General features: G+C 40.4%; 1 protein-coding gene across 3 annotated transcripts; it reads right to left on the bottom strand.

Annotated features, from left to right (window-relative positions):
• Positions 1-20,726: 20,726 nt before the first annotated feature.
• On the bottom strand, positions 20,727-29,547 carry irx2a (iroquois homeobox 2a). 3 transcript variants are annotated; one of them, XM_043689643.1, is made up of 4 exons: positions 27,438-29,547; positions 23,347-23,755; positions 22,032-22,724; positions 20,727-21,768 (listed from the first exon to the last, which is right to left on the bottom strand). In XM_043689643.1, the coding sequence occupies exons 2-4, from the start codon at positions 23,723-23,725 to the stop codon at positions 21,725-21,727; spliced, it is 1,116 nt and encodes a 371-aa protein (XP_043545578.1). In that variant the 5' UTR covers positions 23,726-23,755; positions 27,438-29,547; the 3' UTR covers positions 20,727-21,724. The 3 variants fall into 3 exon arrangements, with proteins under 3 accessions (XP_043545578.1, XP_043545577.1, XP_043545579.1); XM_043689642.1 differs by lacking the exon at positions 27,438-29,547 and adding an exon at positions 24,702-25,391; XM_043689644.1 differs by lacking the exon at positions 27,438-29,547 and adding an exon at positions 24,076-24,213.
• Positions 29,548-72,089: the final 42,542 nt, after the last annotated feature.

Genomic DNA, 72,089 nt, shown 5'->3' with positions numbered 1-72,089 from the left:
GATCATTGCAAACTCCAGTTGATCTTATCTCTGCCATTAGTCAATTTGTCATGTCAAAGGGAAAACTGGGTGGTGAGTTGATAATTTGAGTCACATGCTGTTGTTCATATAGGGATTTTCCTTTCACTATATTTTGTCTGTAAGTTCATTCCAGAATCAAAAACATGAAGCAAGTACCAGTTCTATTCTACTGCTTTGAACAGGTTTATAATTCTTGGTATATTTGGCAGAGCTCATTCTACTTATCACCAATAGAAAGTTAAATTAATTGTTGTGGCACCATTTGGCCTTCCCTGATATGCATATTAAAAAATATACAGATGTGTTACTGTGCATTTAACTCATATGTTCTCATCCCACCCTTTTTGGAATTTTTATGATGACACTAAAAGCAAAAATGTGGAAAACTGTATCATTCATTATTACAGTGGCTATGCATCCAACAAGAACTTAATTGGTTGTGAAGTGTTTTAGAAAGCATTACATTTATTTAGCTCCTTTCAAAAACATAAGTTTTTCCTTTTCATTACTTACACCCCATATCATCACCTCTACACTGTTAAGAATAAGAAAGATTTAAAATGGTTTTGAAAATGATAACACTGCTGAGCTACATGATTTCATGCAGGACAACTCTGGAGCACTGGAGTGAGTCTTCACACTCCTGAGTTAGAAAAGAGAAATTTCCATCAGTTTCCACTTCTGAGCACTTGTTCATAATTCATAAGCATTATTGCGCAGATGTCAAAGGTGGCACGGTGGGTCAGTGGTTAGCGCTGCTGCCTCACAGCACCAGGAACCTGGGTTCAATTCCTGCCTCGGGTGACTGTCTATGTGGAGTTTGCACATTCTCTCCGTTTCTGTGTGGGTTTCCTCCCACAATCCAAAGATGTGCAGGTTGGAGGAATTCGCCATGCTAAATTGTCCATAGTGTTAGGTGCATTTATCAGGGTTTAATGTAGGGGAATAGGTCTGGGTAGGTTACTCTTCGGAGGGTCGGTGTAGACTTGTTGGGCCAAATGGCCTGTTTCCATACAATAGGAATCTAATTGAGTATAAACAGGTTCAGTAATCAATCTCCAGTTTCTGGTGCCCAAGCAACTTCTTAACATTTGACTGACTTGTTCCTAAAGGGGTCCAAAATCCACCCAAACTGTATCAGGGCAATTATCAAAATACTTTTACAATAACTGATGATTTAGAGCCTGCCTTCCTCATGAGAGAAATACATGGCGAATGCTGACCAATGGACAGCCATAGGACTCAGTGCTAGCCCTGACCCTGTGCAGCACTTACTAAAATGAACTACAGTAAGCACCTTTTACAAATTCAATGATGCTGATGGCAGCTGTTGCTCAATCAAGTTCCAACCTTCTGCACTCTGGATGAAACCTTTAACAAAGACATTATAAAGTAGACAGACTACTGAAGCACATGTTATCTCATGGTGAATTCCTCTAAAACCACATCCTGTGTATTCCACCTCCACAATGCCAGTGACAATAAAGAATTGCATTGATGGTCAGGAACTAAAGTATGATCTGAGTCTAAGATACTTGGGAATGAATCTTGGTAGGACTTTGTCCTTCTGGGAACATTGAAGCAAACAGCAAGAAAAATCAAAAGCCACAAACAATCTACAAACCAAAATTGCTGGATCCATGTGGGATGTTACTGCTACAGCACTCCAGGTTTCAGCATATACGTCTACAGCAGAGTATTGTGCTCCTGTCTGGCAAAGCCATATCTCACCCATCTTGTTGATGCACCTCATTACTGGAACCTTCTGCACAAAATCCATTGCCTTACTCTTTATCCTCACAAACCTCACATCCCCACACATCAGCTGACTGGAAAAAAATCACAAGTGGCTAAAACGATTTATGTTGTACTTCACGTCCCACTCCGTAATAACATGTTCAATCCACCTATTGTCCACCATCCATCTCAGCACATCATACAGTGCAAGTACCCTGAGCACGATTTGCCAGTGGAAATCCTTTGGATTAAGGAATGGAAAACATAAGAAGTCACTAAAAAATTTCTTGCAACAAGCCTCATCTGTCAAATGGCCTTGAATTACCATGGTGATAATGGTTCTTGCTAAACAGTTTCAGGAAAGACTAGGATCTCTGCATAGTCAACATCCATCACTGAGGCCTTAGCACAAACCCATTGTGCATTTATGCAGAGACATGTGCAATGCTACATATTACTAAGGAGTGTCTCCTTTGCAGCTTAAGTGCTGAACTAATCACTTTAAGATCAGCAAATGAGGAGGCTATTGCTTAGCTTCAGGATTTTATGTTTGCTAATAAATAGCTGACTCTCAGCTGCATACTCTTGGATTACACTGTACACTTGTGGAACTTTTTCTCGAAAATAAGAAACAAAATTGAAGGTATAAAATCAGTAGTTGGTAAACTATGTAAATATATTTCTCATTTTTACTATTAGATATGATGACAGAAAATGATAATCTATATTTTCAAACCATGTTTTGCCTTCTTTAGATTGGAGTGGTGCTGGAAAGGCTATCCATTGATTACATTGGGTGATCAACACAATGACCCCGGGATATTTATTTGCTTAATGAGAAAATAAATGTAAATGCTCCTCTCATGTTGAACTTATGGAGTGAGAATACATCCTCAAACTTTTAATGTGGCAACTGTAAGATTCAGTTTGCCATTTTATGTATTTGGCATCTACATTTATAATTTTATTTTCTTATTGCGCTAAAACTAAAGGGGGTCCAAGTGTTTTTCCCATCTTCAACCTGTTGCTTAGAGATGCCTGATGGGTGTTCAACTTTCATTTACTGTAATAGTGCAATTAGACTGCAGTTTGGGAGATTAAATTAGTTTCCCACCACTCTGAGGCACTGTGCAACATTGCACTGCACTGCAAAAGCGCAACACTAGATAGGTTAATGAAAATATGAATTAAAAAATAAATAAATGAAAATCTGCCAATTGAAAAAAGTCTGTAAATTGCAACACTAAAGATCACTTACTGATAGCACTCTGCATTTTGTGTACAATATTATAAAATAGATGCATTTATGTTATCAATAAACAGATGAATACTGAATATTTCTGAGTGTGGGATAAACATGCTGTGTTTTAAGAGTAGAATGACATTCATCATCATTTTTTGGTCAGTGTTATTCAATCAAGTTATGATTCAGTGTATTTGTATAGTACAAAACCATATTTTACAAAATTTTTGTACTGCAGTATTAGAGTTTTATAACATTGCAATATAAATTACCTTTCTATCACAAAACCACCAAGCACTGTGAAATTAGTGAAGGATAATGTTTCTTGTCTCATCTGTTTTACAGTTTGACAGTGCAGATGTCACACAATGATGCTGAATTATAACAAACTAATACTTTCTAAATAAACTGCTAAATGGGAAAATTGCCAAAGAATCATTGAATGCTGATCTGAATTAATTCTGCCTTTTCACACAAGCACAGGGACCAGCCCATAATAATTCCTCTCCAGAATCAATGTAATTATAGTTTCACTGGAATCATTTGTTGATTTGAATGCATATGTTCAGGACCACTTCAAAAAGATACAAACTGATTCATAAACTGCTATGCAGAGCAGCAAGGAGCAAGGAAGTAATTTGATTTTGAAATTGATCTGAGTTAAGTCAATCTGACTGGATTTATTCGCATTTACCCTACTTCAACTTCTCCTTTCCCATGACCTATAAAACTGATTAACACTTAACATTCATACTCTTCCTTTCCTCCTATGTTCTTCTAAAGATGTATTCATACTAAAACTTAAATGTTGGTGCAAAGGGCTTTTGGCTTTTCACTGATGCCAAAATTAGATTCAACTTTATGGGCTTCTAATCCAAAGAATAGGAATCTTAGGTTCCACCCTGCCAATTTGAGAATTGAAACTCACTTTTAAAAGAAATATAAATTAAATGTTGGTGTCAATGAAAGTAACCATGATGAAATTGTTGGATTGATTCAAATAAGTGGGTGGCACGGTGGCACAGTGGTTAGCACTGCTGCCTCACAGCGCCAGAGACCCGGGTTCAGTTCCCGCCTCAGGCGACTGACTGTGTGGAGTTTGCACGTTCTCCTCGTGTCTGCGTGGGTTTCCTCCGGGTGCTCCGGTTTCCTCCCACTGTCCAAAGATGTGCAGGGTCAGGTGAATTGGCCATGATAAATTGCCCGTAGTGTTAGATCAGGGGTAAATGGAGGGGTATGGGTGGGTTGCGCTTCAGCGGGTCGGTGTGGACTTGTTGGGCTGAAGGGCCTGTTTCCACACTGTAAAGTAATCTAATCTATTCAATTTGTTCACTTTGGGAAAAGAACATTTCTATCCTTGCTAGGTTTAACCCATTATTTTCTCAGATGTTGCAAACATAGCAATAATTACTACATTATTAAAACCAAGGATTTTAAAGAAACAAACTGATTACTGATCTGATTCCTTCTTTACAGTCCCTCAATTTCTTTCGACTAGTAGTTTGGGCCCTGACTTCAGATTGCATTTACTGTAATTTCAGAGTATTATTGCAAAGCCAAAATGTTTCACATGGATGCTCAGTTATTGTGAAAATGCATTTTAATAGCCATGTGCAACTCAATTTTGCCACACTTCTTGACATATACTGACCTCTGTCAGTTTTCAGTATTGGTGGTGCATTATTTCAAGGGTGCGACTCACTTTCTCCATGATAGCAATAATATTTTCATTTGAATACATTTATATTTTGATTCAGATATTTGAAACAACATATCTTTGTGAATTTGATTGCAGTTTTGGCTCAATATTCCTAAAGTTAAATCAGACTAAATTGCTTACAAAGAGCCAAAATTTGCAATTCAGCCCTTAGTGATTTCTCTCTGAATCTGACACATATACCAATATTTATCTTCAATCATCACATTTTATACTAAAAATCGTGCAAAAGAAATTTTACTCTTTAAGATTTAATGTTGTAGCCATTAGAGTACACCATTTTAAGTGTCCCAATGTCTGAGTGGTGAAATCCATCGTGTCCCAATAATAAACCGAAAGCCTTATTTTTTAGCATACTCATGAATAGCACAGAATACACAGTGAATTGCTTTTGATAATCAGGTTGGGAAGAAAATGAGTGATGAAGCAGCATTGTATTCACATTCTTCTCATGTGAAGCTAGGATGCACACCCAAGAACCACACTGACATGAAAATGAATGCCACCATTCTCATTAATACTTTGAGAGTTCAGGGCTTGGCAAATGAAGGTCATTTAAGAATTGAAAGCAGTTCCTGCAGGATATACAGTTCCCTAATTTAAATTAATTATTCTGCACTTTAAATGTTGTTGGCTTGAGCTCATGCCGCCAGTGCGTCTGACTGAATCCTAGAATCCCTACAGTGTGGAAACAGGCTCTTCTGCCCAACAAGTCCACAGCCACCATCCAAAATGTAACCTACCCAGACTCATTTCCTCTACCCCATATTTACCCCAGACCAATGCAACTAACCTACACATCCCTGAACACTATGAGCAATTTAACATGGCCAACTCACCCTAATCTGCACATCTTTGGACTGTGGAAGGAAACCAGAGCACCTGGAGGAAACCCACACAGACACGGGGAGAATATGCAAACTCCACACAGACAGTCAACCAAGGCTGGAATTGTACCTGGGTCCCTCGCACTGTGAGGTGGCAGTTCTAGTCACAGAGCAACTGTGCTACCCCTGTTTACCTCATTTGAAAATGTGGGTGGCACACTTCCGGCTAAAAATCACTGCACACTTTCTAACTGTGATATTAGGAGCCCAGTAGGCAAACTGGCATCTGAAATGGCCATTCTGTGGCCTAATTTCTAGGCCAATATCACTCAAGCTCAAAATCAATTTAACCAAAGCTTAATTTTATGCAGTGTACAATCTTTCCATCCATTGTTCATAAGGGTTCTTAAATTCATAATTCTTCCCAATTTCAGAAAACTAATGCCAGATTAAAAACTGGATTAAATCAAAGCAGTAACACTGGGCATCTCTCCTTATCAGGAAATATGGTGCCTGGGTCAACTTAATTGTGGGAAAGGCCACTCAGCAGTTTCCCATAGGCAAAATGAACTACATCAACTAAGTAAAAGGCAGAAAAGGGTTCATTTGGGCAGCTTGTGCCAAGATATAATTAAGATCATTAATGAGTTAATTACATTAAGTATCCCTTAGCCCACCAAATTTAGTGTTGGTCCACAGAATAAAAGGGGACTACATAGAGTTATGTGGAACAATTCCTTGTTCCAGTCCTATTCCAGCACTCTTTCTCTGATATATATCGACGATATCATTGGTGCTGCTTCCCTCTCTTGTCCAGAATTGGAACAGTTCATGGATTTTGCTTCCATTTTCCACCCTGCCCTCACTTTCTCCTGGTCCATCCCTGACTCCTCACTTCTCTTCCTTGTTTCCATTTCTGGGGATAAACTGGCCACTGATATCCACTATAAACCCATTGACTCCTACAGCTACCTAGATTATATATCCTTGCACCCTGCTTCCTACAAGGATTGGAGGTGCTGGTGTTGGACTGGGGTGGACAAAGTTAACAATCACACAACACCAGGTTATAGTCTAACAGGTTTATTTGGAAGTACAAGCTTTCAAGTGGTTGTCACCTGATGAAGAAGCAGTGCCTCGAACGCTAGTGCATCCAAATTAACCTGTTGGACTATAGCATGGTATTGTGTGATTTTTAACTACTTCCTGTCAAGACTCAATTCCATTCTCCCAGTTCCTCTGTCTCCATCACATATGTTCTGATGATACCAGCTTCAACAAGGGAGCCTCCGAAACGTCCACCTCCTTCCTCAACCAAGGATTTCCCAGCACTGTTGTCGACAGGGCTCTCAACCAGGTCCAACCCATCTCCTGCACTTCCGCACTACAAAGAAGAAAGAATAAAGAAAGTTTACAGCCCAAGAACAGGCCTTTCAGCCCTCTAAGCCTGAGTCGATCCAAATCCACTGTCTAAACCTGTCACTCAATTCCTAAGAATCTGTATCCCTCTGCTCCCCACCTACTCATGCATCTGTCCATTCGCACCTTCAATGAATCTACCGTGTCTGCCTCTACTACCTCTGCTGGTAACACGTTCCAAGCACCTACCACCCTCTGTGTAAAGTACTTGCCGTGTGTATCCCCCTTAAACTTTTCACCTTTCACTTTGAAAGCATGTCTTCTTGTTATTGAATCCTTCACCTTGGGAAAAATCTTAATTCTATCTATCCTGTCTATACTCTTCATGATTTTGTAGACCTCAGTCAGGTCCCCCACCAATCCCCCACCAATCTCCTTTTTTCTAATGAAAACAAATCTAACCTACTCAACCTCTCTTCATAGCTAGCACCTTCCATATCAGGCAACATCCTCATAAACCTCTGCACCCTCTCCAAACCTTTTGGTAATGTGGCAACCAGAGCTGTACACAGTATTCTAAATGCGGCCGAACCAATGTCTTGTACAATTTTAACATGACCTGCCAGCTCTTATACTCAATACCCCGTCCAATGAAGGCAAGCATGCCATATGCCTTCTTGACCACTCTATCCACCTGTGCAACCTTCAGGGTACAATGGACCTACACTCCCAGATCTCTCAACTACTACTCTCTGTCTCCTGTTGCTCAACCAGTTCTTTATCCACCTAGCTAGAACACCATGCACACCATGTGACTTCACTTTCTCCATTAGTTTACCACAGGGAACCTTATCAAATGCCTTACTACAGTCCATATATATGATATCTACATTATTTCCTTCATCTATCAACTTGGTCACTTCCTCAAAGAATTCTATTAAGTTGGTAAGGCACGATCTTCCCTGCACAAAACCATGTTGCCCATAACTGACAAGCTCATTCTTTTCCAAATATAAATAGATTTTAGCCCTCAGTACCTTCTCCAGCAACTTTCCCACCACTGACGTCAAGTTCACTAGTCTGTAGTTACCTGAAATATCCCTACTATCCTTCTTGTACAGGGGGACAACATGAGCAACCCTCCAGTACTCTGGCACCTCACCTGTGTTTAAGGATGCTACAAAGATGTCTGTCAGGGCCCCAGATATTTCCTCTCTCGCCTCTCTCAGCAACCTGAAATAGATCCCATCTGGTCCTGGGGATTTGTCTCCTTGATTCTGCTCGCTAAAGCTACTTCATGACCCCATTTAGCCAAGTTGATTCCTCGTTTATGACTGGTCCTACTCTCCTGATATTCCTCCAGGGCCCGTTCTGTTCTTAGCTGCCTGGACCTTATGTACGCTTCCCTTTTCCGCTTGGTGGCTAACAATAGGTAGTGTGTAACGGCATACTATATGATAACAAGGCCGGGTGTATGGGATTAGAGGGCTAAGACATGGGAGAGTTCAAGCCCTTGATATTGAGTCCGGAGGGCTGCAAGGTCCCCAGATGAAAAATGAGTTGTTGTTCTTTCACCTTGCGTTGAGCTTTGCTGGAACACAGCAGCAAGCCTGAGACAGAGATGTTGGCCACAGAATAGGGTACTCACTCCCCTCGATTCCCTCCTGCAACAACGATAAGGTTCCTCTTGTCCTTACCTACCATCCCACCAGCATCCACATCCAGAAGTTCATCAGCTGCCATTTCTGCCACCTCCATCAAGGTGCCACCACCCCAGACACATGTTCCCCTGCCCCACCGTTGTCTGCCTTCTGCAGGGACCGTTCCCTCCCGGATAACCTGGTCCACTTTTCCATCACTCCCAACAATCCCATGGCACTTTTCCCTACAATCACAGAAGGTGTAACACCTACCCACTTACCTCCTCCCTCCTCAGTATCCAAGGGCTCAAACACACCTTCCAGGTGCAGCAGCACTTTACCCACACTTCTCTCAATCTAGTCTAACGCATTCGCTACTCACAATGTGGTCTCCTCTACTTTGGGGAGACAAAGCATAGACTGGATAACTGCTTCACAGAACACCTATGTTCTGCCCACAGAAATGCCCCTGAGCTTCCAGTTGCCTGCCACTTTAACACACCACCCTATTCACTGGCCAACATCTCTTTCTCAGGCTTGCTGCTGTGTTCCAGCAATGCTCAGCATAAGGTGGAAGAACAGACCTCATTTTTTTGTCTGGGGACGCTGCAGCCCTCCAGACTCAATATCAAAGGCGTAAACTCTCCCAGGTCCTAGCCCCCTAATCCTATACACCCGGCCTTGTCATCATATAGTCTGCCATTACACACTACCTATTGTTAGCCACTATCAGTCTCCATTAACTGCTATTCACTCTCCTAGCCAGATCGTTACCCACTCCTTTATCTGTCCAATTGCTCTTCGCTCTCTTTGGGCTCTATCCCCAACTATCATTTACTCCTTATACACCACCACCCCCCCACCACCATCTTCTGCAAATAAACTGACATTTTCCCTAGCTATCATCAGTTTTAAGGAAGGTCACCGAACCTGAACCATAAACTCTGATTTCTCTGCATAGATGCTGCCAGACCTACTGAGCTTTTCCAGCAACTTCTGTTTTTGTTGTTAACTGCATGGAGTTCCCGTTTTTTTGCACAAGCTGCCCTGCAGGTTTACTACTTTTTGGGGGAAGAAGTCGTAATGGGAGGGGGGAAGAGTGGTCCTCACTGACAGGCACCTTACCCAATCAACTGTGTTGAAAACCACCCTTTGCTCTTGGCTCTGTTAGCCCCTGCCTATGACAGTCTGCTCGAACGCCCCACCCGCCCTCATCCAACATCCAAGGATCCAACAACAATCCTTGGTAACATTCCTGCAGTACTACCAACTGCAGCCACCACCACCACTGTGCTGTCAAGAATGGAAAGCTGCTGGTTCCGGTTTGGTTAGTAGTACACCATGAGTGAGATTTCTGCTGCTGGCATCCTAAGTCATGAAGAAGGCCTGATGCTGGCCAGGGAAATGTTGTAATACACAAATATGGTCAGACCTCCCCAGGGCAGCGATAATGGTTTTGTACCATAGAATCCATGTTGGGAACATTAAATTCCAGCCATTCTTTCCCTATACAATTACAGGCAACAGAGTCGACAAATATAAATGTGGTTACTATTTTATTTTGACATGCTGGATCAGTAAGATCAAAATTTACAAAAATTGTTGTTTCTAGGGGGTGTGATTGGTATGCTAATCATTCAATCGACACTGTCTTATACACTAACACTGCCTTGGTGTCAGGCTTATCAGCAAATGCAATAAATACTTCTAATTATTAAACTAAGAGCATAAAATTTGATATATTGACCATCCAATCCATACTCTATGTAAAATGTCTGCAGTTGAAGAAACTGTAACTACCTTGTGAAGACTAGCAAAGGGCAAGCCATTACATAGTAACTGTCGCTTAGCTTGTACAAGACCAGGTAGATTGGCAAAATGTGAAGCCAACTCACTAAAGGGTTATGTGTTGCTGGAAAAGCACAACAGGTCAAGCAGCATCCGAGGAACAGGAGAATCAACAATTGGGGCGGGGCCCTTCGTCAAGCTCCAGCCTGAAACAATGATTCTCCTGCTCCTCGGACGCTGCCTGACCTGCTGTGCTTTTCCAGCAACAAACTCTCGACTCTGATCTCCAGCATCTGCAAACCTCACTTTCTCCTCACTAAAGGGTTATGGCTGCCTATCCTTAAAGTATACAGAAGTCCTGTTCAAGGAACATGGAAGTGTGTTAAAAAATAACTTATGATGGTGTAAACAGCATGCATTAATTTGTGGCTGTCTATCAAGCCTGTAGCATTGCCCAGGTGTTCATGACACACCTATAGCCAAGCTAGAGAATTCACTGTATTACACCATTCTGTCTATGACAAATTACCTGTGAGTTATTATTGTTCATTATGAATAATATAATTATGAACTCAAGAATATAATTACTTCTTATGAAGGTATGATTTACAACATAAATAACAATGCAGCTTTTGCAAAATCAACACAGTAACACATCACTGTTGGCACTCTTGGATATTGTATGTTATGACCTCTAATATAATTCTCATTGTTTACAGCTCTGTTACTAACAAAGAAGTCATATACAGCACCACCACTCTGATACACTCTTCACAGTGAGACCCTTTTTGTACATCTGCCAAAGACAGCAATGGAGGGGGTGGGGTGAGGGGGTGGGTGGGAACTGCACTATAAACAAATTTACACTTAAGAGCATTGCTTGTTTGCTGTTAAGACAGTTATGTGTAAAATCAGCTTTTTCTTCTGCATTAATAACTTTGCCTCTTTTCTTGAAACACTTAACCGGGGTTTTTATAAGTCCTTAAGCATTTTTTCAGTATTTGGTATCCCTAATAAAAATTAAAGTGCTCATTTTTATATTGAACTGTTTAAATTTGCATTATGAAAACAGCATGCCTGACAAAAAGCTAAAGAGCTAAATATATAAAAATTAAATTAGCATTTAAGTAACATTTTCAAGAAATTAACCTTAAATGACTGCTCCTAAAATGTAGCTATTAAAGGACTAACTAATAGTGCTTGCTAATAAAATAAATATAGCACAGAAAGTGCTCCCTGGAATGTTATTGCTGGCCATCTTTAATGTTGTTAACTTGCAGGCTTTGCTTTTGGCAAGACAAGAATGCAATCCATTAACTCACAGACGACTACAGCAGCAATAGATTGTAGTCAGATGATGTCACCCAGGTAAAGTTGTACTGACAAGCTTTTAATTAAAGTTTTCCCACACATCTTTCTCTTTAGGCCTGGGAGCTAATATTCATTATGTGCTGATTGTCAGCCAATTGTAAGTCAAAGGGAAGTGTTTCATTTTCAGAACTGTTGCTGACAGCAACAGAACACTTTGTTGTACAATCTGTTTACTTTCGCTATACACACTGTCTTGCTATAGGGAACCAAATGAATAACACTGTTTATGGTGTTAATTAAATGCATCTGTTGTTAGATATGTACAAGGAAGAAAAAAATCTTTGTAGGCAATTACCGAAAAGCCCCAAGCTGTGGCACAACTTGCCAAATTGTACTTGCTGAACAGAGTGCAGACAGTGCCAGCAGGTCCTAACAGGTGCATAGGATCAGAGCCAGGGGCTGTGGCTTCTAGAGATGGGAAGCAACTGATAAGTCCAAGCTCAGGAATGCTGACAGCGACGAGAGATAAAGTGATCTCAAGAAAAGAACAGAGAAGAAAGTTTGGCATCCAACTACCAAGCATGTTAAGGCTAAGGGATTTTTTTTCTATCAAATGACTATGTTTTGTCTGAAACTGGGCTGAGTTAAGTTTACTCCAATTATCCAAATCTTCAAATGCTATATGCCCTCGTACTTTTCTCTTTCAATTACTTGCTTGGCAGAGGGGCTGATCTTATTCAAGGATCTCCAATGCCTTAATATTGGGGGCTAGTTCCTTTAGTAAGGTAATGGGTCAGTCTAAATTATTTCACAAAGAATATAGCCTGGGTGTCAGCAAATAAGTCTTGCTTCCAAACATTACATTTCGGTTCACGTGCGTCACATAACATACCAATGGGTCTTTGCTGAGGGAGTGAAACGTATGCTAGCGCAGACCATTCATGATTCTTTACATGTACAAAAGTGGTCAAGAGACACTTCGTGTGAATGCAAGCAGACAGGCCGCCAACCGCTGCTGCTCAGACTAATGTGTGAGTGTGTACGTTGATTTCTAGGGCACAAGTCACCTCGTGTGACCAAAAAGAGCCATGTCACTCAAAATGTGAAACGCACACCTTCAGGCGACCGCACCAATGTTACATCTATTCCTTTTTAAAAGGCACTTAAATTTTACTCTTATTAATATAGTCAAGGGTTTCTTTTTCAGCGCTGGGACACCGAGTCCTCCTTCCTCTCCGAGAGTCGAGCGGGTTCGCCCCTCCTTAATGATATGCTGGATGTCATCAGTGGTTTTAAAGCGTTCCAGTTTATATGGCAAGAAATGTCTGGACACCACTGATCCTGCCAGTGCTGTCTTGAGTGGAATGACCTCGTTGTCATTTGCTGGTCGCTTTCAGCAGATCAACTGACAATTTCAAAGTTTTAAAGGGAAAGTTTACCGTTTTAATTATGTCGGCATTAGCATTCCCCTCGTGCGCGCTTTTTAAAATTGTGTTCCCTTCCCTCTGCGTTATCTTTTTTAAAATGTAGTTTGTTTTTTTTTGTTTCCATGCGACTGATCAAAGATGTAAATGAGTAGTAAATGCCTGCAGATATAGTGGGGATTTCTGCAAGTATCACATTCTTTATTTAATACCGTAGGAACAGAGGGGCTCGGCGAAAGGGCCATCTGTCTATAACTGGGATCATTTAAGAAGAAAGAGATGAAAGTGTAATTAGACGGATGAATTATGCTGAACACAGCCCAGCGTTTCTGAGGATTGAGTTGCGAATCTTTCTCCACCTCGTCCTCAGCCAAGCGGCTGGAAACAGCTGGGCAGAATTTTTGAGTGCCTTTAATGAATTGAAATCTTCGTTGTTAGGACTTGGTGATTAAATGAAATAAGACTAATATTCCTGGGTGATTTCGCTGAAAGCTGAGTGCCCTGAAAGCAGAGCTTGTCTCAAAGTGAGTGTCCTGGCTTTGCTTTGGGATTTAACATACTGCAAAGTTATTCGTTTGTCTGTGTGTGTGTGTGTGTGTATGTGTGTTCTGGAGGCGGGCAGTGTGGAACATCCGCGCATCCCTCACGTTGCTGAGTCTCCAGTTCATACGATAGTCAAAGTGAGCTTAGGAAGAATATGAAGCGATACCCCAACGCAGGAATAATCAGTAGGTCGCCCTGTTGCCAGTGCCCTTAACCTGCTTTGCAACTTAATACCTAATAATAAAGAAAAAGAAAACCAACACGGATTTGTGGCTTTTCTGTTGATGCATCTAATTTTAAACATAATCTTAATGAATGATAATGCCACTTTAACGCTCGCCTGTCGCGAGGCTGCTGTGTTGAGGGACTAAGAGCATTTATGGAGTTATGCAGCGCAGAATTCTCCTCAACGAACGATCCCAATTTTGAAAACAAAAACCCTCTTGCACAAATTGCAATAGAAAATGTGCAATTTGTTTGTTGTTATAAGGACACCGCGCATAACAACACAACCATAGCCAGATAATCCGTCAGGATTTGCCAATACAAAATTGTTAGCGCGTCCACAATGGCTAGTTTTCTCTGTTATTGAAACTTTCAGAACAGTAACAGGTTATCAAACGAATTTTGCGGAGCGTGTGTGTTTGCGTAGAGTGTAACGAAGCTGCGAACAGTCGCCGTTTGCAGTGCTAGCCTTCTGCAGGGAAGCGGTTTCCAAAAATAGCATTTTGCTTCAGACATGGTGCAAATGGGCTTTAAGACAAGTGAAGTATTGCACTTTTACTTAATGCGTACCAACGAAATCTGTTTTCGGAGAGTCATATGGGTTTGTGAAACAAAAAGTCACAAATTGTCCGCGAGTCAATAATCCACTAATAACATTTGTTTATAGGGATTCAACATTTTAGTCAAGTTTAAATTAATTAGTTGAACATACTTCTGTAAACTCCTTGCGTCGTGAACTTTGTAAGTGACAGGCCTCCAACAATATATAAAGTTTTCCGCTCAATTAAAAAGAAACCTCAAATCTGTTATTTCTATAGCTTGCTGAAGTTGCAGAATTTATCGCCTTGCGTATTTTTGGTGTTGAGTGTCCAGAGGTGATTAAATTTTCCTTGTTGAGCCTTGTAAAAACCTGACTTAATCATGTAAACTTCTGTGTAAGCAAAATAGAGAAAACTTCAAAGGGTCAAAAAGCCTTCGGGGATTTCAGTTGAGACGCCAGCAATAGATATAATCTGCTTACTGAATTCTGGCTATATTTGTCCAGGAACTCGAAGGAGCAAACCCTCTAAGGTAGAGATACTGGCTTAATTCATCCTTTATCCCCTCAGAGAGTATAGGCTTTGTGAGACGAGGCAGCTTCTCACTAAGCAGAGAGCCTTGCTTGCCCAAACCCTAAAATGAAGTGATGGAGTAATTTGAGATAATGACTTCGTAACAGGCTCGGACAGACCTTGAATACAGAAGTGAGAGATGTTATCGCCCAAGAATGGCTCTTAAAATGCAGTTTTCTTCTTACAGTTAGTCAAAGCTGCATTAACATTCCATGCAGATCTGCTAAACAGGGACTTTAAACAGAATCTTAATTAGCCCCGAAACTGCGCGCAAGGGTTTATTCATTGCGCACTTAACTAATGTTAGCTGTCAGGATATTTTTTCTTGGTTCTTTAGGGGATATCGTGTTCTGCTGCAAAGCATGACAGAAATCTAATGTGGATTGCAAAAATCCTTGCAGTTGAGGAATCTGTATAGTCTGCCCGACTCCAAGACTCTAATGGCCAGGCAATGTTTACAGTACAGAACGAATATTTATGACAACCGCCCCTACCAGACCCCTGCACAAAACTTCCTTTAAGTCCCCAAATGAAGGTAATAAATATGTGTAAGGTATATGGGAACTTGGTATTATCTCAGGCGAGAGTCAAACAGAAATCTTTTTCAATTGGAACTGTGCAGATAGGCGCTTATACTGCAACACTGGGTGTGTAAAAATAAGACTTTGCTAGTGCTTTTCAATGTTCTGAAATTAAATGCTAAACTCGCCCTAGCCGTCGTTCAGTTGTCAATGTTCAGTTGAAAATAATCGAAGTGGTGAAATTACAAAATTGAGCTAATCGTAACACAAGCTTTGTTAATGTCGATGAATCTTAAACGCCATAACAAAAACAAGTGTAACGTTAGATTTGTGTATTATTATGTGCAATGGACTTGTTAATGCGCTGTCCCCCTCTCCACCCAACCCAATAAAAAAGTTACATGTGGTATTTTTCACTGACAGGAGGAGACATGACATAACACGAGGAAGAGTTCTGTGCATCTGGGATATTTGGGCCTTATTAAAGATTTACAATCGCAATTAGGGCTTTGAAACTATAAAACATTTTAATAGCCTCAGCGATTTGCACAAAACAAAACGTACACATCCGTTTGCGTGAGGACATAATTTGGAAGCCAGAGCATTGGCAGGACAAAGTAAAAGAACGAGCAGACATGGTAAATAGAACACTTTTGTTATTTTATATAATATATCTATATATCAGCTTTTTACATGCTGCCTACAGAAGCTGGTGTTTACATTACTTCTTGGAAAATGCAATATAGAGTTGGAATGCTTCTAAAATATGCTGTTTATTTTCTGACTTATGAGTGGTTAGCTTAAGGCGTTCTTAAACTGACACGGAAGTAAAAGTAACCAGGTATGCGTATCTATATGAATTACAATGTATATGGCGAAACCGTCTCGAAAATGCGTTCGTGTTAATTTGGCTCTGCCGACTCCAAGGGTCCCCCGAGGTGCTGTAATTAGTATCGTGTAAGTTCCCATGTCTTTGTTCTAGAGAAATGTCAGGGGTTAGAAATCCACTCGTTTTGCCCCATTCCTTGATCTGCAAGAAAAAGGGGCTGCTGGCACCTTTATGGGGCTGAGGCATGCTGATACTTTGAACAGGACCTGCCCACTAACTTTGATCACCCTCATCAATCCCAGCTGCCGTCTATTTGTTTGTCATTTCGGCCTTTTCCATCATAATGATTATTTATAGGCTACAGAATGAACACTGTGAACCTGCCTTTACTAGACACCGCAGAGAACAGGCGAGGGCAAGAAGCAACATTGCTTACCAAATTATAACCAGATCAGGAATGACTTCATTAGCAAATCCTTGCCTATTGGCTGGGCTCGGGGGACCTGCTCCAGTAAACACAAGTTCTATTTTTACCCAGAGTGACTGCTTGCATGTGTCTGTCATGCACATGAGAGAGTGTACTGTGACTGTACAGCTTGATAATAGTTAGATGGCTTTGCATTATCAATCGTGCCAACCTATTCATCAAACACACATAATATGTTCACTTATTCTATTTTCCAAAATTAAATAGAATAACATGCGCACTCTACTAAATTAAATCTTTAAAACAAAACATTCATCGTGGTTTTCTTTAACTGCACTTAATGTATGATATTTATTTAGGTATTTGATTTTCCCCAACTATTTAAAACAATAACACATCTTGATCATAGATATTATTTATCAATAATAAAAAAATTATTATAAACATTTCGCTATGTTTTTATTTTAAATGTATACAAGAATTATTTTAGTCGATTTGAATACAAATGTAATTACACCACATTTTGGTCGGTTAATTACCTGGAATTGTACAAAGTAATTAGAACTTAGAAAATAACCATATTTGTTCTTTGGGCGCGTATATTCAGATCGTTAGAAGCTATCGTTCACATCTCTATTGTTGAGAAACTGGCACGAATTAATATCAAACCAATTTCTGCCTCGCAAACTTGGGACGCACAGTAGTCTTCGCCAATGATTGTTAACTGGCGTGGTTTCTTTGTGCAAGCTAGGACTTCTAATGTTTTCTTGTCAAATGGAGTAATGAATTGGCTAAAGTTAGCAGAAATTAAGATTACTGTTTTACAAACTTTTGGGAACAGATTTTGGTGAGACAACGCCAAACTGTATTAGAAACAAACTAGAAAATTATTTAACATTTTCTTCTGGATTCGCTGCTGACCCATCCCTACACGGAATGCTTCTGAATCCACACAAATACCTGAACAGTTGTTACTTGTGACTGGATTGCCTCCTGATTAGTACCGTTTAACTGAAGCATCATTACATATTTAAGTGTATTTGTTAAATAACAGTTGCCGAAGTAAGAATCGACTATTTTGTGGAGTTTTAAAATAAAAGAAGATAAAACAAACCGGGTATCGTCCTGGAAATATTTCTACCAATGTATTGCTGCTAATGGTTTTAATTGTATCGCAGTGGTGGATGGAGAGTCATGAGTGTGTGATTTGCTTATCCTGTGGATCCGAAATATTACCTGGAAGGAAATGAAACGAAATCACCTAGCACGATCCAATGATACCTACGCCCACACACCGAATTCCGATTAACTTAACCATTGCATTAATATAACCAATATTACCCCCTACCCCCACCCCAACACACACACAGGCAACTACTACCACAACTGTTTCCATACATAGTGACTGTCCATTGAAATCCAGATCTTAAATTTTCGTAAAAAAAGTATTGAGTACAGTCATTCTCTATGTTACTGAATAAATATACTGTAATGTGTACTTAAGGAGGATTCCTGTTGAATATTGCTGATGGTTATAATTTGCAGACAGGGTAAGGAGAAAGGGTGGTACTGTGTTGTCAGTGCACTTTCTACATTTAATGTAGATAATTAGCTCATTCAAGGCGAAGACTTCACTGCTTTTCTGGGTTATTTAATTGTCAAGGAACGTGTAGCAAAGGCAGCTGATTGTCTTCATTATGGCATTCAAACTGTTCCCATTAGGCTTGTGAAATGCTTCTTCAGCTAACTTGAATAAGCGCACACATCTCAGCAACCCTTGTCCAGCAGGGATACTGGGCTTTCAGAAAGCAGCTTGTCAAACAGTAACATTGTCACATTTACGCGCGGTGTGCTGCTTCTTTTTTGAGACTGTATTTTGCATTTAATCAAACAATCACGGTAAAGATTTCCCCTAGCCAAAAAAGGGCGGTCCGTGTCCCTCTCAGAGAAACAATAACTCTTTCATTCAGAACAAATGTTGACATTTGAAGAGACTACAGAAAGGAACAGCGGCAGCCCGATTTTGAAACTGCCTCGAGTAATATGTGACAACACCGACATACCCTCAGGAACCCACCTGAGAGTAAAGATTAAATTTCAATAAATCAGTTCGAATAAAGCGCCCTGAACTAGATGTTGTGGACTGTTTGTCTTTGCGCTTAAATCACCCGAGCTAGTCTTTGGAGTTGTTCTTCTGAAGCCCTGGAGACACGCTCCTATTCATACCAAGCACTATTTAAATAGAGTATACTTTCTTCACTTGGTGACCTTTTGAGTCCCTGTTATGCAATTGCCGAATTAATGACCACTTCTGTCTACAGGCAAACAATGCAAAGTCTATTCTAATTAATACTGCGATAGAAACCACTGGCACCTTCACCAGACAGTACAACCGGTAACCAAAAGAAAAGCTATATTCTTAGATAATGGATCAATTGCAAATTTTAGAAAAAAAAATCAGTGCTTCGATTAATTGTTTAATTCTGGGGGAAGGGACATCAACCTAGTTAAATAACTGGGTGTGAGTTTATATTTGGTTGTCACCTTTTGTTTAATTATTAACGATGTGGCCCATTGGATGGGACGGGAGGGGGGATGCGGGTCCTAGTACAATGTAAAAAAAAAACTAGACCTGCTATGTAAAATCAGAATTTTCAAACATAAGCTGATTTTGCTCTGATTGTTTTGCGGAGACTGTCAAACCCTACGCCTGGTTTAACAAGGCTGGCTTTTCTTGTCAAGCGAGGAAGAAATACATTTCCAATAAATGATAAACGGCAAAAAAAAGTCATTGTTCTTCTTGAATAAAAGAACTACTGTATAACAATATCAGGCTTGATCAATTAATGGGTCGTTAGACACTTAACATCCCGAAGGCTGAGGGCTTCAAGTGTTGCAGGGGATCACTTTCAAATGCCCTTCGCTAACGAGAAGTGACCAACGCCAACAATTTCCAGAGCGAAATAAGTCACTTGGGAAGCTATCAGAGCCTGCGTGTCAATTTCTCCTGTTAAAGCAATTTCTCCTCAGCCGCCAGATTGAGGCATTTGAGATGGCAGATGTTTAGACAAGATTTTATAAATTGTCGAATATACACCATAATGAACCCCGACTGGCCGTTCCAAACGGAACTGCCACTAATATTTCTCCCGCTGGGACCTAATGCTCCCCTTTCAAAATCGCACAGTATACCATTATTACTCATTGCGCCGAGTGGAATACACGGGGCCTTTGAAATATTTTGAGATTGATTGCACCGAAGTCAACGGCCTTGTTGCAGGTCGTCTAGTTGTCACATTTGCTAATTTTGGATATTTATGTTCCTTTAGAAATTGCGCTAATTATAATAATTAATTGCACGTCCTCAGATTTCAGTTAAACACAATGTTCCCTGCCATCGAATAAATTGTGGCTTTTTCTGATGAAGCAAAAGCAACCTGCTGATGTTATTCGGATTTCAGTCCACCATGATCGTTATGCCTACTTTCATTAAATGTATTTTGTTTTATTGCGAATTGGCTTGAGACCAGATATATACTTCAGATATTCTAATTAATGTTTTCCATTTTAAAGAAAGCTTCACCCAGCCGATTTTAATTGACCAGCCCTAAAATATTACAAAGCCCATTCTTGCCGCAACATTGCATAGTGTGAATTCCAATCATTTACCTTCGCATGCGATTCAAAGCGGAAGATTATCGGAGTTTTGAATTTATACTACGGGAATGTTACTGTGCTCGGTTTGATGATCTAACACAACAGGTAAATGACAAACTCTGGGGGAAAAAACTAAGCAAAGATACAAAGGGGCCTAAACATGATCCTCACGCTGAAAACGCGGTTTAAGCACTTAATACTTAATTGCTTTTGTCTATCGTTTAAATTTGCGTAACACTACTATTGGAATGTGTCCGAATGTTTGCTAGCATTTCTCAGTCTTAATCCCTACTAATACATCAAAACTAATATATCATAATTTTGCATTGAAATAAGTATCAAACGCATGTTTAAAGAGACTTTAATTCAGTTTCCAAAACCAAACTAAATCAAATATTTCAAATTCAAATATACCTCTGAAGAGAAAATGCCAAATAATTCAAACATTTCAAAGAAATTGCAGTTGCAGACTACTCAATTTTATTTACATTTAAAGATATAAATTAGCAAAGAGTCCCTATAACAACCAGATTGTAACTGTTATCACGTTTCCAAAAAAACAAGCAGATTTATTTACAAAATGTTCAGATTCCATTGCAATACAACTTGCATAAATTACTAGAAGCTTTGTGTCATCGTTACAAAAATAAATATCAAATGTTTTCCACTTTTCAGATACTCAAGTTCTTCAATCACATTGTTCTACTGTATATCTACAAATAGTTTTACAATAAAGCCGCATTACACCTAGAACGTGGCAAATAAACGGATCAAGTGAAGAAAACCTGAGAAGACATTTTCCAAAAATCACATATACAGAATAATAATTAACCAACAAATGCAGAGATATGTTGCAGGGATTTGCTTTCTTAGTAACATCATCTGTGAATTAAAATAGTGCTTTGTGGGGTTTTCTCTATACAGTGGCACAAGATGTGATCCAGTACTATATACATTTTTTTTGCTTAATAGCTGGGGGATGGCTCGCTGACATTTTCAAAGCAATTGTGACACCTACCTGCAGACCAAGGAAATAAAACAGAATCCCAGTCAACCAACTGGTAAGCATAGAGCTGTCACAATTTCAGAGACGTACTGAGCACAGGTTAAAATATTGCAGAATTTGTGACGGGGTGGGCCTTTGTTATTATAAACCCTACATGTCTGTTGCCAATAAATAATGTCACGAAATAAGTTTACACAATTTTCAGTCAGACCAATATTTAATTTGTATCCCCCCTTCCTCGTTTTGCAGCACATTGATTTCACTGCTTAAACTCCAAAGTTTGTATCTTAGATGCGTCTTTTCATATGATCACTTACTTGCACTGCTGATAACACATCTATAGATATGGTTGCACTCCTACTGTGCAGACATCACTGGGGTCTGTCAAAAAATACAACCATCATTTAGTTACACTCTCTGCGGATAGCTATCAGCCTAACAACTACTATTGCTAGTACACATTTCCAGTCCAGAGAAATAAATGTTTCAAGTACCTTGCACATTATGTAGTTCAAACATATTACACTTGGACTGGGAGCTTTGTACTGTAACGACGTTTTAAGGGCATTTGATTGCTATGGCTAATGGCCTGCACCTCAGTGCAGGTCTCAAGTTGTAAGCAGAACGCTGGTATCAGCACGTACCTTTTTTGGAGTCGTAATTTGTGGCCCTGAAGTGTTGCTCGAGCTGGGGACTGGCATTTTTCAGAGAGTCAGTGCTTTGTTTGTGCAAGGAGGCAGTGTTTAAGACAGTCTCGTTGGTGCTGTATCGCAAGATGCCTTGGCTTTGCAGATGGTTAAAGTTGGCGTAGTTCGTATAGTTAGTATAAAAGGGTGAAGTGTAGTAAATGGGCCTACCCAGGATTGAGGTGGCCGGGTAGGTAGAGCCAGAGGTCGACGAAGAGGAGTTCGGCGACGGAGAACAAATCTGTCCGAATTGCTGCTTAATATCCGAGGTGGCGATTTCCGCTAAAGACCAAAGTTTGGGTTTGCTGGCTGGAGTCTGTGAAACGGAGGTGATGATACTGTTCAGGCTGTGTTTGCTTCTACTCCCCGAGCTCTCGTCTTCTTGAACGTGAAGCAGCGCCGCGTCCACCCGAGTGAGAGGCGAGGAATTCATAGTTTTGTGAGAAAGCTCCCGCTCCTCATCGCTGCCATCATCATCATCATCATCATCACCACCACCGGCGTCGTCATCATCGATACAATTGTCATCACATTTTTCCTTCGATTCGGACCCAGATTCACAAATGCTGCCCTCCACCCTGCTCACTTTGTCTCCTTCGCATTCTGGGGAGCAGGAGCTCTCGGTTAGCGTGTCAACGTGCAAACTAATGCCTGAAAAATCAAACCACAACAACTCGCGGTTAAATAAGTTGCAACAACTTTTTTGCCTTTCAAAGAGGAAAGCAACGCCATCGGAAGTAAAACACATAAGCGAAACGCGCCATCCTTTCAGGCAAACTCACAGGCCGCTGGCAAAACTGGTGTATGTTTTTGAAAGTGGTTGCCACTTGGTACAGTGGGCACTGAATTCCTGAAGCAACCAGGATACAGCGTGGCGTAACTGGTTCTGGAGTGGAACTGATCAGCTCCCCTCCAGTGCCAACTACTACAAAAGATGCCCCGTGTGATAACCTAACTTAGTTAACGCGGAATACTTCAGACTTCCTTCAACTGCTCCGTCTGAAATTAATAGCTGCTAATATTTAAAATGCGTGTTCCAAAAAGCGAACACTTGCCATTCGTAAAAAAAAATGTTGGCAAGGGTGCTGATGCTGTTTCAGCCTGTGTATGTGTGGTTGCACGGTCAGTAATGTGCCCATCCTGGCTCCATTAAGTCAACCATAGCAGGAAGACATCAAATATCGATTCAGACATTTGTCTTAATAAAATGCTATGTTGTCAGTCGTAATTGCATAACATCAAATGATGGGAGACAATTTTCAACAGGACAAACCTTCATCCTCAGCTGATGTTTCGTTTTGGTCGTGGTTTTTCTTCAAGCTCCCTTCCTTGTTTCTTTCGCTGTCTCCCGATTCCTCCTCCTCTTCGTCCTCGCTCTTGTTCCTCGGAGCCCAGGTCATTTTGTTCTCTTTCTTGAGTCTCCTCCTGGCGTTGGCGAACCAGGTGGAGACCTGGGTCAGGGTCATCTTGGTGATGATGGCCAGCATGATCTTCTCCCCTTTGGTCGGGTACGGGTTCTTCCTGTGCTCTTGTAGCCAGGCTTTGAGAGTGGCCGTGGCGTCTCGGGTGGCGTTCTTTCTATAAGCCGGGTCGTTGAGTTGATAAGGATAAGCCGCGTTCCCGTAGGGGTGGTAACTGAGGGTTCCAGCCATCCCTGTAGTGTGAGCATCGTACGGGGAACCCTAAAAAGACAACAAAATATCAATGACTATGCCAACACATAGACATACCAATGTACTGATCAGTGGATTTGCAATATAAACAGTTTTTTTTTACATTTGCATAATGGATCTAGTTAATATAATGAAATGCAATTGCATTCACTCAGAGGTCTAATACGTTTCTCTAGTTTGAGTTTCTGGTCTGAATTTAATCGAAGTGATATTGTTATAGGTGTTTATTTCCCCCCAACATCTTAATTCTTAAAGTTCTTTTTCATGTCACCTAAAAATGGCGGCGGATCTCCCTTGTGCATTCTCATCAAGCACGTTATCAACCTTACAAACAGTAAATCCACTTTTAAAAATCATATTTTGAAGCAATTGCGGCTCCCGGACTTTGGGATATGGTAGCTATTGAGGTTCGCCTGCGCCGACACAGTCTGCTGACCTTCCCTGACTATGTGCATTCTACGGCGTTTCAGTCACCCATCCGGCCTGACTTCGAAAAAGCAGTCATTTTTTTTTTAAACTTTGACCGTGTGCAGTTCGCCACTTTTCCCCCCTACCGACGTTTGCAGTTCGACCTTTCAAAAAAAACCCATCAAACTTTTGTGTGTGTGTGTGTGATTTCACATTTAACCAAATGTCGTGCTGTATTGTTCAGAAATCGGTGTACATTTTAAAAATTGTATCTCACCCTTTTTCAATACTGCCCTTACTCGAATTGTTTTTTTTAAATGAAAACACGACATTTACGGACTGTGCTTGGCGTATGGTAGCACCATTCTTGTGCTGCATCAAGCCAGTTTGTATATAATTTAACAAGTAACACGTTCGAACATTTTCCGGCAGCAAACTTCATTAAAGTTAAAAGCCTTTTGCTCAAATTACAGAGCACGAAATAAATGCAAAATAAATTAATGTTTAGAATAATGCAAATGTAGTCAGTTGAAATTTATTGACGTACCATGTAGGACGGGAATCCAGTAGCGGGGTCAGTTGAGTACTGAAGCGGATTAGTGAAGCCTGTAGAGGGGGCTGTGAATGCTGCCGAGCCCGCGTAGGGACTGAACGCCGAGCCGGACGAGGCTCTGCCCAGCTCGTCGCTCCTCGGGGCGGTCAGAGCGGAAGCACTGTACGCCGGGCACGAGTAAAGAGCCAGCGAACCTGCCGGCTGGTACAGATAACCCTGAGGATAAGACATTGCTTTGCCCCCACCCCCCCCAAAATCAACACCCGCACGCAACAGAAGAAATTGGGGGAAAAAAAAGAAACACAAAATAATCTCTTTTTTTAAAAAAAGAAAAAGGGCAGAAAGAGAGAAAAGAGGAGAATTCGATTGTTACTAGAGAAGTAGCATATAGTTGAGCTTCCCCCCTGCTTTTGGCTGAGTGCTGGGTTAGGAAGGTGTCTGCATGGAGCTGCAGGAACTGCTCTAGAGCCTGAGTGCTTTTGGTGGACGCTGCTGCTGAGTTCTGGTTAGATAGAGCGGCGGCGGGCAGCGCCTGTCAATCAGCCCGTCTTATTTACATAGCAGCGCCCCGCCCTACTCCGGCCTCCCCAGCTCCGGCTGCATGAGGGAAGCTGCAGGCAGCAGCTCGCGGCCAGTGGCCCTCGGCTCGGCTGCAAGAGACTTGCTGCAGACCCTCGCTCTGTCCTCCATCCCCTCTGCCCTCTCCCCCCCCCCCCTCATTCCACCGAAACGATTAAACATAGTCTCAAATTATCGCCCCTCTCTTTTTGCACCTCGCCTCTCGTATCATCATCTCGTGGCCCTTGTCCTGTGTTTTGCTCCCGTTTCTTTCCCCTGGTCTTTTATTTTGTTTGTTTGTTCTCGCCCCTCTGTCTCACCGTCTCTATTCACCGGCGCTTAATCCTCCTGCTATCCCGCAGTCCTCGCTCGGCTGCCTGTCCTGCTGTGGCCCTCTTTCGGAAAAAAAACATCCCTCGCTGCTCGATCGGGTTACCAGACAATAACCTTGGTCCACGGTCCTCTAAAAGTTGATTTATTTTAAAAGTTAAAAATCATGTCAATAAACCAACCAGCTGAGCTGCACGCTCGGCCTTTTCCTCTTTCTAAATAATAATGCAAGTAGCCTGTCTGAACTGGACTTTCGGCATCGATAGAATTCTTTTGTTGCAATTTAAGCTCTGATTAATTTATGATCCTCGCCTTTCGCTTTATTTTGTACGTCCGCTTTCCCCCTTCGCGACAGATTTCTGGATTATAAATACCATCACCTACCAGCTATTTCTGCTACTAAGTAACATGGGGGGGGGGGGGGCTGTACATGGTTACATACATTAAAAATGAACGAGTTACGAAAATGCAGCTTTAAGGTCGAGGGGTCTACCCTGTCTCCGTGAGAATGTGCTGAGATTTTCCACAACGAATGCGATATTCTGCTCCTCAAAATTCGACCGGTGACATTAGAAATTCAATTCGCCTGAAATAATGGGGGATTATAAATAAAAAATGAATTTAGATTGACGTGTGTGGAAATTATGCGGGACAAGCTGACGTCGCTAAACGTTTGCTTAAGATTGTTCGAAAGACTAATTGCATCGCACCCGGTTGGAAAGGAAAAGACTGGCGCTTATAAGAAATTAGTTAGAGATATCAGCTTGAAGACAGAGAGAAAATTAATCAATCAATTAGGGAACGCCGGGGTACATTACAATCTGTCAAAGCAAAAAGAGGGGACCTAGAGCTGGCGAGCTCTGGGGCACATTTTAACGAACTTGAACTAAACAGGCGGTAAAATGAAAGGAATGCGTCCCGGCTTGTTTCGGTTTAAAACGTCAAATGAGGGAAAGAATCCTGTGTCCAAGTAGTGTGAACTTGGCAGCGAGAGCAGTGGGGCTGCAGGACAGGGAGCTGATGGATTATGCGCAGACCACACTCACTGAGAGGTCGTGATCTTGAAGAAGTCGATTGAACCGAGCAGTTCTCGAACCGACCGCCAAAGTTAGACTTAGGAGGCAGGATCTGTTGTTGCTTTCAAAAAAAAAATGCAAATTGGATTCTCGGGGAGTCATTGAAAAGCTAAATATATTATCACTGACGCGAATCTGAACCAGACCGATGTCCATTGGTGTGCAGATCTGATTCTAAATTCAATCACTCGTGTGCTGTGAGAACTTTCACGAGACGAGACATCTCGAGGCAGATTTGAGCAAAAAGCCTGAGTTATTCTGTTATGGATCACATACAGAGTCATATTTGGAAATGTTATACATTTTTATCTAATTACTTCACCCTGCCCTGATATTTCTTTTGGAGAAATCCACTCATGAACTGTCATGCTTCTGATTCTAGCTACGGAGGACGCAAAAACTTCTGCTTGGCTGACTTTGATTGCATGCAGTGTACCCTTACATTTACCAGCGGTATGCAGTTATAATATTGCCCCTTTAATGTTTCTCGTCAACTAATCGTCAGTTGCAAAGACTGGGAATCAATCTGTGTGGCTGATTCAAAGGACCATTACTAAATTGATTATGGTAATACGCAATGAATAAAGCGATTTGACATAATTGCCGCCACTCAGCATGTCTCTCGATTTCAGAGTTCAAAACAGGGAAGCAACACAATAATAAAAACGGAAAAAGAGCATCTTTTACTGGTGTGTTCACCGGCAACCAACAGCATTATGCACGCCGATTACAATTGTAATTGTGCTTTTTTTTTTGCAGTACTCACCGTTTCACTGTTTTCATTTTAGTAATTGCAAAGTGGCCGATGTTTTAATTGCACATCAACATGTCACAAGAGACATTCGCTGCTTTTTGAATATGTAAAGCACGGAGATCTTAGGCGCACGCAGCTGCGATTTTAAACAGCAGCTCACCCAACGTCATACCGTTTTCTTCTCAGTCGGTTGAAATACAAACGGCCGGCCGTACCACCCCGGTGCATGTATTTGCGATCAGGACAACCAGCACATACAATTACAATCGAGATTTGTAAAGCCACCATCCATCCCCTTGGGACTCACACTTGCAAATGACAAGGAGCCTCGTCTCGTTGGAAATCGCCTCCTCTCGCACTAAATTGCATCAATTCACACTCTGGCCATTATCACATCGTTAAAAATGAGAAACAGTTTTGTAACCGGTATGTCAATTCACTTGTGTTATCCTCCTCTTTTGCTACGAGCTACGGTTGGGAGATACCGTTAGCCATTTCAACATTTGACTCGCCACGTTTGCAGCCAGTGCAATGTAAAAAGGTCAAATATACACGAGCTACATTATTTCCCATAACTGCCATCCTGCTTTATGATTTGGCTCGTCTGCGGATTTGAATTTTAAACAATGTTTTGCATCAGAACAGAGTATTGAGAGGTAGGGAAGCATTAAAGAGGGTAAGACTCAAGCCGCCAGCACGGTCACCTCTTTGCGATCCATGGGGTCTCTTACTCCCCCCTCAATTAATTAACACTTTGTTGCCAGTGAAGGGGACATTTCTGGTCAGGACTTCAGGCGGCACGAGCCAGTGATAATGTTTTATTGTGTTAAGCTATCCCTCTCTCCGGACCCCTGTTGCTATGAAAGCCAGACTGAGAGCTGCCTGCAAACTTTGCAACGTATAAACGAAGATCTGTGCAAAAATAAACACGACAAGCAAAACTTTGCTGTTCAGGTTCACCGTGTTTTGGTCTTGAAAGAGCAGCGCACGTCACAGACAGGTTTTCTTGATTCGAACATGTCAGTTTTAGTCCTTAAGCAATTTGAACTTAATAGCAAACACCCGAGGTTCATCCAAAGTTGGGAGCAAAATTTCCTCTGATCATTACCCCCTCCCCCCGGGTTTCCCGACAGCAAACTCGCCAAACACACAATTCGCTAACTCGTTGAAACGCTTTCTGCTCTCAGGATTTCCTGCAGATGATCACTCGAGGTTGTAAAAACCAGGGTAATTCTGTTACTTTCGTTTAATCTCTCGTGTGCTTCGAATTTGAGTTGTGAAAGACCATCGGTCCAGTTTCACTGCTTGCGGATCTCAGGCTTGAAAGAAGAAAGAACTTTGCCTGGTAAAATGGCAACCAGAAATTTCGGAATGGGAATGCTTGGTACTTGAAACATTTGACAAACTGTTCCCGAATGTCAATGACGTTATGAAATAGCTCTCGTCATAACTTAATTGATATTCTTTAAGAAGAGGAAACAAAGCATACAGGGGTGTTCTCAATTTTTTAACATAAAGATTAAAAGAAAGTAATTTCGCCGATGATAACTGGACTCAAAGCCTCCATTAACTGTTCTTCAACATATATGTCCCTAAAGAAAGAATGGATCGCATTGTACGCTAGGAAGTGGATTTGTAAACGAGTACACTTGTTGCTCAGTGCATATTTTACGGAGTGCGGTGCGTTCCAATGATTTAGTCCCTGTGTAAGCGACATATACAAAATAAACAAGTCCAACTTTTTTTTATATTTGGGCGAAATATCGCAAAAATTTTGTGTCTCTTCATTACTTACGCTATAAGGTGCAGGTCTAAATGTTTGTAACACTTTAACAAACAAAAAGTCCAGGACATTTCTCAGTAATCATGGTCACGATACCAGTGCTTTAATATATAATTCTCCACTGTTCTGACCATCAGATTTCAGTTGCTAAATGCTGGGACCAAAGTAGCGACGATATACTGACAGAAACGGTGGGGAGAGGGCGCTCGAAGAAGGATGGCTGTGCACTGGAGGTTAAGTGCAAGCCGCCTGTGAAAGTTCGAACCAATTAAATCTAATGGAAGAACATTTCCAAGTTCCAGTTAACATTTTTTAAATATGTGGCTACCATATCTACGTATGTTACACAACATATTGTTGCAATGCAGAAATGCAGCATTACCGAGAGGCTGAAACTAATGTTGTTCAATCCCAACAATCTCAGGTACATAAGTTAATTAAATCACCCAAGTTATCTCGGAGATAAACGCTCGTCGATTTGTCACTGTGCAAATAAGATGCAAATTAATTATGTAAATATAAGTATTTATCATACATATGTACTGTTCACATAATTAATATCGTTGTTAGTAATTCTGTGATCCTGAAGCAAAAATAAAGATGCGACTTTGTGCAAACTATGTCATGTCATTTTTTTCTCTTGAAAACCTGTCTAATGAAGTTTCGATAAGCCGTATTATTGGTTGTAAAGTTTACTGCATATACATAACTTGCCGAAATGGATGCGTGTTCCCTATTTCGCCAATCGAACTCACACTCCTTCTAAGGTTCTCATGAATGTTTTTGCATCAGTCATAGACCTAAGAAACCATTTGTTTTTCCGCTAATGCTGGATAATTTCGTGAAACTAACAAAGAACATTTGAAAATTTGAATGATGTGTTATTATCGTAGCAAAGGAAGTCAGCACCGAGGCTGAGCAAATATTTACTTTTAGAGAGAGAGACAGTATCCTCAAAATGGCTCTTTGTCAAATTATACGATGTGCGTTAAAAAAATTCCAGATTAATTGCTTTCTGTTTCCTCAGTGAGATGGTGAAAGACTCAAGTGTATATTTTCGCATTTTCCGTCAAACTTAGTCTATAGTGCGATATTAAAACATTAATGAAATATCTAGCATTTTACTTATACATTTTAGCTGTTGAAAAATGAAATATCAATTCGCCAAAATTGCGTGCTGGTTACTTGGTCGTTTGAAGCTCATTACATCTTACTTAATTGGCCGTGAAAGCGTTCTAGACATTTGAGGTTGTGAAAGGCATTGTATAAATAGAAGGCATTTTATTTCTTATTCTTTTGGCTGGTTCATGTATTCTTGTTAGCAGGATTAATTCAAGGTTCATGATTACATGCCTTATGATTCCACCGCCTCAAGGACTTGCTGAAGTAAGGTCACTGTCTCAGGCCCTCTCACCATAGTGCACCCAGGAGCTGGAAGTTGCGCAAAATTCCTGGTGCTCTGTGCATTAGGGAATATTGTTATGAAATGTAAATGTACATGGTGAACTTACGCAGGTATGGCAATTGCAAAAAAGCAGCTCGTGAGAGTATGAGGCCTGCATTAGACTTTATGCAATGCCTTTTTTGAACTGTCATATCATGCATTTTTTTTGAATATTATGAATAGGTCACATTGATTGGAAAATATATTTTTGGAAGAATTATACTGACCCACGAACCCTGCTTCAATGTAAAGTGTCCAGCAAACGGCTGGTGGAACAATACTTAAACGTATAAACGACACGTGACCTGTTTTCTATTTTTAAGTAAAAGTTTATCTTTTGGTATTCCAGAGAAGCGCCGATTCCTCGGGTGCTTTCTCAAGCCTGCAGATCTCTGGCAATATATTCGTGCCTCAGAGCACATTATTGTATTGCCTATTTGGGTGCTCATGAGCCTTTGTCCAACAGCCGAACTTTATTCCGTTGTTTTCCCTGCACTAATATTGTGATAGACTGGCCTTTTTAGTAACTCGTAAAGTTATCCCATTATTTCTGCTGAAAGATACCTTACCTGGAAATATGGCTATGCCTAGATAATAGAAAATGTTATTTATAAAGCCTTTTTTTGGGGTAGAAATTAATTTAAGGTTTTGGCGATGGTCTCCATTACATCTCTGTCAATCCCGAAATTCAGCGTTGAGCAGGTGGAAATTTGGCCTGTACAGATGGAGCTTACATGTGTACCATTGTTCAATATAAAATGAAATTATATTAGCTTTCTAGCAGTACTTGCTCCAAAACACAAGGTTAACCTCGCCCTAATGCAGCAGTTGCAATTCATGTTGATGGGTTTCGATCATGTGATGCAACAATACGCTATTTTTGCCCAGTGAATGTCAGCGATAGGCACATTGGACAGCCTCAGATAGCTTGCATTTCTTTCTATTAAAAGTCATGTTTGATTCATAAGAGTAAACCACATTATCCACGTTTGTTTTCTGACACGAATCAATATATTTATCAGGCAAAGTAGTTTCTGTACGCAAGTACGCGTATTATGTAACTTAGAATCGCTAGACTATTGGGGTCGCTACTCACTACACAGTTGATCTTTGCTAAAATGTATCCGACCAGATTGTACTGTCAATTAACAATTCAATGGTATCATATTGTATATCTGTTTCTGCATTGTTATACAGGACATTGTACAGACAATGGCAATTGTTGATGGAGAATGGGGGAAACTCGGTGAAGGGTTCAGCCTTGCATTTCTTCCACTTAAGTTCATAATTTCAGGAATCCAAGAAGAAACAACTGCGGATGCTGGAAATCTGAAACGATCTGAAAAAGGCCCAGTGGGCCCGAAACGTTGACTACTTTGTTTCCACAGATGCTGCCAGACCTGCTGAGTTTCTCCAGCAGTTTCTGTTCTTTTTTTGTCATAATTTCAGGCACAGGCTTTACTTTCTCAATTGTTTCGTCCTCATATATAGAATAAAGGTCAAACGTCTTGAAGAGTTATCCCATGGTTAATCAAATTCAAAAGAAAATTAAATCTCAGATTGTAATACTGTCCGCAGCAACGTAACATCTCGCATTTCCAATGGTAAGCATTGCATTAAACAAAGATCAGTGGCCAATTTAACATGTCCGGTCGATAATATTCAAAAGTTATCAAATTTAGATTGGAATTTTAAACTTGACAGGTTAAATCGAAGTCAGTTTATATTACAAGTTTTCACAATTAAAGCTAAATATTTGGACACCTAGGTTACCATACTGAGAATTGTTGGGACCTGTTTCTATATTGATACGATCATTACAAGAGGAATTAGCAAAAAAACCGACACATTATTTGCATGTGGCTGATTCTGAATTATAACATCCGTGGCCCACATTTATATGTTTATAGATAGTGAGATAATTTGAACAGATTTTGCGTTTAAAGATGGTGAACGCAGATTGTCTGCTACAAACTAACATGATCATCACACCAGCAAGACTTTGCTAAAATATATTTTGCTTCAGGACTCTCTTCTCCATCAGATGAGAGCAGATAAGCCAATCACAATTAGCTGACCTTTGCCCTCTGCCAAGCTGAAGCCTTCCACCTCTGTGGCAGTCAGTCAACTGTGGTTAAAATAGCAAACAGCACCTCAAGGTAAATCTTATACAAGTTTGTTTTGTTAATGCTTCTGGGAGTTGGCTTGACGTTATTCTGTTATAAGCCCGAGGCCGTATTTTCTCCCATAGATCCAATGGAATAAATATTTGCAGACCATCGATATGATTTGTTAATAACAATGGTTGAATGTATGACCTTGCTCCCGTACAGACTTGAGTAGGAAGACCAGCAGTGATGATTATTTCTGGGTCAATGTAATATGATGACTGACATTGTGCGAGCAATGAAGCAGCCTCTTGATTTTGACCATTGCACGCATTAAGGAATCGGTTTATTACCGAACCAGTTACCGTATAAGAGGAACACGAGAGGACAGATTTGTCCCGGGAGCAACGCGATGCAAGAAGCTCAGAAGTGTTGTCCTCATTGAGTTGTTGTACTCATATCCATCGGTTCTAACTCCAATAGTGTCAAATGTACCGAACGGAAAAGTGGGTCTTGGATCTCCCAGGCACCAAACACCTGTTAACATAAACAATGAGTGCAAACACCGCCCCCAGTATTCTTGTAGTTTAACAGATGTTAAGAGGAGCTCAGCGCATTGGGATAGCCGCGCAGAATGTGTGAAATCTTATTGTCAAAAATGGTTGATATTGCTTGACTATGGCCCACTAATGTAGCAGACACATTAATGTACCATCAGATTAGGATTGCTACTTCTCCATCCCTTTTCATTTGCCATGTTGATCGCGAATATATAACCATTGCTTATCACCTTGTCCTAGCCCCGTGTTGTAAACATAGACTATTGAAGGTTATTTAAGGCTAGTGGCCTGGCGGGCCGGCGACTTTCCACTTCTGTCCGTCAGCAACCTTCGCCTCCTTTACATAAATTAGTGACGACAAATATGGAGAATCATAGGATCCAGGTTTTGAAAAACGAGATACTCCAACACTATTATTCTCATCTCTCAAGTACTTGAGAGATTCTAAATAAAATTGTTGATGGTGGGATTCACAGGGAAGTGTATTCCAATTGACCGCATCTTCTCAAATAAACTCCCAGGTTTGACAACATTTTCAACGATAAAAACTACGAAGTAATACATCGAGATGCTCCAGTTTTGTGAAGGAGGGTATGTTTATTCGGCTTGCCAAAATTACTGTTTTACAGAATGTTAAAAGACACAATGACCGCGTGTCTTTTGAACTGCGAACACTGTCATGCAACAGGTTTTGCATGTGCTGCTTTATACTTACACCTTTGTACTTACACCACTTTCGTATACCATGCAAAACGGATTTCCCCAATAGTTAAACTGACCGCAAGTATTAATTCTATATTAATGTGCGGATTTCGCGAAACAACGAACAATGTTTTTTTATATATAAATCTCGAAGTAACAGTGCTGGACGAAGAGAAAGCATTCATTGTCTACATGTCATTATTTGGTTTGCTGTCTCTTTTTTTTGCTGCGAGGCAGGATCTTCCTGAGCACCAAGCTCAGTTGTCAGGACTGTCCGGGCAACTCGATCCCAAAGAGGCGCCGTGTGCAGCCGCGCCTCACTGCAAGAGGCGGCAAGGTTGGCATTGTGGAGGCGGGCATGTGCAGTGTGCTGGAGCAGTGACCATTTGGAGCTTGGATGGTCTACGCTGCTCTGAGACTGGGGCGGGCGGGGAGGGTGTGGTCATCAGTCAGAATTCAACAGAAGAATTATAAAAGAGGGACAAGTAAGAACATCCAACTTCTAGACATAAGGAATATTTCTCTCGTCAAATCAAAATGTTGTGCACCTCCATGCACCCTAATATCTTCAGTAGGTCAGGTAGGTCTCAGCAGGAGTCTTAGAAAGTCATAGAGTTTTTAAGGCAAGCAAAGATACCTTTTGACCCATTATACCCGCACTGATCATAAGCATCCATAGCATTTTCCAGCACTGGGTTTATAGCCTTGAATGGCATTTCAGGTGCTCATTTAAATAGATATTAAATGCTTGAGGGTTTCCACCTTCGCTCCCTTTCAGACAATGGGGTTTCAATACTCTCTAATCCTCCTGTCCCATATCTTAAAACTGTGCTCCTGGTTATTGACCCCTCTACTAAGAAAAGCAAGTTTCTCCCTCTCTATTCTGTCCATGTTCCTCAGTTCACCTTTATTCACCTCAGTTTGATCCCCTATCAGCCTTTTCTAAAAACAAACCCAATCTATCAAGACTCTGTTCATAGCTGAAATGCTCCAGTGTAGGCAACATCCAGGTTAATTTCAATTGCAACTTCTCTAGTGCAATCACATCCATCCTGTAGTACGGTGACCAGAACTGCATACAACAGCTCAGCTGTGAGCTAAAGACCATTATACACAGTTCCATCACATCCTCTTTAAGTCTTGTGTTCAATGCCTTTACTAGTAAGATATCCTATATGCCTTCTTAACCACCTTATCTCACTATCCTGCTGCCTTCAAGGATCCAGGCACATGCTCACCAAAATGCCTCTGATTCTCTATATTTCCTATTGTCCAACTATTCATTGTGTACTCCCCATGCCTTGTTAGTCCTCCCAAAATACATCACCTCACACTTTTCAGGACTGTATTCCATTTGACACAGTTCATCCCATTTGACCAGCCCATACATATCAACCTGTAGACTAAGTCTTTTATTCTCAGTATTTACCACACCACCAAGTTTTGAGTCATTTGTGAAATTACTAATTTTATCTCCTTCATTTATCTCCTACAGTGGTGAACTTGGCCTGGACAATCACGGAGACCAACCTCCCATCTACCGAATCCATTTACCAGGCTCACTGTCAATGAAAGGCTGCCAGCATTCTTAAAGATCCATCCCATCCTGGCAATGCTTTTCTACAACCTCTACCATTGAGGTGAAGGTACGGAAGCCTGAACACATGTACCAGCTGGTTTCAAAACAGTTTCTACCCTACTGTTGTGAGATTACTGAATGGACTCACAAACTTTTAACATTTGCCTGTACCTGTGTTTTTCCCATTGTTTACTTATTATTCACTTATCAATGTGACTTAACTCTGTGATCTGCCTGTATTGCTTGCAAGACAAAGCTTTTCACTGTGTCTTGGTACAAGTGACAATAAATTCAATTCAATTAAATTTCTAAAAATATATCACCTAATACTGTCTTGTATATACACAGCCGTGTGTCTACTGTGAAATCACTGCTAACATCCCCAACTTGGACATTACAATGGAGAGAAAGTTATTTGCGAAACAGACAAAATTATTTGAGTCTGAATCACATGATTGTTCCAAATAGAAGGAGGCTATTGGCCCATCATGCTTGTTCTAGGTCCTCAAACAAGCATCATTACCTTGACCAAATCTCTTTCTTTTCCCCTACACTTTTGTACACAGTTTCTATACAAATAATTGTCTGATGCCGTCTTGAATGTCTCAATTGAACCTGCGTCCACTGCATTTCTGGGCAGTGCATTCCATACCCTAACTACTCACTGTGTGAAAAACATTATTTTCACATCACTTTACTTTTTTTGCACATTACTTTAAATCTACGCTGCCTTGTTCCTATTCCTTTTGTGAGGGGGAAACAACTTCTCCCTGTCTGCTCTATCCAGTCTGCTCATGATTCTGAAAACCTCCTAGGTTTCTTTTCTGTGCGGAGAACAGTCCCAACAGCTTCTATCTATCTTCCTAACCAAAGGTTCTCATTCCTGGAACAATTTGTATGATCACTTCTCTATTTTCTCCAATGCATTCACATCTTTCCTTGGTGTCCACAAACATACACAATACTTCAGCTGGCATCTAACAAACGCCTTATATAAGTTTTACATCACATTCTTGCTCTTGTACTCAATGGCTTTATTAATAAAGCTGAGAACACCTCATATTTTATGAAGTGGTCTCTCACCTGTCCTGATATCTTCATTGATCTGCCTGCACCTGCAACCCCTTCAGAACTGTACTCCTGATGTTATATTACCTTTCAACATTGCTCCTACTGAAGTTTATTCAATTGAACCTCATCTATCACTTATCAGACCATCCTACCAACTTGTTTCTGTCAGTTTTACTCCAACCATTAGATAATTTTATCCTTAATTCCCATTTTGCTACACTCTGTCAATTGCTTCCTTGAACTGTCATCTTATGTTTGGAATTTAGCTGTTTTGTCTATATTTGATCCACATTGACTTTACCAGTTTCCTCATTTCCCCTCCCCCCACCTTATCCCAGATCCAACCATCCAACTCGGCACCACCTTCTTGAATTGTCCTACCTGTCCATCTTACTTCCCACCTATCTGCTTCCCCGTCCTCTCCAACCTATCACCTTCATACCCGATTTCATCTAACTACCTTCCCCCCAGCCCCATCCCCCCTCCCATTTATCTCTTAGCCCCCTTGGCCAACCCCTCATTCCTGATGAAGAGCTTATACTCGAAATGTCAATTCTTCTGCTCCTCGGATGCTGTCTGACCGGCTGTGTTTTCCAGCACCACACTCTTCGACTAATAACATCCTCAGTCTGATTACTGAACTTTGCAATGATTATACAATGGTCACTTCTACCAATACTACCATGGATAAATGAGCCTGTGACAGGTAAATTGGTGAGGATGAGGTTCAATTAACTCTTTCCCTCTTACATGTTCTTTTACCACCTGTGAATGGTCCAGTCTGATAGATGATGCTCTTCAGGAGAAGGCTGATTCAGTCATAGAGTCATAAAGATGTACAGCACGGAAACAGATCCTTTGGTCCAACTCGTCCTGCAGACCAGATATCCCAAGCTAATCTAGTCCTAATTGCCATCATTTGGCCCAAATCCCTCTAAACCCTTCCTATTCATATACCCACCTAGATGTCTTTTTAATGTTACAATTGTACCAGCCTCCACCACTTCCTCTGGCAGCTAATTCTTAATGATTAACACTTAAGTTCGCAAAATGTAGAGTAGCTGATAGGAACTATTTACAATGCAAATGAGCAGAAATGAAATCAGAAATAAAAAAAAAGATTGGAAGAGGATTGCGATGCAATTGCAATTTAGGTTAAAGGTTTCAATCAAGATATGAATAGTGGAAATTTCACCAACTGGATAAAGATGAGTTGGGGTGGCGTCAGTGAGTGGTGGTGCAGGATTACTGCACAGATGATCGTTTTGAGAAAAGATTTAGTGAACTCCTTGTACTTGTTGGAGATGGGGGTAGAAGAATTGGGAGAAGATAAAACAGGTGACTCTTAATGGAGCAAAACTGGGATTATCTTTGCTGTCCACATTTGATCCTACAGTAATGCATGATTTTGGCAGAGGACCCTAAGACTCAATAGACCTTGATGTGATCAAGTTAGATCAACTGATGGTTGGTAAAGTTACTCTATGTGATATGTCTGGTGTCACCAGAGGTAGATATAAGAAAAAGGAATCAGGCAGAGTTTTAAAGCAGTGGTGCCCTTGACACCACAAACAGTGCAATCCCAATCATGGATCAGGTTGGTGATATAACTGAAGAAAATAACTCAGTTTCTGTGATGGATGTCTCAATGAATGTATAAGACAAGGATTGTCAAATGTCTTTAACTATTTCTAGATACCTTTGCATTTCCTGCACTATTGCTTCATTGTGTAAGAATTGATCTTATGCACACCTTCCACTGTTTCTGCCTTTAGATTGCATTGCACTGTATCTCCCACAATGAAAGGATAATTTCAAAAGAAATTCTACTAGATGTATAAAAGAATGTTTTCAGTTTTGGGATAATGCCACCAACAAAAAGAAAGGGAAAGCTGCAAAATAGGCTGAAACCCCTATAAAAGTGCAATAGGTCAAATTGCTTGCTTCATTGCAAGGAGTAAATACTTATATACTTTTTCTACAAAAAAACTGAAATTGCTGGAAATGCTCAGGAGATCTGGCAGCATCTGTGGAGTGAAACCAGAGTTTACATTTTGGGTTGAGTGACCTGACTTCTCTCCAGAGATGCTGCCAGATTTACTGAGCTTTTCCAGCAATTTTTATCTTTGGCTCTGATTATAGCATCTACGGTTCTGTTGTTTTTTATTATAAATTTTATGCATTTCTAGTATTGTGATGAGGGAGTAAGCAATGTGTGAGAACTGACCCCCAAATTATTTTTGGTTCTTTAATGAGAGTAACATACTCCTGCAATGCACAGAGAGTCATAGATGTATAAAGTACAGAAACAGACCCTTCAGTCCAACTCGTCTGTGCCTACCAGATGTCCTAAACTGATCTAATCCCATTTGCTAGCATTGACCCATATCCCACTAAACCCTCCCTGTTCATGTGCCCACCCACATGCCTTTTAAATATTGGAATTATACCAGCCTCCACTACCTCCTCTGGTAGCTCATTCCATACATGCACTACCCTCCTTGTGAAAACGTTGCCCTTTGGATCCCTTTTAAATCTTTCTCCTCTCACTTTAAGCCTATGCCCTTTAGTATTGGACTCTCCTACCCTGGGAAAAAGACTTTGGTTACTCACCCTATCCACATCCCTCATAATTTTACTAATCTTTTACAAGGTCACAGTAAAAAATAAACAAAGCAACTACCTAAATGGCGAGAGATTGCCGAGCTCTGAGATGTACAAATATTGGTGTCTAACTGCATGAATCTCAAAAGGCTAGTATGGATGTTCCAGAAAGTAATTAAGAAAACCAATAGAATGCTATTGTTTGCTGAGGGCAGAATGGAATAAAAACGTAGGGAAGGGCTCTCGAAGTGCAGTGATAATGTCCCTACTTCTGAGCCAGGAATATAGTTTCAAGTCCCACCTGCTCCAGAGGTCTGTCATACCATCTCCTAAATGATTGATTAGCAAATATCTACAAATATAGGGAGCTTATGCTTCAGTTATACAGGGCACTGGTGACACCACATCTTCAGTCCTATGTTGAGAACAGGTTTCCTTATTTAAGGGTGCACATAAAGACATTGTAAGCAGGTTAAAGAAAATCGAATAATTAATACCTGGAATAGTTGGCTTGTTTTATGTGGAAAGGTTCAGTAGACTTGGCTTGGATTTACTGGAATTTAGAAGATTCATAGTGACTTGATTGAAACGTGCAAGATCCTGATGGGACTCGATAGGGTGGAGGGAAAATAATGTTTCAGCTTGTAGGAAATTTAGAATGAGGGGTTAGTGTTTAAAGGGCTGCCCATTTAAGACAAAAATGAGGACAATGTTTTCTCCCCCTCTGAGGATTGTGAGTCTTTGGACCTCTCTTCTTAATATAAAGGTTTATTTTTTTAATTTTTCTTTGCTTTGGACTGAAATGAGAAGGAAGGGTGGCTGCATGCTTTGAAAATAAGATATTAAGTACCAATTGTGAACTCTGTTTGTGTAGCTGCATGTTCCAGTAATGTGCAGATGACCAGGAGCTGAAGGGCTGTTTACAAGTGAAGTTGACTTGTGTGGATTACTGGCCAAATATCAATGACAAAGTTCTCTGCCTGTCAAGAACCGTGTGATTTGTCATCACGTAGCTGAATAGCTTGAGCTGCAGGTAAGACAGAGAGAAGTTAGTCAGACCAGAGCAAATCTCGGAGTGCAGCAACCAGAAACTCTCTCTCAGTTCTCTGCAGTAAGCCACATGAAATGTGAAGAAAGCCAGTTTATCATTCCTTCAGCAGATGCTACAAATTGGATCCTTGAATTGGATAAGTCAGAGACTTTTATAAGTTAATCAGCTACCCTGTGCTTCTTGCAAACCTTCAGGTCAGCAAGAGCCAACCCAACAAATACTATGAGCAAATACTATTGAACAGTTTATAGCAAGTATAAATTCAGCTGAAGGATATCAAACAGTTATGTCTCTGATTTTATAGTGAGGAGATTTATTTGATTAAATAATGAAAGTCAAATTTTAACCTCACCCCTTTCAGATCTGTCACATTCAGCTTCGTCATATGGAAAATGTGCAGTACCTCCTGCTAAATACTTGTCCACTGCTCAATGCATGGAATGATGTTACACTTCTGGTAACAGTGCCGTATCTTCCAATACTTGCTTCTGCAGCTTGCTCCCAGGCCATTTCTGATCCTTAGCTTCACACAAGCAACCCACTAACTCATATCTCAACTTGTCCCTATAAACTGGAAGAATTAGCGACAGAAAATCTCTCCCTAAAATACTATTAATTAATAAAAGAGAGAATTTTGGTGAACAAGTTTTATGAAGTTCTTCGCAGACCCACTAAGACAGCCAAGGACCAATACTGATCCAAACTAAAGACCCAGACAGACAGCCGGTGCCTATGGCAAGGACTGAGTGACATCACAGGTTCTAAAAAGAGACAGTGGAAGATAGCAAATGATGACACACCCCTCCCAGATCGTCTTCTATGCTCACTTTGAGCAGAATTTCTGTGGCGAGGTAACATCTCTTCCAACAAATCCTGATGAACATATCCCAACAGTCACTGCATCAGAGGTCAGATCAATTTTGCTGCGTGTGAATCCAAGGAAAGTGATGGGACCAGATGAAGTCCCAGGCCGTGCACTCAGAGCATGTGCACATCAACTGGAAGAGGTCTTCTCGAACATCTTCAACCTCTCTCTGCAGCAGGCCACTTTCCTTACCTGTTTCAAGAGGGCCAACATCATCCCTATGCCAAAGAAGGCTCATGCAGCATGTCTCAATGACTACCACCCAATCGCCTTAACTTCAGTGGTCATGAAGTGTTTTGAAAGGCTGATCGTGGCAGTAATCAACTCCAGCCTCCCCACTAGTCTTGACCCACTCCAATTTGCCAATCGGAACAAAAGGTCCATGTCAGATGCCATATCACTTTGCCCTTCACTCCTCCCTAGAACATCTTGACACCAAGAACAGTATGTAAGAATCCTACTCATTGACTACAGTTCAGCCTTCAACACTATTATCCCCTCCAGACTGATTACTAAACTTAGCCCCACTCTCTACAACTGGATCCTCAGTTTTCTGACCCAGGCCACAATCAGTGAAAATTACGGACAATATTTCATTCTCACTAACACTCAACATTGGAGCCTCCCAGGGGTGTGTACTCAGCCCCCTACTGTACTCACTGTATACCCATGACTGTGTTGCCAAATACCAGATGAATGCCATTTGCAAGTTCGCTGATGACACTACTATAATTGGTCGAATCTCAGATGGCGATGAAGCAGCCTACAGACAGGAAGTGGAAGACCTTTCCAGAAAAATGGTGCACTGAGAACAATCTAGCTCTCAATGCTGGTAAAATCAAGGAACTCATTATTGACTTTGCCCAACAATGTCTCTTCTTCCTCAGGCAGCTGAGGAAATTTGGCATGACAGTATTTACCCTTGCCAACTTTTATAGGTGTGCCATGGAGAGCATTCTGTCTGGATGTATCACTACCTGGTATGGCAACTGTACCATTCAAGATCGGAGACAGTTACAGAGAGTGGACTCGGCCCAGACAATCACAAAGACCAACCTCCCATCTATAGAATCCATCTACCAGGCCCACTGTCAAGGAAAGGCCGCTAGCATTCTCAAAGATCCATCCCACCCTGGCAATGTTTTTCTACAACCTCTACCATCGGGTAGAAGGTACAGAAGCCTGAACACACACACCAGCCGGTTTCGAAGCACTTTCTACCCTACTGTTGTTAGAATACTGAATGGACTCACAAGCTCTTAACATTCGCCTCTACCTGGGTTTTTGTTTTTGCCACTGTTTATCTATTAATTACTTATCTATGCTACTTAACTCTGTCATCTGCCTGTATTTCTCTCAAGACAAAGCTTTTCACTGTTCCTCGGTACACATGACAATAAATTCAATTCAATTCAAGTGCTACTTATAAAACTCACAATTGGGCCACAGACAGCCCATTCTTTCCCATAGCGTGCCTGCATCAGGAAATTCCACTTTCCACCAAAATCCAGAACAACAACTTGCACTGAAAGAAGACATTGTATAGTGTAGATAGGAGTCCTGAAATTAAAAAAAAATCTATACACGTTATTTTATTTGGACAATTTGCTTTACACAATATATCATTTTAACTTTATCCATCCTCTTCGTTTTTCTTTCTTGCTCCATCACCATTTCCTTTGGCCTTGTCGGACTAACCATTCTGTTCTTCAATATCTTCTCACAGACTTCCTTTCATCCTTGCCTCACCTGTTCTTACTTCAAATCTTATACATCTCTAACCTTTCCTTGTCATAATGAAATGTCATTGGCTTGAAGTATTAACTCTGTTTTTCTCTCTATTTGTGCTGACTGGCTTACTGTGTATTTATAGCAATTTATGTTTCTATTTTGTGATGATTATGTTTTTGCAGAAATCAGGAAAATTATACAGGAATTCTAACATTTGATTTACTGGTTCCTAACTGCTTATGTGTTGTTCAATTTGAGGATAATGTTAAGTTATCCATCATGGATCTTTTTTTTTCTCACTGTCCAGTTCGTTGTATGAGGAAGATATTTTTCTGGAAAAGTCAGTATAGGACTAGTTAGTTATAATCTGGAAATATTGAGATACAATATCAATTCTAGATTTAAGGTATCTTCTGATCTCAATCATGTTTCTGTGCAATTATAGTTAGAGGAAGCTAAGCGTCATCCTTCAGGCAACACAAAGTCAGTGAACTCTCCCATGGCCTTCCTTGTGTACCTCGCAGTGACTGACTCAGTTGGAGGATTTGAGCTATAGGAAAAGGCTGAAAAGGCTGGGGCTGTTTTCCCTGGAGCGTCAGAGGCTGAGGGTGACCTTATAGAGGTTTATAAAATCATGAGGGGCATGGATAGTGTGAATAGACAAAGTCTTTTCCCTGGGGTGGGGGAGTCCAGAACTAGAGGGCATAGGTTTAGGGTGAGAGTGGAATGAGCTGCCGGAGGAAGTGGTGGAGGCTGGTACAACTGCGACATTTAAAAGGTATTTGGATGGGTATATGAATAGGAAGGGTTTGGAGGGATACAGGTTGGGTGCTGGCAGGTGGGACTAGATTGGGTTGGGATATCTGGTCGGCATGGATGGGTTGGACCGAAGGGTCCATTTCCATGCTGTACATCTCTATGACTCTATGACTCTAAGTCTGAAGCAAGATGACTTCTCAATGCAGAGTAGAGTTTCCCCCCCAAGAAGCAGAGGAACTGGAAAAGAGGGCAATTGTGTTCTCAAAAGAATGAAGAAATAACAAGTTCAACATGTAATGAAAGCAAATAATCTTACACATAAAATAAAACTTTGAATGTTGATGGATGACAGAAGCTGCATTTAAAGATATAATGTACAGGAGAACTTATGTGAATATGGATTTGCAGTTATGATTGCCCAACTATTGAGACTTTTTAACTCAATTTTGCAACATGTGGAGGTGGTAAGAGGCCATAGGGAGTGAAAAATGATAATTTACCAGTTACTACAATTTTTCCTTGCCCTCTCATATGGGAAGCAGGCCTATTGAGGAAGATATATAGAAACTGGAGGAAGCCAGGGAAAATTCTTCTGGAAGGTAACTCTGGAAATTCTCAGGATTTAATAATGTTCCTGGAAGAAGCTGCTAAGAATGAAATGAGTTAAATGTCAATGATTATGAATAGAGATCAGTGGAACTTGTCAAGTTTCTTTTGCAATGACACCAGAGACTGTTGTATAATTTCCCTTAAAAAGACTCAAAGATATTTCTGTTAATTTGAAGTGTAAAGTATGCCTTAAAAACAAAATTGCTACTGTCAAGATATCAACAATTACAGCAAACCTTGTTTTGAACCAATGCAATGTGGTCAGTTCCTATTTGAATATTATATCAATTGTATTTTGTTTTGCAGTGGCTTTGTGTTTCTTTCTTTCTCTCACTTATTTGTATATATCTACACTAAAGACAGAGATGAGAATGCAAACAAGTAACCTGGGGGAAAAAAAATAGGAACTCATTTTGCCTTTCTGTATTCGGGATCAGAATCAATACATTTCTTTAAATCTTGTCACTTTTGGAAAGGTGCATTCGTCTCCCTTTCCTTTTGTTAAGGTAGATTTGTGTCCTGCCCAAAACAGTCCTTGAGAACTTGTATTTGTTGAGTGCACAAAGCTCTAATGTTACTGCTTCTTGCTGGTGATAAGTTCCTAGCTAAGCGAACCCTGGAAGCCAAACTTAGCACTCATCAATAACAGCTAAGTTTGAACTTGCACATAAGTGGGCACCTTTGTGTACTTCTGGGTTGCTGTAACTGAAACAGTACTGAGCAAAACATTGCAATGATTTATACAATATACATTATTTGAGCCTACTCCCCTAAAGGGTGATAAAGCTGTGGACTTCTGTATAAGCGCTGCCAGTGTCTCTTCAAAATTGACTGACAGGATATGTACCTATAGCATGTTGACATAAGCAATGTCAATATTTCCTTCCCTTGGGACTGAGGAAGCATATCATAACTGAGGCTGGCAGATTTGACTGTCAGGTAGCCTAAGGATAATAACCAGCCATCTCTGAATTTTAAAGTGGCTGTTTTCTGTTATGCTAGTGGGCTTTCCTTTAGTTTTCACCACTTGTGTTTTTGTGTGTTTATTATGTAATAAATGCCAGACTAATAACACTGTGATTCATTCTTTTGGGCATTTCACTGTATAAAGATATGGTTAGAAGATAATGGACTAATAAACCTTCGGACTTAGAAGTTGAATGTGCTGGAAAAATTAGTGATAAGAAAAGCAAAGTTAGAAGGGAATATTTCCAGCATGTTCTCTGTAATTAATGCAGTATTTACATTATATGTTATCAAAAGCATAAAATCATGGAGTAATATGACTGTGGAAATTGCTTTAGGCCCATTTTCACTCATGAAAGGGATATCCTTTCCCGGCTAGGAAGCTAAAGGCAAGCCCAAATTGAGCATTTATGAGCATTTTAACATGGATTGTGCAAGGACAAAGGTCTGGCACTTCTCCAAGGCAGATCACTTATTTTAAAAAATGTGATTTTTGAACACATTGCCTCGCGTACGGTAGGCCAAAAAGAAGTTGCAGTAAGGTTGTGGGAAGGAGTGACATTATGGGACAGAGAGGGACCAGGACAGCAGAAGGCAAATGGAACACTACAAAATAGGAGGTATACCCTTTCTTCTTTTCTCGATGAAGAAACATTCCAGAACATTTTTCTTTTAAAATAAACTACAAGGGCCAGCTCCTGCTCTACGCATTCATTTCCACCTTACTAGAATTGCCATTTAACAGATGTTAGATTCCTATTCTGCTGTGCAAGAAGCCTAATGCCTGCTTCAGGAGTGTCTGAAGTTTGGTATTTTCTAGTATTTGACCAATAGTTTCCCAGTTTCCTTTGGGTATAGGACATTCATCCCTGTTCCTGCCCAATTTGGGTACAAGATGATCAAATTCTACCCCAAGAGTTTTAACACTGAAAGAATAATCCTGAGGGTAAAATTATAGAGATATGTTCCAATTTAAAAGTTTAGTGTCATACAAAGCTGAAACCTTTGAGTGTAAATCAAATGTCAATGCCCAAACTGATTCTGAAATGATATATAACTTTCTTTCAAAGTTTACTTTACCCCTTTTGCTTCTTCTACTGGAAGAGAGACCTTTACTTTGTGACAACGTTATTGAGATGAAGTGAGATTGCTTGTGATTAGTGCTACATTTGTAGCGTATGTCCTACCAGTAGATATTAAAGGATTTATGTATATTTGAAACTTTCATAATAATATCAAATTTTCCTTCAAAAACATTTAAAAATTTGATAACTTAGAAGATTGCATTTAAAACAAAATGATTTTGCGCAGTTTTAAAAGAAAACCATACGCTGTAGGCATATGAAATTATATACATTGGTATCTCTCCAGTCTGGAAATCTATTGTTTTGAAACGTAAATCCAAAAATGTTTAACGTGAACCCAAGGAATGCTTCAATATCATCGGCATCATTTTAGGATGTACTTGACACCAGGAAGATGGAAGATACAGTGTTTGGATAAGTGAAGCAATTTTCATTACCGCTTCAGAATGTTTTGTCTCTGTTTTATATTTTAGGTAAATAATTATATCCATGGTTCACACATTTGTGGTTAGACATTCTGATTTTATTCAATCCAGAAGCTCCTAAATACCAGAAATGACTTGGTCCAAAAGCACTTCACACACAAGAGGTTACAATTTATTAAATCCAGATGAACCAGATTGGGTGAGGTGACACTAACACAGTGAGAACATTTTATCTTAACTAAAGTTCATTAAGTTGAGTAACTGGGGCATTATCCTAGCTTACAAAATAAACATTCACATCTATTGTGTGAGTGTTCATTTTATTCAGAGAAAGCATGATGTGTTGTTGGAGGGTTTACCCCTGGGATTAAAGAGCTATTGGTTTGGTTAACAGACCTGTTTATAGATTCCAGTGCAGGAAGATGTCAAAGACATTGGCTATCTGCTTCTTTAGCATGAGTCAACAAAACAAAACTAGTCAGGTTTAGAACAGATAACTGTGAAACAAGGCTAAAATCTAAATTCTAAAAATTAAATGTTAAAATCTAAAAATGCAAATAGTCAGCTTTTCAAATCAAAAGGACAAACTGCAGACCCTGGAGATCAGAGTCGAAAAGTGTGGTGCTGGAAGAACACAGCAGGACAGGCAGCATCCAAGGAGCAGGAGAATCAACATTTCAGCAGTAAGCCCTTCATCTGGAAAGTGGGGGGTTGCAGGTGAGCGGGGAGGTGGAGGGGAGTGTGGAATGTGGGTGAGGAAGGGGGCTGAGAGATAAATAGGAGGGTGGGGTCGGATGTGAGGTAGCTGGGAGAGCGATATGTAGATGCAGGTGGGGGATGATTGTGATAGGTCGGAGGTGAGGGTGGGCCAGATAGGGAAAAAGGAAGATGAACAGGTAGGACTCTTCCAGCGGGCAGTCTGCTTCAGGATGTGACTGAAGAGCTTGGAGGAAGAACACCTCATCTTCCATCTTGGGACCCTCCAACCACATGGCATCAACATTGATTTCACCAGTTTCCTCATCTCCCCTCCCCCCACCTCATCCCAGATCCAATCCTTCAACTCAGCATCGCCCTCTTGAACTGTCCTACCTGTCCACCTTCCTTCCCATCTATATGTTCCACCCTCTCCTCCGATCTATCACCATCACCGTTCTGTATCTACCTATCGCCTTCCCAGCTACTTCACTCCCATCCACACCCTCTTATTTATCTCTGAACCCCCTTTCCCCAACCTCTCATTCCTGATGAAGGGCCTATGCCTGAAACATTGATTCTCCTGCTCCTTGGATGCTTCCTGAACCTGCTGTGCTTTTCCAGCGCCACATTTTTCAAATTAAAAGCATGGCATAAGAGTCTAAAATAAAAGGGATATGGTGTGTTCTTTATTACTTTCTCCTTACTTTCAAAAAGAAATGTGAGATTGCTTCAAGTAACTTGCATTTGTCATGATTGTTATTCTGCAGTCCCAACGTTCAAAGGGAAATGAGGAGGCCAATGTCACCAGAGGAGCCTGGCAAGGTCAGAAACTTCAAGGTATTGCTGCTCTTGATTGCAGAATCACTTGAACATATTATAGGATTTTTTTTGCCTGGCAGAGGTTCAGTTGAATAGGCAGGTCCAATCAGTGATTCCATTGCTCAATTCCAAAGCCTGTTCTTCAGAGAGATTGGAACAATCACTTAAACAGGGGTTAGGTTCTTTCTGTATTTCATTTTTACTTTTTAGTTTTACTCTAGTAAAATTGGAAAATAAAATTGCGATGCATGATCCCCTGTGACTGAAAGATGATTATTCTGCGTCCTGACACTTGCTCTATAAAATCAGTTTCAGAATGGATCTATTATGTTACAGACATTCAATGATATTTTATGTGGACTTGGTCCAAAATCTCACCATTCTGAGTGCATGATTCATGTTGTTGTTATAAATAGGTGTTAGCATAGTCCAAGCCCATCCCCAATGCAACAATAATATGTTGAGTTTGATCTGAAAAGCTGATCTCTATACATTTAGGTAGATGATACTTAAATGGTGCAGTATCACCATTTTGAGTCATCTGTTCATAGGGTACAATTATGTTCAACTTAATAACGAGATCCCAGCTCTTTGGTAGTGACATTTGGAAGTTATTCTAATGCTTTCCTGCATTAACCAATCCCACGGAAAATGTCAGATGACACAAAGCACCCTCAAAAAACTTGAGTGTCAGGAGCCAGCCAGCACTCATGACTTTCTAATTGCCCAGTGAATACTCCATTATGTGACAAATTCTATATTTTCTAGAATCTGTCCCTGCCTTTATTTGCAGGAGAAAATAATAGCTCTATCACATGTAAGTCATTAACTTCATTTTGTGCTACTACATTAACTCCAAAATAAGGGCACAATTTAAAATATATATAACATAGTTGCCGAATTGATTTTTTTGTTCTATGCATACCTCATAATTTAAACAATGACATTTGATAGTTTGCAGTGTTGGTCTTTTGGTGAGCAAATATTTTGTATTTAAATATGTCTCTGGTATATTTACATGTGGATGTTTCAGAGAAATATCAAGGAATAAAGAGCTTTAAGCATAGTATAATTGAACCCAGCAACTGTCAAACAGAATTTGTTCCGATCATAGCTCTTTTAGCCAACACAAGTGATGCTTATTAAAGTATCTCTCTGCTTACATGTGCACAAAAAGATATTTCTTTCATAAATAAGGGTGTGTATGCTGCTGCAGTATATTAAGTAAGTAGATGCTAAAAATGAAAATCTGTTTCTTGCTTTTAAATCAAGTGGTATCCGTCATATAATTTATAATGGATGCCAACTGATTTGAAAGAAGGAAGCAGCTATTGATTTTTAATATTTTCTCAAAACTTGTTTACACTTGGATAATATAGCAGCTGTGTGGCTGGTTGTCTCAGTGTGGAAAGGGATTATTACCAGCGCCTTTTGATGAGATAAATTGTCTAGAATGAGTTGAATGGCTAAAGGGGATACTTTGATGTTATGTCAGTTCATTTACCCTTATGACTAAATGATTATTGATTTTATATTTTTAAGCTCTTGAAACGTGAAAATAAGTTAGTAGAAAAGCCGGCTGTGTTAGTTTTATTAATTTATTTCTGCAGGGCATAATTCACTTTGGGCCAGCTTGTGAAGGTTTTTTTGGGTTCATGACCGGCCTCAGATACAGTTGCAGAAAAATGGCTTATTTATATAGTCATAGCAAGTACTCCCAAAATCAATATAGTCTAGGATTGGATGATTAAGCTTTACTCCCATCATGGTATACATTGCTGTAGTGGCCTCTGAAATAATCTCAAGTGGGACTTAGTTATTTGATCAAACATAGGAAGAATTAATTTGCTGGCGAAGGATTTTTTTTTAACTACACTTGACTTCAGATAAAAACATATTTAATCCAAGGATAATTCTGATCTAGTCTTAGAATTCTATTGAATTGTAAAATACATCTCCTCCACCTTATTGTACAGAACTTATGATCCAGGCATAACATTCAAATATAATAACTCTGATCCAAATCTAAAATCTTCTCCAGTTGTTCACATTTCACTGGTTATCACAATAAATAATGCCAGTCCAACATGAGCCAGTCATTTTGTGCACACCAACAGCTTACTGTAAAAGCTCAAATTCAGTTTATATTCATTTACTGCATGAATGAATCATTGAATTGAGGGCATAAATAAACCAATTTGATTTTTTTGTATGTGCAGTTATAAACATACTGACCCATCACAGTCTTTATCTTAAAGTGCAAAATTCTAGAAAATATCAATAACTATTTGTGGAATCTTATAGGAGGATCCTGAACAATGTGGGCTGTGGGAAGCGCTCTGGGAGAACCGTGTGAGAAGTAGGGTGAGCTTTCGAACTATTGGGAGCAACACGTTGCATTTTCAAACAGAGTTCTGGGTATTGAGACAAGATTCTGCCTAGGAAGTGGTAAGATGCTTATTAAAGTGAATGATTGCTTGTTAGTAGTGAATCTCACCTCATTAATATGTAAGATGTTTTTCTTCATACATGGGATGTGGGTGTCACTGGCTAGTTGAGACTTTATTGCACATCCTTTAAGGCCGGAGGACAGTTAAGAGTTAACTATGTTACTGGGGGCTTTGGATCATCTGTATGCCAGATAGGTTGGCAGATTTCCTCCTCCAAAGGATATTAATAAATTCTTACTGTACCATCTGTCTCAAGGAAACTAGACCTCAACATGAAAGTTAGAGCAGAAATATGGCAGCGTTAGTTTGCTGCTCATACCTCTGCGCTGTTATCTGGATATCGGGCAACAACATCTCAGGGCATGCTCTAGGACACAGGCCGCGTGCATGCTACATCCATGGACATTGGGACCCAACAACCAAATCTAAGCACTGCAATCCCGTCACAGCCAGTCATGCATGGAGGTGGGCAATTGAACAAATCACTGGGGAAATAGTTCCACAAATATTCCCATCCTCAGTGACATAAGAGACCATAAGCACAAAAGAGAAGGCTGAAGCATTCACGGCAATCTTCAATCAGAGTGAATGATACATCTTGATTTCCTCCAGTGGTTTCCAACATTGCAGATACCAATACAGATGCCAATTCAAATCAATCCATGTGGCATCAAGTAACAGTTGGAGGCACTAAATATTGCAAAGGCTGCGGACCTGACAAAATTCCAGCAACAGTCTTGAAGAATGGTGCTCCACAACGTCCTGCTCCCATAGCCAAGCTCTTCCACTACAGTTACAACACTGGCATCAGGGTAAAGTCTTAGGCCCAACCATCTTTAAATGCTTCAACAATCACCTTTTCTCCATCATAGGGTCAAAATTGGGGATGTTTTCTAATGATTGGACAATGTTCAACACCATTCACGATTCTTCAGATATTGAAGCAGTCCATATTAAAATGTAACAAGATCTGGACAATATTCCGACTCATGTTGATAAGTAGCAAGTAACATTCTTTTCCACACAAATGTCACCCAATGAGACGTCAACAATAAGTGATAATTTAATTGCCACCCATTGGCATTCAATGGCATTGGCATCAGGATAATGTCTTTGGCCCAACCATCTTCAGCTGTTTCATCAATGACCTTCTCTCCATCATAAGGTCAGAATTGGAGATGTTTTCCGCTGATTACACAATGTTCAGTGCCATTCACAACTCTTGAGATACTGATGCAGTCCATGTTTAAATGTAGCAAGATCTGAGACAATAAACAGGCTTAAGTTGACAAGTAGCAAGTAACACAAGTGTCGGGCAATGAAACAATGGCAATTCTGGAATGTCAGTGCTTGGTTTGGTTTTTGGCTGGGTTTTAAGGTTGGGATTAATGCAAGGAATGCCAGTCTATTCTGGGATATCTGGTAAGTTGGGTGTTCTTCCAGCTATGGTGAATGGTAGATATGGGCTAGCATTGGATATGAGGGCTGCCTTAAGGGAGGATTAGGTCATTAATGAGGCATCTCTCACCAGGCCTCATGGCTAGACCTGATGGACAGAAACCCTCTGAGTAACTTGATAGAATTGAGACTTCATTAAAATATCATAGGAGTCAGCTTTATATTTATCATGGTGAAACTGAAACAGGTCTTTAAGCTATAAGTCAGTAATTGTAGAATCAGTTAATTGATTAATTCGAATAATTCTTTGTTTTGCAGCCTGTTAGTCATATTTGGATAATCTCTTAGATTTTAAATTGATAAATGTAGTTCTGACAAAAGGTAATCATCATGAGACGTAAATATTCCATTTCTCATTCCATAAGACTCTACCTGACCTGCTGAGTGTTTCAAGTACTTATGTTTTTTTTCAAACTTGCAATATCAGCAGTATTTTATTTCACAGATGCAGTTTGCCTTTGATTTTTAAAAAAGATTTATTTCATTACTGATTTTTCTTTTCTTTTGTGTTCTTCCCAACTCTTTTCCGTAAATATACATCTTAAACAGTTCAATATTCAATCACTGGAAGGCATAATTCAAATTGAGATAGTCCAGGATAAAAATGTGGACATGTCTGAGTTTTGTTCAGAAGTGTTGAATTGATCAAGCTTGAATAAGCATGAGAATGGAACTTTACAGGCGAGTTAGTACTGGCTTAATCTAAATTTGATTTTTATTATTTGCTAAAATTAACTGTTTATAAAGCAGAAACCTTTATAAGTTAAGTTACTGTCTGATGCACTACACTACAGGGATTTTTAATCAAATAGTTTACCTGTGCTTCATTTAAATTGCATTAAGTTTGATTTTTAAAATGCCTGCCGTTGAATGTTTTACACCAAAATATGATTAGAAAAAATAAATTTACAGTGGTCATTTTTGTTTTTAATTTTTTCTCCATTAAGTTACTCCTTTATTTTGCTGTCTCCTGCTGCAATACTTCCTTGTTCAGCTAGGCTGTGAGTTTCTCAGTAACTGCTATCAGTTTAATTTCCTAACTGGGCAATAGGTACACTTGTCCTGATCCCTCTTCTTCTCAGAGCTCTATTTAATGGTATAACTTAAAATATCAGTGAGTAGTTGACAAGTCCAAATGCTGGCCCAGTCTGAAATTTAAGCTTATGACTCTCAACAATATGAATCTAAACCTCTAACTTGAGATAGTGTCTCCTTACATTTTAAAAACCATTGCTACATCTTTGCAGTAGCAAATTGATATTGCAGATATTCCTTACATTGTAAAGAACATCTGAATTGCATCTGAAAAATGCAGCTTTCAAAAACAGAAAGGGAAGGAATATGGCTTTAATTTTTATGCCAGACTCACCTGGTTGATTAAAGAGACAGTTATGTCTTCCTATTGATTTTCAGCTTAATGTTGTTACCACGGTAACATATTGCTCAAGGACAAATGGTATAACCTCACTACCACTTCTGACCCTACCTGGAAAAGTATGACCATTTGAGGATTTGCTAGACAGTTAAATGTTGTGATTAAAGTAAATGACAGGAGAACAAAGGATCAAATGAAGAAGTCCTACAATGGAACCAGGTCTTGTTTTTAGATTTGATTTTCAAAACCATGAGTGGGCTGGATAGAGTTGATAGGGAAAAGCTGTTCCCACTCATTAAAAAAAAAACAAAATGAAAGGGCATAGATTTAAAGCGATGTATAAATGAAGTAAGGGAGGTGTGAGAAATAAAAAGCTTCTTTACACAGCAAGTAGAGAGGATATAGAATGTATTGGCTGAAAGTTTGCAATGGATGTAAGCCCAGCTCATCTCAGGCAAAGGGAGAAGAAAAGCCATTCATGGTAACGTCAGTCACTGTGGGAACTGAACCCATTCTGTTGGTATTATCCTGCATCACAAACCAGCCATCCAACTGAGCTAACTTAACCCACATAGTCTGAAAAGGCAAATATTCGCCAGACAACATGGAGCTTGTTTGTTAAGTCCATACGAATCCAGATGCACAAGTTGAACAGAACTTATCTGATGGGTTTAGTGACAGTCCCATTTGCATCTTGCCTGATGTTATGTTCCAATGTCTTCATTCACCTCGATTGAGTTTGGTTACAATTATCCTGTGGACTGCTGCTGACTGCATTCTTCTGATTATTCGACCACTATCATATCAACCAACAGTATTTATGAATAGGAAGGAGTTTCACTTTTTAAGCGTGCACTAACATATAACTTCTGTAGAAGAATCATGCAGATGTGGCCAATGTTTACTGGAAGCAATCATGATGTGGTCAATCTGGCTTATTCATCGTCCCCATAATTTTTTGTGAATGAGCATCATGTTAAAAAATACTAAGGAGCAAAGATTACCAAATTATGTTATATTTCATGAGCTCCACCTGAAAGATACTGTGACAATACTCATGGATGCACCAAGGTCATAAGTGGGAATTCTGTTGCACAACCCCCATTGTGCCAACTCTATTGTTGTCACATGCTGCATACTGAGTGATACCTCCATACAGAAGGGTATATTAATCTAAAAATGGTGGAAACGTTAGGCTAGGTTGGATATTAAAATTGTTGAAATATCAATCCAAACCTCAGCCACTTCTAATCTGCTCAATTCCTACTTTAGTGGGAGCGGGACAGATATCAGACAGGAATTCGCATCAAGGAGGCAGTTTTGTACTCTCAATACTTTAATGGGGCTGTAAGTCTAACTTGTTTTCAATATTTTGACTTTCCATCATTCTAAATTGGCAGATATGCCAAGCCTTGGGGAAACCAGTAACTAAGCTGAACTGAGGACAGTTAGATTGCAATAATCTGAACTTTTCCATCTAAGTATTGGATCCAGCATGTCTATCTAGAAAACCCTCCCATCAGGTAGTGAGAAGCTGATCACATTTATTTGCATCTTGTTAGTAATGGAATGTTCCTTATTAATTTCAGCTTTTCCTTTTCCCTGTCAAAACTTCCAAGCTAACAAATGAGCAGATAGCTTTCAAATTTGATCTTCAGTCTGATTGCGTCCAAGGCTGTGTTGTTTGCCTTCCTTTCATTTACTTTTCATGTTGATGAGGCTCCATGCAATTGCAGATCAACCATATCATTCTGATGCTAGAACATAACTGGGTCCTATAGGTGTACCCTGTAATAGGATTACAATAGACATTACAACAATGCCAGATAACAAAATTGGTGTATTAATAAATTGATTATTTGTTTTTCTTTCCCTCCCAGTACTTCAAAGTGCTGGCCTGACTTCTGCAGCTGGGATAGAGGACCCTTCTGCAAGAAGCCTCCTGTGACCTTGCGACTAGGGTGGTGATCCCCTGGTGCCTTTTGGCCTAAATGGCCCAGGCCTACTAAGAATCTTCTTCCCAAATGCAGGCTTACCCTCCTTGGCTAGAACTGCTACAGGAATTGAGGTCACTGAGAAAGGGGAGGTGTGGGTTTAGAGAACCCCTAAGAGTGTCTTGAAAAGACATTGCTGAGAGGTGTCTATGCCATTCCTCCTCACTATGGATTTCTTGAAAAGAAGAGACACGTGGAGTGAAGTTGAGATCCTTCAGTTCTCCTCTCACCTTACTATTGATGCTGAACACCCATGGGTAATATGATGGAGTGCAGGTCTCATTGCATATCCTGCAACCACTGAGTGTTCTGCTGGATTTGAGTTTCCAGGATACTGCTACCCTTTCCATGAAAACACGTATGCTCTCACTGGCAAGAGTCACCGAAGTAGTGGGAACATTGATTTACTCCATCTTCGTTCAAACCTACAAGGGACTTCTAGCACACTTGTTTGATTTTACTGTGCCAGTCCCTACAGGTTGACCACACCACTTATGGCTGAATGCATCTTAAATATGGGGCTATGCAATGGCTGGTCTCCAGTAATCCTCTGAGTATCGAGAACTCGGGTGTTTCTTCCTCGACTAGCATGTGACAGTGACATGTACACTAGATTGTGCCCCTCAGTATGATCTAGCAAGACTAACTACAGAGGCAATTGTTTCTGTGTTGCTGTAGGGCACATTTTGATGCCTTGCCAGTGCATCCTCTGGAAGTTCACATTCTAACTAGTAAGAGGTAGTGCTGGAGGTGTGGGGTCAGGCTATGGCCTCCTATACTTATTATTTTAGAATTAGAATTAGATTTTGTTGTCACATGTACTCAAGTACAGGAATCCGTAAGTACAGTGAATAGTGTACAAATTCACCATTTTCCGGCTCCATATTGGTTATAAAGCCAGAGTTAAAAAAATGTAGCAGAAATAAAAGAAAGCCAAAAGGCAGGGAAAATGTCCAGATCTTAAAATGTAAGACTTCTCTCCACAAAGGTTTATGAAGCCACCGAAATAGGAACCTGAGTCGAGCCATGGCATGGAGTCTTGGTCAGCCACTGAGTCTCATTGCGATCACTAGAAGGAGCGCCTTGTCCCTGCCGCTGCCGCCACCTCCAACCTGCAGGAGACACCGCAGCTGCTGCCACCTCCTCTGACCACTGGGAGGCAGCCGCCATTCTGCACAGGGCCAGCATTCGCTGCCGGTGTATTGCTGCCACCTTCAATCATTGAGAGGAGCTCGGGAGGAACTGCATCTGCCACTGCTGCTCCCTCACACAGCTGGGAGGCTGTCGTCATTCTCCACATAGCGCGCTCTGGTTGCCACGCCAATGCCACTGATTAACCTGCCACAGTAGGTTTTAAGGAAAAGAAAAATGTGGAAAAAAAAAAGAAAAAATGGACATGAGCAAAAGTAAAAAGAGAAGAAAGAAAACAGATAGGAGCGGAAGACCCCCGGGTTCAGGAGACCGCACCTCTGCTACTCTAACGTCATCTTAAGTAGGGTGATGGCAGAAATCTTTGTCATTAGTCACAATTAAATGAGTTGACAGGCTCATACAACACTATGCAGCATCTTTATTATTAAAGACGTCAGTTAGATCAAACATTTACAGGGTGACAAACCATTTGCAACACAGATACAGGCCGTTCAGCCCATCTGTCCCTGCAAGCACTTTTGTTCCACTTGAGCCTTTTCTGACTACTTTTCAGTTCATCCTGCTCACCTATCTTTCAATTCATGTGCTTATTTAATGTCTTTCTTAATGGACCAATGTTATTCCCCTCAACTACTGTCTGTGGTTAAGAGTTCCACATTCTAATCCTCCTCTGGGGAAAGAGATTTTTCTGAATTCTCTTTCAGATTTATGAGTGACAATCTTACATTTATGGTTTTTAAATCTGCTTTCCCTGCATCTCCATTTATACCCTATCAAATTCTCTCATAATCTTGAAAATCTCTTTCAGATCACTTCTGAGTCCTTTTTTTTCTGGAGAACTCTTACCATTCTAATTTCCAAGAATAAAGTTAAGTCTTTGTAACTTCAATTCTGAATTTAACCATTTAAGATCTAATACAAATTTGGTGAATTTGTGTTGCACTTTACCAAATTAATATATTATTCCTGTATTTGACTCCCAAAACTGGACACAATACTCCAGGTAGTATCTGACCAGGCCTTAACACAATTGAAGAAAAGCAATACTTTAGTTTTCCAATGTCCTTCCAACAAATCCAGATCAAGGGCATTCTCCAAACTGACTATCCACACTTATACGTTAGGGATATGGGCGCTCACTTTCCCATGGAGCTGAAGTAATTACAGGGCAGATAGCTTGGGGCTCTTTAAGTGGTTGTTAATTGACCACTACATTGGCAGTAGATCAGAAAGGCCAACCGTGAGTTTTCCCACCCAGAACTTAATTCCTGAGGCAGCAGAAAGGGGGGAGGTATCTCTTCAGTACTGACGTGCCTGATTATCTGCCCTTCCCATCAACTTCCTCAGCTTTTACTGAGAGGAAAATTTTGCCCAGGGACACAAAAAAAATTTTACAATTCTATCAGGGGTGCAGAAACAGAGCAATCTCAGCTTATATGTACTCAAATCATTGAAGGTGGTATCTGAGAGTGCAGTTAATAAAACACATGATACCTTGAGCTCTATAAATAGCTACATATAGTATATAGTTTAGAGTATACAGAACATCATAGGTATTAGAGACTCTGCAGAAAACATTCACGAGAATGTTTCCAGGGATAAGATACTTCAATTACTTACATACATTGGAGAGCTCAGCCTACTGTCCTTACATGGAGCTTGACATAAGGTTAATAGAGGTATAGGCAAAAAGAAAGATGGTTCTGGACAAAGTAACTAGATAGAAATTGGAAGATTGAGAGCTCGAGGGCACAGATTAAAGGCAACTAGTTAAATGAACAATGGCAAAGTGAGGAAAATCTCTTGTCCAGCCTAAGAGTGTGGTGAGGGAAGATTTAATCGTGGCACTCAAGAGGGAAGTGGATCATTAACTGGAAAGGGAAAAGGTCAGGATAACAAGAGAATGGATTCAATTAGTCGATTCCTGTTGTTTTGAGACTGATTGTGGCCTACACTTTTTCTAAGCAGTGAGTCAGGTTTTCTTACACAATTATATTCTTCTAAGCTCACCAGATATGCATATAAAATACCAAATTCTATGATAAGGTTGGTAGCAAGCTCTGCCCACCACCAGGTTCCAAATTCTGGATGGATAATTAGATTAGATTGCTTACAGTGTGGAAACAAACCCTTTGGCCCAACAAGTCCACACCGACCTGCAACCCACCCAGACCCATTCCCCTACTTTTACCCCTTCACCTAACATGGGCAATTTAGCATGGCCAATTCACCTAACCTACACATTTTTGGACTGTGGGAGGAAACCCACGCAGACATGGGGAGAATGTGCAAACTCCACACAGTCAGTCATCTGAGGCAGGAATTGAACCCGGGTCTCTGACGCTGTGAGGCAGCAGTGCTAACCACCGTGCCATCCACTATTTAAGCGACACCTGGTCAGCACTTCACTCTCTTCAACTCAGGAGCAAAACTCAACCTCTAGACATCAAGCCTCAACCACCTCTGCAAAAAATGTGGCACCATATTTTATTGATGGCTCCCATGACGTTCTCCTGAAACCTCTCCAGAGGAAAAGTAAAGCTATTTTAACTGGGAATGTCCTAACTGACAAAGACAGCCTGGACAGAAGTGATCGCAGAGGTCAGCACTGTGGGCACCTCAAGAGAACCTGAATGGTCTTCTTTGATTTAACAGGATATGTTCTACTCAATGCTTTATGCCCCTCTAAGTTTCAGTTAGGATTATACAGTTGCCACTGCATCTCCATCAGAGGCTTCATTTACAAACAATGTTTGTTACATCATTACAGCTTCCAACATAGCACTATTTACCATTCAAAGTGGCACACTTAAAACATAACAGGAAATAACAAGAATCAACAGCTCATGTGCCATCGGGTCACTGACTTTTCATCTTAACTAGGAGAATGTAACACCTGATAGCTTTTCACCAAAGGCTTGATAGGGACATGGACACAACCAGAAAAGAGTTTAGATCAGAGTGGTGCTGGAAAAGTATAGCAGGTCAGTCAGCATCCGAGGAGCAGGAAAATCGACGTTTTGGGCAAAAGCCGTTCATCAGGAATAGAGGCAGGTAGCCTCCAGGTGGGGATGAGGTGATAGGTAAGAGGGGAGGGTGAAGTGGATAGGTGGGAAGGGAGATTGTCAGGTAGAACAGGTCATGAGGACAGGACTGAGCTGGAAGGTTGGAACTGAGGTAAGGTGGGGGGGAGGGGAAATGAGGAAACTGGTGAAGTCCACATTGATACCCTGGGGTTGAAGTGTTCCGAGGCGGAAGATGAGGCAACCAGAAAAGATGCCTTTGAGATGAACACCTCACAGATATCTCAGGCACATGCATCATTTAATGCTTGATGGTTTTCAAGAACTGTAACTCTTTGAAGACTCTGAACTACCTTTCATTTAGAAAACTTTAACACCAAACTTTCATCAGAGCTAACATCCTCAGACAGGTGGGATGTCTGACAAAGGCTCCTGATAAAATTTGAGAAGCAGGCCATGAGTCTGTCAGTAAAACAAACAAACATATGAATTAGAAGCAAGTGTAGACCATTTGGCCCATTAAGCCGGAAGTGACCTGATGAAGGAACAATGCGCCAAAAGCTTGTGACTTCAAAGAAACCTGTTGGGGGGGTGGCTCAGTGGTTAGCTCTGCTGCCTTACAGCACCAGGGACCCCAGTTCAATTCCTGCCTCAGGCAACTGTCTGTGGAGTTTGCACATTCTCCCCGTGTCTGCGTGGGTTTTCTCCGGGTGCTCCGATTTCCTCCATAATCCAAAAATGTGCAGGTTAGGTGAAATGGCCATGCTCAATTGCCCGTAGTGTTAGGTGCATTAGTCAGGGGGCAATGGTTCTGGGTGGGTTGCTCTTCAGAGGGTCGGTGTGGACTTGTTGGGCCGAAGGGCCTGTTTCCACACTGTAGGGAACCTAATCTAATCATAACATGGTTTTGTGTGACTTCTGACTTAAATTCTTTCTACAACACATTCCTTATTTTTCTAATCTAAAACAGTGAACAATAATATTCTATTAGTTTTATTGATTACTTGTTTTACTTGCATAATAACCTTTCATAAGCTAAGGCACCCTTCTGAATCTCAGAGCACTGTAAACTCTCACCATTTATGTAATACGTTTCTTTTTCATTCATCATGCCAAAATTTGCAATCTTATATTTTTCCACATTATACTCGATTTTGCCATATCTTTGTCTACTCACTTCATCTGTTTATTTATTCTTTGTGGCCTCTTAATATCCTCTTTGCAACTAACATTCCTACCTATCTTTGTATCATTAGCAAATCTGGCAGCCATTCATATCTTCAATATAAAAGGTAAAAATTGAAGCCCCAGCACTGATACCTTAGCATACACTTATTGCAGCTTCCCAAACATAAAATGATATATTTATACCACTGATTGTTACTTCTTAGCTAACCAGTTTTCTATTCATGCCAGTACAATACCTGCAAAACCCAGCTTTTAGTATCTACAATAATATTTGATATGGCACTTCATCAAGTGTCTTCTGGAAAACTAAGTACAGTATCTCTACCAGTTCCCTTTTATCCACAGCACATGTTACTTCCTCAAAAAAATCCAATAAATTAGTTAAACATGACTTTCCTTTTATTAAAAATATATTTAGAATGAATCTTAAATATTGTTGGCTAAGTATTAGTTTTGTGGAGTTTTTGGGAAGGTTTTTCGCTGTAAGGCCTAGCAAACATTTCTCCCCATATCTTACCGAACTCCATTCTTAACTATCTTACCACATCCCTCTCATCCGATTCAAGCCGTAGAATACCACGTGCTGGTCTCGAAAGAATTTGCCACTGAGCCGATACCTACTGAAAGACCAGAAACCTTTGCAACCACATCATCTGTAAAAGGCTGTTGTGCGCCTGGACAAGTCTTGGCAATCCACCCTGCCTCTCACTGGCAAAGTAATGGCACAGCAGTCGCAAGGCGATACAGCTCATAGCATGGCTGATAGTCCCTTGTACTTACAACACCATTCTCTCATAATTAATTTTCAGGAGTTTATCAGATTGTTAAGGAACAGCAGTTTAGATACACTAAATTAGCTAATTAGCCAAAAATTATACAACCAGTGATAATTGAGGGTGCAACACTGATAACAAAGTACATACAGGCAATTGGCACAGACTGTCATTGAAGTTGTGAAGACACCATTCTGCTATCCAGCCAAAGTGCTTAGGAATTTTCCCTCGGGTCTCCCTCTTTCTCGTTTGATCCATTATCGAAGGGAACAAATTAAACTGTAGTTCTTTGTTTTATCCATCTGACGAAGACAGCTGCTTGGTGAAAACTCCCACCTGACAAAGCCTAGCCCCTGACTCTGCGTATTTGTTGATAATTTTGATTCTAGGGCTGGTATTTTACCTGTATCAATCAAACATTTCAATCCTTTTTGCCAATGGACTTGGAGTAATTACTCATGGAATCAGAATCCCATTGCTTTCTTGCCCACCTCAACATATATTTTGCAAGAATGGACTCTTCTGTTTTTTCCAAACAACATGGGTTGGAATTAAGGTTCTAAACTATCAGGTGTCAGTAGCTTTTGTAATCTTTGTAGTCTTTATTTTGATTTGTCATTAGTTGCAGGTTGTTGGAAATTGTTTGTATTTCAACATATAGAGAGAGGTTCAAAACCAGCTCAGTTAAACTTGTTAAAAGTTTCAAACCTGGCAAAAGGAAAATAGAAAAATGAGGGTCCCAATTTCAAATAAGGTGCACTGGGAAACCTGGTCAGCATGGATGAGTTAGGTCATAGGGTGTTCTCAAGCTGTGTAAGACTCTATGTTCATCGAACACTCACATGTGCATCCTGTGGAGCAATGCAAACTAAGCTGAGGCTATTATTTTCGGTTGCCCTCCTGAGTAAAACAGAAACTTAAGCCAGATCTTTGGATTCCAAAAGTCAATTAGAATAGCTTAGACCCTCTAAATGCCCTTTGCAAGTTGAGGTTTGAGTCATGTAAGTACACCCTCCATGTAATCCTGTAAAACTCCATTGTGATGTTCTGGGCAGATTCTTGGTGCCGAGTGAACAAATTAATTTTCAATTAATGACAAAAATATTATCTTATTGTTTTAAAGGCACAAAGCAAGCATTCCCTTGATGCCTCTGCTTTATAATTGGCTTACATTTCTGATCATCCACAAATGTTAATGCAAAGTCTTTCAAAGCTAGGCACTAACACTCCAGCCTGCCTTCCTCTTTTAAATACTGATCTAACTTGCCCGGCACCCTCAACATCAATGTGTGCATTATTGCCAGTTCTGATTTTTACAACAAATCTTTCTCCCTATTTTCAACACCTGTCTGTAAGCAGACTGAGATTTCTGCTGGAGCTCTCGCTGGTTTCAGAAGCTCTTGCCAGGTTCACCTCTTTCAACAGTGAGTGACAGAGGCTAGAGGAGCGACAAACACCCAGAGGAAAGTGGCAAAATGGAAGTTGCCCAGCCATGGAGGCAACTGCCTGGGGGATATCAACTATGATTTTGGTCATGGTGGGATGCGAACCGACAATGTGATGGAGTCGGCGAAGCCTGGCGAGCTCAGATGGCAGTTAGCGGCGAAGCAGAGGTCAGTGGCAAAGCGGCTGGTGAGCCTGTGTGAGACTTAGCCCAGTGCAAGGGAAAGCAAGCCCTTGTGGGGAACTTCTGCACACCCGCAGCTGAAGAAAGGACTGTAATGTGTAACTTTTAACTTTATTTCTTTATTTGAGAGTGGTCATCCACAACAAGCTTTCTTGGACTCTTCATGTGGATGCTCTGGTTACAAAGGCCCAACAACGTCTCTACTTCCTCAGGCAGCTGAGGAAATTTGGCATGACAGTGAATCCCCTTGCCAACTTTTATAGATGCGCCATCGAGAGCATTCTGTCTGGATGTATCACTACCTGTATGGCAACTGTACCATTCAAGATCGGAAACAGTTACAGAGGGTGGTGAACTTGGCCCGGATAAAAAGGCCAACCTCCCATCTATAGAATCCATCTACCAGGCCCATTGTCAAGGAAAGTCTGCCAGCATCCTCAAAGATCCATCCCACCCTGGCAATGTTTTTCTACAACCTCTACCATCGGGGAGAAGATACAGAACCCTGAACACAACGCACCAGCCAGTTTCAAAACAGTTTTATACCCTACTGTTGTTAGAATACTGAAGCAACTCACACACTCTTAACATTCACCTGTATCTGTGTTTTTGTTTTTGCTGCTGTTTACCTATTAGAGTCATTCAGTAATAGAGACGTACAGCACAGAAACAAACCCTTCAGTCCAATGTGTCCATGCTGATGAGATATCCCAACCCAATCTCGCCCCACCTGCCAGCATCCGGCCCATATCCCTCCACACCCTTCCTATTCATATACCCATCCAGATGTTGCAATTGTACTAGCCTCGGCCACTTCCTCTGGCAGCTCATTCCATACACGTACCACCCTCTGTGTGAAAAAGTTGTCCCTTAGGTCTCTTAAATATCTTTCCCCTCTCACCCTAAATCTATGCCCTCTAGTTCTGGACTCCCCCTCCCCAGGGAAAAGACTTTGTCTATTTATCCTATCCATGCCCCTTATGATTTTCTAAACCTCTATAAGGTCACCCCTCAGCCTCCGACGCTCCAGGGAAAACAGCCCTAGCCTATTCAACCTCTCCCTATAGCCCAAATCCTCCAACCCTGGCAACATCCTTGTAAATCTTTTCTGAATCCTTTCAAGTTTCACTTACCTATTAGACTCTAATTGGTATTATTTACTTATCTATGCTACTTAACTCTGTGATCTGCCTGTATTGCTCGCAAGACAAAGCTTTTCACTGTGTCTCGGTACACGTGACAATAAATTCAATTCAATTCAATTTCTACTTTATACTAAGAAGAACTGTAATGTTGAACTTGTTATCTTACTTCTTCATTATTCTATTTTTGTACCTAAGATTTTGTACCTACGTAACTTTTTATTTATGATGGCACCAGGAATGGCAGTATTGTATACTTTTCACTGTACTCCTATACTTGAGTACACATAACAATAAAAACTTACAGTTAACAATTATCCTTTATAACCAGCGGTGACATATTTACTGAGAACTTTGTTTCTCGAGTTGACCTTATAAGGACTGCTGCAAAACTATTGTAAAGTTAAATCAAAAGAATGGATTATTTCACACACTCTTAGATACAAGGAATGGGGTTATTTCATAATACAGGCCCACTTGCAAGCATTGAGGAGAGATCACATCACAAAAGAAAGAGAGATAGTTCAATTAGCAACAGTTTAAATATACACCGACGAACGAGTATGAGTTTCTGAATATGTAACTGCTTTCAATATGGAGTGTAAAATTCCAAAGCTGGATTTCACAGTTTGGAATTCCTTTGTCAGAGCAGTTGGCTCGCTGACAATTCAGGATTTGGAGTCAATTTCTTCACTTTTGACAATTCTTCAAAATTCTTCTGAGCAATATTCCTGAAATGAAAGTTCTGCTTAGTTATTGTGATGAAAGAAGGATTGTCACTTGCAGAGAGTACAAATACTGGTTGTTGCCTGATACCGTCCAAAGGTTCTGACCTCCATAATCATGAAGTGTTTCAAGAGGTAGGTCATGGCCCACATCAACTCTAGTCTCCCAGCCTGCCTTGATTCCCTGCAATTGACCTACTAACCAAACTGATCCACAGCGGATACCATTTCCCTAGCCCTACACTCATCCTTGGAACATCTAGATAACAAGGACACCTATGTCAGACTACACCTCCACCTTCAACACCATATCCCCTCCAGATTGATCTCAAAATTCCAAGACCTAGATCTCGGTTCTGCCCTCTACAACTGGATCCTCAGCTGCCTGATCCATAGACTGCAATCAGTAAAGATAGACAACTGCACCTCCTCTATGATAGTCTGCAACACTGGAGCCCCCCAAAGATGTGTTCTCAGCCTCCCTACTGTACTCCCTGCACAACCATGACTGTGTAACCAAATTCTGAATGAAAGCCATCTTCAAGTTTGCCGATGACACCACTATGGTAGGACGGATATCAAACAACGATGAGTCAGAATACAGAATGGAGATAGAGAGCTTGATGTCATGGTGCAATGATAACAATCTCTCTCTCAATGTCAGCAAACTAAAATAATCATTGACTTCAGGAAGAAAGGAGGAGGACTCTCTAATTTCAAATAATATTGATCTTGCTTTGCACACCTCCTGTGCAGTTGTAACCTGTATGCTTCGTTCTGTCTAAGTACCCTATGATCTGTATATCCTTGTTGCCATGATCTGCCTGTACTGCTCACAAACAATGATTTTCACTGTACTTAGGTACATGTGACAACAATAAATCAAATCAAATCAAATTTACAGTTTAAATGCTTTCCTTTGTGGCCCACAATTTGTAGTTTTGATATTGTCAGTAGATGTTGTATGAAGCAGTATTCACCCCTTAATTAATTGTTTTTTCATAAATGTTTGGCAAAAAGTTAGTTGGACTCTGTACTGTGGAATTCATATGATGGAGAGTTTTGTGATGGGAAACAATCATGACAAAAGTTTGCATTGCAGGTAATCAGTTATCTATGGAGAGAGTGAGGACTATAGATACTGGAGATCAGAGTCGAGAGTGTGGTGCTAGAAAAGCACAGCAGGTCAGGCAGCATCCGAGGAGCAAGAGAATTGATGTTTCGGGCATAAGCCCTTCATCAGCCGCAATCAATTATCTATCCCTATTTCAGTGATTGAGTGGAAAATCATTAATAAATTTTCTTGCAGGAATTACAATTAACTTACAGTTCGATACTAAAGAAACCTTTTACTTGTAGGCATCATGCCATTGAGTTAGGTTATGCAGGGTACAGCAAACAATGACTCTTCTGGAGACCATGTCTAATGAGTACTGGAGTCTTCATCTGTAGTGGTCCAAGCTATGGAAACACATCTTCATAAGACTATTTTCTATTCAATGATGGCCTCAGTAGATGCATCATCAGATCTGTGGGGTGACCCCATTTCATGTTGTAGCTTAAAAAAAATTGTACCTGTGAATATAATTCCAGGAGACTGGGGTGTTCATGAATATTCAGGAATGCTACACAGGTTCTCAACCTTGAAGGTCGGGCAAGCTGACCTGCTTGGAAGGGATTGAGAACTTAATAGCAACACGTTAACTCCTTGATGGGAACTTGATTTTGTTTTTGCCTTCAGCCTAATTAAATGCCTTTGCTTGCTGATCTAAAATTGCTGGGTGGGCCTGAAAAAAATTTGTCCAGTGTGTCAGAGGGTCCCCTTCTGTGCTGTAACTAGTCTAAGATTCCATGGTTGAGCAGGAATGATGGAAATCTGCTTTTCTTCAGATTGTGGACATGGTATGCTTGCATTCAAGATTAGAGTGGTGCTGGGAAAGCGCAGCAGGTTAGCCAGCATCCGAGGAGTGGGAAAATCGACATTTCAGGCAAAAGCCCTTCATCATGGTATGCTTGCAGTTGGCACGAGAAGACTGGCTGGGAGATGGCATCTTGGCTGATGTCATGGCTGTCTGTCCAAACTGCCTTTCATGTGCCAACCAGGCATTGGTTTATTGGGTGAGACAGGCTCAGATACAGGATCATGCTGAAAGAGGGAGCATAAGCCATTGCAATTGAGCTATTGCTATCTCAGGGTCCCCGCAGGCTCTCACTCTTATTGATCATTGTCACAACAGACTGTCAGAGATCCATTTTACTTTGGAGTCAAATGTTAATGTGTTCTACCAACATTTTTAAGTCAGTGGGCACACTGACACAGTATTCTATTTGCTTGACCCACTGCATGCTCTATGGTAAAATGTAAACAATTCAAATCACTGGCTCAATGCTCGATATATTGTGACTCCAACATAGTGACACAATATTTCCAATACTTCCAAAAACTGCTGGGACGTATCAAGTCTACTTCCATGAGCTTGACTAAAGTCTGTAGCTTGTTTCCATTTGGAATAGAGAGCTGCAGAATACCATGCTTCCATCTTCACTGCCTCAAGCTCTTCTGACTTGTGCTATGTGAATCATTCAGTCCTCAGAGCTTTATTTCACTCTCTATCCCAAGCAGGGTGCGAATTACAGAGCTGGTGCTTGTTAAAGATTGAATAAATGTTGGTGCTTCTTTGGAAATGTTCTCCTCTTCTGAAAGTTTTGATTTTTGTTCCAAATAATGAAGAGAACATAGAAAAGAGTAGAAAGGAAAATGGTTACTATGGAGGCAACTGTAAGAAAGCAATTGACTTTTAGTGCTAGTTAGTACCAAATTACTTCACAAACTATATTCAGAATAATAAGAGGAAAGCAATATGGCAAATAAAGACAGGCATTGTTCTAAATTCTTCAGTTTTATCTAACACACTGATGTCCTTAGTTGATGTCTTCAGACTGATGCAATAGCCAGTGACACTTGGAGTAACAAATGATGTTGGTAAGCAATATTTTGCAATGCCATTGTCATTTCTAGTATCTAGAACAATGCCAGCTTCTCGAAACGTTCACTTTGATTTCTCTGCACAGATGTTGCCAGGCCTTTTTCAGCAACTTCTCTTTTGGTTTCTGTCTCCTCCAGTTTCATTTCTTTCAGGGGTTTTTACCAGTTTTGATACAGCTGAGTGGCTTGTTAGGTTCAGGGGGAGGTGGGTACTGCTGATGCTGGAGATTAGATTCAAGATTAGAGTGGCGCTGGAAAAGCACAGCAGGTCAGGCAGCATCTGAAGAGCAGGCACACCGATGTTTCAGGCAAAAACCCTTCGTGACTCATTCCTGATGAAGGGCTTTTGCCCGAAACTTTGATTTTCCTGCTCCTTGGATGCTGCCTGACCTGCTGTGCTTTTCCAGCACCACTCTAATCTTGAATCTAATCTCCAGCATCAGCAGTACCCACCTTCCCCCGAGTGGTTTGTTAGGTCATTTCAAAGGGCAGTTAAGAATCAAGCATATTGCTGCGAGTTTGGATTCACATATAGCCAGAACAGCTAAGGATGGCAGATTTCCTTCCCGGAAGGACATGAGTAAATGAGATGGGTTATGTGACTGCTATTAGTCAAGCTTTTCCCAGATTCTTACTGAATTCAAATTTAACCATCTGCCAGAAGGTGTTTCAACCCAATTCCCCAGAGCATTAACTTGGGTCTTTGTATTATAAGATCAGTGATATTACCACACAATTGGTCTAAGTGGTGGATAAGAAGTTGCTAAATGAGGTATAATGTAGGGAAATGTGAAGTTATTCACTCTGGTACAAATAATAGAGGAGAAAATTGTAAATATTATTGAAAAAAGACACATCCTGTCAAAGCTTTCCTGACACTCAACAGGACAATTTGGAAAAATACTAATTTAAGGGGAAAACTAACATATGCAAGAAGGATGCTGTTTGGTTATATACTGATTGTAACAAGGTCAGTCAGGTGGACGTCATAGTATATGAGTGCCCTTATTGAGATTGCTAACCTGGTCCAATCAGGGAGCCCTGGCTGACAATATAAACAGGAAAGTCAGAGGTTCTTTTCAGTCTGAGAGCTGGCTCTGAAGAACCTGGATCAGTGGCAAGGACTTTTCACATATAAATAAAGGGTGACTTGGTGATGGGATACCAGCCTCTGTGGACTTATTTCAGTTTAGCAAGTGGATTGTGATTGCTAGAAAACATTGCCAGTTGGAGGTTATTGACGGTTAGTCATCAGATTTTGGTTAATTAAACTAGCAATTATCTGTCAACTATTTTATTGAGTTGACAGCAGTACATGCATCAAACATTATATCTCTTTGATTGTTTCAATAAATAGGATACTAATTGTACACCACCAGGCCACACTTGTAAAATCTAACATTTAACCTACAGAGGCATCAAGGCCTAAACAAATTGAAATCAATGGAAATCTGAGAAATATTCCTCACTGACTGGAGTCATCATTGGCACAAAAGAAGATATTTGTGATTGTTAGATGATAATACTATTGGAGTTCCTCAAGGTTCTGTCCTAGGCTGAATCATCTTCAGCTGCTTCCTTAATGAACTTCCCTCGAACGTAATGTCAAAAGTGTTCATAAGTGATTGTACAGTGGTCAATCTCATTTTTATCTTCTCAGATGCAAAAACAGTTTATGTTGCATGGAACAAGACCTAGACAACTTCTGGCTTGGGCTGATATGTGGCAAATAATATTTACACAAAAATGTGTCAGATCATTGGTCCATTTCTAACAAAGATAGAATTTAATCATCAGCTTCTGACATTCAATAGCATTATATCACTGAACCCCCCTGCTACCAACATCCTGGAAAGGTCAGGAAGGAGTCATTGATGACCAAAAATTGAAACATGACTAGGCACAGAATTACTATGATGGGAAGAGCAGGTAAGACATTGAGATTTTGTGGTGAGCCGAACAGTTCCTGACTTCCCAAACTTTGTCCATCATCTATAAGGCACAAATGAGGATTGTATTGGAATTCTCACCACTTGCCTGGACCTGTCAATTTTCACAGCACCGTCTGAAGGTTTTTTCAATTCATAAAGCATTCCAAATTTCTATTCAGTGGTGGATTTCAGTCTGGCACCATTACATCATTGCAGATAAATGCCAGTTTGCCTATGTTTGCCTGAATGCTTCCATTGTAATCTACCAAGATAGTGCCTCTAGAATCATAAAGAAAAGTCTTACCAAGGTGATTAAAGCTATCTTTGTGATTTTTAAGGTCCAAACTGAGAATTGATACAATTATTTAAATGACAGTTATCAGATCGGAGGGAAAACTTGAGAGGAGGTTTTGTGAAATGAGGAGGTAGGAGGGCAGAGTGAAGAGATCGGAAGTTGAGAATTCTGTCTCTCCTTTTCTTCCCACAGCCTGTTCACCACAACACATAGGTTGGGGGTGCGATCGGATCATCTGCATGTGTTTGGATGAGGATAGCTCCCACAATGTTTGAGGCTCAACACCATTCACAGCAACTTGATTGATATCCCATCACCACGTTTTACAGTCACTAACTTCACCTCTGGCATACAGTGACAGTAGTGCTACCACCTATAAATGATGCATTGCAGCAACTTGCATGTTCCTTTAACTGAGCTAAGTCAACCAGAAAGACAGCTGTTGGAATTCAAGAGCCAGGAGACATAGAGATTATACATTTCTGAACTGAATAGATCCATAGGTACTTACTTTATATGTTCAAACAATTGCTCTTGGCTTTGCTATGGAGGAGGGATCATCTCCCTATCACTGACAAATTACGTTATTATTGTCCTTATCTTAAACAGCCACATACTTCTTGGGATGGGCTGGCAGATAATGAAGTGGATCAGAGAGAAATTGTGTCAATCAGAATCTTTGCAGTTCAGCAGATTTCTGCAGAGGAACGTGAGTCCTAAGAACAGGTCCATTTGATGTACATGAGATTTTCTATCTTACTGCCTTCTCGCTATCATTTAGTCAAGTAAGATGGCAACGTCTAAACACTGAGATATATCCTTAATTTGAATTGGCTCTTTCATTTCTTAATTACTGTAAATAGTACCTATAAAGGTTTCTTCCAATCCTTTAGTTCCAGTACCATGTGTGTGGATTTAACATTGATGAAGACCAGTTCAAAGGATTATCCGTTATGCAAAAATGGAAGTTGGACCATTAGAGTAAAACAATAGTTTGTGTATACAATGTACAAGCTAGGTTAAGAAATGAAGTTTTTGACAACTTATGATTATACAGAAATGTTTTTTAAGATGATTTTGGTGAAATTTATACTTTATTCACATAAAATATTGTTAATTGATTTGACATTTCTGTTTATTAAATCTTAATTTGTGACAAAATCCAATTTTCCATGTACATAGGGATTAATTATATTTTATTATATTCCTATGATCTACGTTAATTTGCATACTTCATCTTTGTTCTTTTTAAAAGTCTTCTTCTCAATTCTAGCAAAGCTTTTTAAGTCACCTTTAGTTTTTCAATTTTTAGATTACAAACTACTGTATTGTATTCAAGAGGTGGCTAAATATAGCACTTGAGGTGAATGGGATCAAAGGTTATGGGGAGAAAGCAGGATTAAGCTGTTGAGTTGGATGATCAGCCATGACTGTGATGAATGGTGGAGCATGCTCGAAGGGCTGAATGGCCTCCTCCTGCTCTTATTTTATGTTTCTATGTATCATGCGTGCTGTCTCCTCAGCATAAAGGTGAATCTCTCTCTCTGTCACAATTCATCAAAATACTCCATTGCTGCAATTCCACTAGTCTAAAAGTTGTACTCTTCTTTATCTTCCTTGAGTAAATCTCCACAAATATAACATGCTAAAGAGATGCAAATTAACTTAAAGATGAAATTAACTTT

This window comes from Chiloscyllium plagiosum, chromosome 5 (assembly GCF_004010195.1).
Source record: "Chiloscyllium plagiosum isolate BGI_BamShark_2017 chromosome 5, ASM401019v2, whole genome shotgun sequence".
NCBI lineage: Eukaryota > Metazoa > Chordata > Chondrichthyes > Orectolobiformes > Hemiscylliidae > Chiloscyllium > Chiloscyllium plagiosum.
The sequence above is the reverse complement of the archived record's forward strand: the minus strand, read 5'-3'. Positions and strand labels throughout refer to the sequence as shown.

What these genes read in the sequence shown, in the direction of transcription:
- irx2a (XM_043689642.1), bottom strand. Translation starts at nt 24,938, where the DNA reads ATGTCTTATCCTCAGGGTTATCTGTACCAGCCGGCAGGTTCGCTGGCT. An exon ending in AACATCAGCTGAGGATGAAG is followed by an intron (nt 22,725 to 23,346) that starts GTTTGTCCTGTT and finishes TTGATTTTTCAG; the next exon opens with GCATTAGTTTGCACGTTGAC. An exon ending in AAATTACGACTCCAAAAAAG is followed by an intron (nt 21,769 to 22,031) that starts GTACGTGCTGAT and finishes ATTTTTTGACAG; the next exon opens with ACCCCAGTGATGTCTGCACA.